A 62,592-nucleotide genomic window follows, 5' to 3' on the forward strand; every position below is an offset into this window, starting at 1 on the left:
CAGTGGTCTGGCTCGGTCTGTTTCTTTGAACCACACTCTGAACTGTGAATAGTGACTCTGCCATTCTGTTCCTATTGTGATTCCTATTTCAGGTTTGATGAGCCATAGAGGAATGGATGGACAGACGGATGGATTCAGCTCTTCCTTCAACTCCTTTACTTCTCCCCAACTCCACAGTGCCATATCTATCACTAAGATCTTTGCCTCAGGGCAAGGCACAGGCCCACTTTTCAAAATGGGCCCTGCCTCCTGTTTCCTCAGGCTGAACATAGCCTCTGGGCCTTGAAGGGGAGGAGGAAAGGAACATGTCCCTTCTTCTCAACTCAGATGCTACAGGTGGAGAAATAGGCAACATGACCCCTCTCTGGAACTTGGGACCCTTTTTTTGGGGGGGGGGGTTAGATACTATTCTCTACACCCACAGAGCTGCCTGATTTAGGTGCCAGGCACCAAAATGGTCACTGGAGAAGACAGCCTAAGGAGAGAAACTCAAGTTCCTACCTGAGCCATCACACCACCAAGGCCTGTCAGAGGGTCTCCTCCACTTGCAGTCCCTGTGGTCCAGTTGATTTCCTCATAGTTGAAGATGGCAAATGAGGATGTTCCATCTGAGACCAGGAGAGCCTGGAAGGTGTTCACCTGTTTGAAGCACAAATGCTTGTTTTAGACAGTGAGATAAATGTTTCCCTTTGGCCAGGCTTTTCCTTCGAGTTTGAATAATTTCTCCAAACAATTTAAAAATATATAAACATATAAGTGCAACTTTTTAATTTATGAAATTAGGGCACAACTTCTTAAGCACACCAAATTTCAATATTTTCTTTTCTAGTTCCTAAAAGCCCAACAGCACCTTTAGTTGACTGAAAACATTTAGTACTGAAAACATTTAAATTGGGATATTATCTTGACATTTTGTAAGCAAGACAGAGCAGAGCAAAGAATTAGTCAGCTCCCCCCCAATGCACACACTGAATTTTCGTTCCGCTGTTGATTCAACCTCAACAGATGTTTCTCCAACAAAAATATCTTAATTTACCTGTTTTGTACTTTGTATGTCCTATAGATGGCAGTGTTAGAATAAGCACTGAAAAACATGACTAAAACTTTGTTCTGGAACTTCTGGTATCAGCCTTCCCACCATCACATTTTTATCCATACAAGCGTTATCTTATTCGGTTACCTTCCCTATTCAGATAGTATAATAATGCAAACCCTGGCTTTTTTAGAACAGTAAACAGGATTTTGCACCAAAACCTAGGCAACAGAATATGTTGGCCATTGATTTGTTTGTTTATTTAAGTTTAGAAGACCTTCCTACTTGGGAAAGAAAAAAAAAGGGCCTGGAAATTAATCTAATAGTGAATAGATTCCAAAGCCACAACCAGGAGAGGCTGGCCTGGCCTGAATGTGCTAATAATAATAATAATAATAATAATAGTAATAATAATAATAATAATAGAATAGGACATCCCTATTTTCATTGGAGGGTATGCAACTTAAGTCTGAGAAGTTTCAACGATTAAAACAAATGCTATATTAGATAGGCACGGAAATGCTTCAACTGCAATAAGCCCATTGATAGTCTATGTGGTTTGCCCCAGTAGTATGCTAAAAAAAACACAAGACTGGGCTGTCCACAATGTGTGAGTTAAAAGGTGGTGGCAGTAAGCGTAGCTGTCTGGATCTGTCCCCCTGGGACTTGTCTCACTGGGATGCAGAGTGGTCAGGCTAACGAATCAATGCCTGTTAAAGCTGCTTTAAAGTCTCCTCATGCAATTGGATGTTCTAGATACAAAATCACAGAATATTAAAATAGTCCAGCAGATGATACATCAAACGGCAGCCGCTCAGAGCCGCATGCTCAACCAGAGTTAAAGTAGCTCCGCTTCGGAGAATTAAATGCATGAGATTCCAATTTACATCGGGTCGGGATACTGCCCAGTGCCTGGAAGAGGCCCAATTTCAAAGCAATTTTGGCAGTGTGTAACTTCTCCTTTTATGGCCCCTCCATGACATGTGTTTTATAGAACCTCCTATTTCAACCACCATAAAAGTGGGCCCAGCAGACCAGCTCTCTCCTCCCTCCGGCCGGCATCCTTAATTCCCCTGACTTTAATGGAATGATTAAACCAAGAACCAATTTGGCCCAATAAATCTAAAACCCACAGTAGTGAACCAAATGCTCCTCTTAACTTATGAAGCCATTTCCCTTGGCTTGTATTTTTGGGTGGAAAGGTGGAGAATGAGTTGGGTGTCTGGCTTTTACAGCCCATCAGTTGTTGATGATGATGTTTTTCAGCCCAATCAATACATACACTGATGTTTGTCCAACCACTTTCCGGTATGATAAGGTAAGCACTAAAAAAGAGAGAGTTTTCCTCCCCCACCCCCTTTATTTTTTTAAAAAGAGACACCATCCTTCAATGTCCTTCAGAAGATGTGTTCGGACAAAGGTGAGATCTGGACCAGGGATGACATGTTTGCAGCTGAACAAAGTCCCCCCCCGCCCAATTTCACAGTCACATTGACACTATACATTTAAAGCACATGATGTCTCTCAAAGAATCCTTGGAACTATAGTCTACCTCTCGCAGAACTGCATTTCCCAGCGCCCTTAACCAACTATAATTGGTTTTGGGGATGGAAGGTGCTTTCAATGCATGGTGTAAGATGTGGTGACCAGCAGGGCTTATTCCCCAATAACTGTGAATAATAATAATAATAATAATAATAATAATAATACCTTTATTGTCAATGTACAACCTGTGTACAATGAAATTCCAGGCTTAGTTGCAATGAACTTCAGCTGGATCATGTTCAATTTATATTACTGATCTCATTTATTGTTATATACCACCTTTTCCACTCAGCAGACCCACAACATTCCCTTCCATTCCCCAGGCTGGAACACCACAGGGAAAACTCAGCTGCGCTCTGCTTCCAGTTTATCAGCTCCAGCCCTTGTGCTTGGAGCTGTCAAGCGCTGCCAGGGCTCAAACTGGGAAGCTTTGCATCTCTGTGCAGCTGGGGTGAGTCACTGAACATCAAGGGTGCAACATCGTGCAATGAGGTACCCTCAGGTCCTGGGGCTGACTCCAGCCAGCCAACTGGACAATGGATCTTCCTCATTTTCAGCAGCCTGGGCTCCAGCTGGGAGGGGCCATTTGGCTCTGCCAGGCAGTAGCACTGAAGGAAGAAACCAACCCAAGCCCCAGCACCATATCCAGGCCTGAACCACAGCTTGAGGAGAAGAAGAAGAAGAGTTTGGATTTGATATCCCGCTTTATCACTACCCTAAGGAGTCTCAAAGCGGCTAACATTCTCCTTTCCCTTCCTCCCCCACAACAAACACTCTGTGAGGTGAGTGGGGCTGAGAGACTTCAGAGAAGTGTGACTAGCCCAAGGTCACCCAGCAGCTGCATGTGGAGGAGCGGGGAATCAAACCCTGTTCACCAGATTACGAATCTACTGCTCTTAACCACTATACCACATTGGCTGTCATCAGCTCAGTGACTCTTGAGTCAGGGACTTCTGAACGGGGACCTCCAGGGTCTATACCCCAGGCCAGCATCTTCCCTGCCCAAGGAACCAATTTCCCCTGTGGCAGAGACCACATTGTCAACACAGGCAACAATTGTGGAGGGAAGTGTCAGAAAGGAGGAGGAGGTGGAGTTCTGGGCCCCAAACCAATGGCTTGCCCTTTTTAGGATCTTCCACTTCTCAAAGAAAGTGCAGAGCCTGGGAAGGATGATCTGGCCCTGGAAACAAAACAGCCTTTAGCCCACTGTTGGACTTTGTTGGAATACTTTGCTTTCTAGGGGATGCATCCAGCATTTTCTGAGTGCCAGCACAAGGGTTCTTGCAGATGAGTATTCATGTTGAGCAACAGAAGAATCCAATGCAGCAGTTGCGCTATCGGTAACTCATTACGCAACAGATTGTGAAGTCTATTGCACAACAGAGTCACCAGAAACCTGCTTATGAGTTTTCTTTCAGGACACCATTCTGCAAGGGTACAAACCAAAACCTTTTGACGTTGGGGAAAAGGCAATGTTGCTACAAGTTCCACTGAAAGGGATGAATGTCACCCTCCTCCCCCGCCTTAAGTGTCCACATTCTTTTATATTGTGTATGTAAATCTTCAGTGTCTTTTCCTCGCCGTTTTGTGTGAAGGATGGTGCCGTTCAAAACAAATTGCACTGCGCCGCAAATGCAATTCCCTCTCCCCAAAACAATCCATGCTTCCTCAACCTTGCTGCCTCCTCCAGACGTTTTGAATTGAGCGAGAATGAGATTGGTAAAGGTCGTTTCAGGAAAGGCAAAGAAGCACGAAGGAGCATGCCCTTTGGTTGCAGCTGATTTGAAAGTGTTGCTTCAGAGCACAGCCACAGTTTCCCAGTGGAGACAGCAGGGGAAACAAAGCAACAACATCTGCCCCCCCCGGAAAACAAAACCGTGGCCCTTCTTAGTGGGGGCATCTCATAATGTTTTATTTGGGTATCATGTAAGTTGATCAGGTTTAAAAAATGGTTGAAAGGTAGGGTAAAGGTAAAGGTAAAGGTAAAGGTAAAGGGACCCCTGACCATTAGGTCCAGTCATGGCCGACTCTGGGGTTGCGGCGCTCATCTCACTTTACTGGCCAAGGGACCTGGCGTACAGCTTCTGGGTCATGTGGCCAGCATGACTAAGCCGCTTCTGGCAAACCAGAGCAGCGCACGGAAACACCATTTACCTTCCTGCCGGAGCAGTACCTATTTATCTACTTGCACTTTGACGTGCTTTCAAACTGCTAGGTTGGCAGGAGCTGGGACCAAGCAACGGGAGCTCACCCTGTCGCGGGAATTCAAACCGCTGACCTTCTGATCAGCTAGTCCTAGGCTCTGTGGTTTAACCCACAGTGCCACCCGTGTCCCTATAAAGGTGTATTTGGTCAAATACCTGACCAGAGCTCAATGGTAGAGGATATGCATTGAAAGCTGAGGTTGCTGAAGAAACCAGAGACCATCTTGGCAGTGAGTCCTGGAAGACCTGCTCCCTGCCTTGCAGGCCTTTTCCCAACTGGCCTGGGAAGGGAGGGCCTGGACTGACTCCAGCTACAAAAGCTGAGGCCACAGAACAGACTCTTGGGCCGTGGTGTTGTTTACAGGGGGCGTTGTTGGGGCAGGGCATTGTTGCTGTTATTTTTTTATATCTTTATTTTATAACTTGTGATTTCTATGGAAATAGTTCCTTTCAGATGTGTATTGTATTTTTTTGTCTTGTTTACTGTTTATAATTACTTTTGTTATGTTGTAGTTACAGGCATCCCCCCACTAACGTGGGGTTTATGTTCTGGGTTCCGTGCACATAACTGAAATAGCGTAAAGGGGGGAGCACCTTTAATAGGGAGGGCATGCAGGGAGGAGAGAGAGAGAGAGAGAGAGAGAGAGAGAGAGAGAGAGAGAGAGAGAGACTCACATGTGTTGCTGCCTGATGGGCCTTCCCTCACTTGGGGCTGCTGCTCCAAGCCTTCTCTCCAATCCCTCGCATTACAACAACTGAGTGACCAAGAGCAACTTCCCGAGCAAGGGAAAGCACAGCTTTTCAATCAATTTATTTATTTCGCGGCGACCTGCATAAAAGCAGTCGCACGCAAGTTGAACGTGCATAACTGGGGGAATGCTTGTATGTGGTTTTTTCATGTTGTAAGCTGCCTTGAGCATGTTTGGAACTGTGGAAAGGCAGCATACAAATAACAATATGTACGTTTGTTATGTATGTAGATGGTCCCAGGTTCATCCCCTCCTTTATTTATTCGCTATAGGCGGTTACAGAAGCATCACACAGCACCTCATGCAAGCTTGCTCTGGGTCTATTTTAGTATTCAGTTAATCACTAATATAGTATATAAATTACTGAGATTAACAAAGTAGAGTATTTTTTTTATTAGTGTGGGAAAATGTTTTGCCTCCCACTTTCATCAGCTGCCAAAACATTTTGCCACATTGATAAAAAAAGATGCTTTGCGAATCACAATAGCAAGCACACAATATTTGTATTATATTTGTGTTTTCCACGCAACAATATAAATAAGTGGCTTACGAGATACATACATACATATATATATATAACAACTTAAAACCTACAGTAATGCAATCAAATGTGATGCGGCATAAAAATCAGAGTCAAAATTACTATCGGGATCAAAGAGTGGAGAATAGAACATAAGAGCTAGAACAGATAGAAAAGGTCACAACAAGATTTGAAAGATGGGTGGGGGTTTGAAAGGTCCTTAAAGGTAAAGGTAAAGGGACCCCTGATCATTAGGTCCAGTTGTGGCTGACTCTGGGGTTGTGGCGCTCATTTCGCTTTATTGGCCAGTCATGTGGCCAGCATGACTAAGCCGCTTCTGGCGAACCAGAGCAGCACACGGAAACGCCGTTTACCTTCCCGCTGGAGCAGTACCTATTTATCTACTTGCACCAGCGTGCTTTTGAACTGCTAGGTTGGCAGGAGCAGGGACCGAGCAACGGGAGCTCACACTGTCACGGGGATTCAAACCGCCGACCTTCTGATCGGCAAGTCCTAGGCTCTGTGGTTTAACCCACAGCGCCACCTTGAAAGGTCCTTAGTGGCTTCCAAAAGGACATTAGAGGAAGCAGCAGATGGTCCTCTGTGAGGAGGGCCTTCTGCAACTGGGGAACCTTCAACAAACAGAATGCTCTGCACCAGCCACCCACAACTCCCCATCTAGTGATGGCACCTGTAGAAGGCTTTCTGACAAAGACCTCAAGGTCTTTGTAGGTACATGGGAGAAGAGGAAGAGATCCTTCAGTTATTGTCCCAAGCCATGAAGGCCCTTAAAGGTCAACACCAGTCCTTTGAATTGGACTGTGAGCCAGTGAAGATGGCAAAATGTTGGTGTGATATGTTTGCAACATAACATGTCCCAGTTAGGAATCTGACAGCCATATCCTTGACTGAATTTTCCAGGCTGTTTTCAAAGGTAGCCCCAGATGCAGCACAGTGTGACGATCTAAACAGAAGATCACCAGGACACAGATCCTGGAGGCAAGGTGGGATCCCAGCTGGTGTATTAGCCCAAGCTAGTAGAAGGCATCCCAAACTAGAGAGGCCACTTGTGTCTCTAATGACACAAAGGGATCACTGAGAATTCCAAACTAAGAACCTTTACAGTGAATGCAACCTTCTCCAGAACAGGTTGACACACCATTCACCTGGGCAGGTAAGCAGGCCACTCAAAGTAACTACCCTCTTTCTGGTATGGATTGAGTTTCAAGTTATTGGCCCTCATCCAGCCCATTACCTTATCAAGGCACAAAAATGAACTAGATCAGGTATGGCCAATCTGTGGCCCTCCAAATAATGTTGGACTCCCATCATCCCCAGTCAGCATGACACTAGGCAAAGATGATGGAAGTTGAAGTTCAACATCATCAAGAGGGACATAGGTCAGCCGCCTCTGGGCTAGATAGGTTGATGGTCCAATACTGGACCAAGATGGACTAATGATTCAGCAGACTGAAATGATATAAGCATTCATATGATCTCTAAATGAGCTGCTATTATGCTGTTCATCATAACATACAGTGGTACCTTGGGTTACAAACTTAATTCATTCCAGAAGTCCGTTCTTAACCAGAAGCATTCATAACATGAGGTACCACTGTACAACAAGGACAGCAGAACAAGATTCCTTTCATATATGCTTTTTTGTGATGGAACTCACTGTTACAGAGTGCATTCCCCCCCTTTTTGTTGCCCATGGCAGCCATTTTGTGCTGGCACCCATGACGCTTTTATCAAGGTTTGAGTACTGGACCAAATCTCTCTCTCTCTCTCTCTCTCTCTCTCTCTCTCTCTCTCTCACACACACACACACACACACACACACACACACACTGCCAATCAACTATGCCCTCTGCATCATTTGAATCTTTAAAATAGTCAAATACAAAAATAAATAAATACACCAACCAAAAGCAAACACAAAGCGGGAAGAAAATCAAATCAAATCCTAGTTATACTCAGAGTAGACCCATTGACATCAATAGACATGACTAATTTACATCTATTAATGTCAGTGGGTCTACTCTGAGTTGAAGCTAAGTGGATACAACCCATAAACACACCATTCAATGATGCCACCTTTATTAGATATTCAACATCTGTAAGATGCGTGGGTAGTTCTGGTCTCTGCACTAGCGACTGGGGAACAGTGCCCCCCCCTTGATAATATCTGCATTAGCTGCAATCAATGAATGAGCATTGCAGCCAACTGCGATCAATCCCCTCTTTGACTGGAGCTTGATTTTTGTTGTGATAGCGTTGCAAATGGCTCTCTTTCATTTTCCCCCTTCTATGCTTTTAAGAACCCTGTTGGGATTTTTGTGCGGCGGTTAGATTCTTTTGGACACACAAGCAAGCAACCTTCATTTCTGAAATGGCCCTCCTTCCCCTCCTGCTCCGATTAACATCACAGAGGAGAAATTCCATCTGTGCTTACTTACATTTAAAAGCCATAAAGTTCTGGAAATCAGATCAGTCGCTTGGGCCAAAACATTTTTTTTTAATGGGGAGGGGGGCTATTTTCTTCTCCCAAAAGGCAGGCTTTAAGATGATGGATGGCAGCCAAAGATTAATTTATTGTGGCAGAGGGGACACTGAAGGTGGGCTATATACACACATGTATATCTATAGATATATACACCTTCATTTATATACTGTATCTGGAAGATCTCTCTTGGTTCCATTAAATATCCACTAGGGACCAGTTGGCGACTCGAGAGACTGGCTGGGCTGACAAGGTCAAACAGCATTTTCATTCAGGTACTGCCCCTGACAACAGCACCTACCCTTTTCCCACCCTGCAGCCTACAATTTAGATGAAGCCTCTCTTCAATAGAGAGACCCACTATCAAGTTGTTAAAAGCAGGGACACACTAAGTGAAAATGCTAATGGGCTGGAAATGAGCAAAGCTGTGAAGCTGGGCTCCAGACTGTTGCAGTAACTTAAGCAGAGCATCTGGAAACTGGCTTGTGAAGAAGGAAAAGCACAGAATTAATAGCCTAGAGAACTCTAGAAACAGCAAGCAGACGTGGTAAACTCATGCCCCAACTTGGTGTCACTGAGCCTCATCCAGTAACTTGTGGACACAACACCGTCCCGGGGAGAAATCAAGGGAAGATATCGACATTTCAAACACTCGGCGACCTTTCAAAATGGACTTCAAATGGAATTGCCACTGAATTCTGCTTACATACATCTTTTTAAACCATGGATTTTAAGCACACACCATTGATGCATTTCAGATGTTCGGGATGCAAGGCAGATCCGAAATGGATCCACTTTGGACTTTGTAACACTTCCAGGGCCCAGCACATTGTCATGAGATTAATCGCCACATGCCAAGCACTGAAACAGAGGTGGGAGAAGTAGTGGTTCTGGAGATGTTGTTGGACCGATTCTCATTGTCCCAGATCACTGGCCATGTTGACGGGGGCTGATGTGAGTTGGAGTCTTTGGAGAACCACAGGTTCCCTGTCTCTGGCGTAGAAGGGGCTTGCCTCTGCTGCAGAAATCTTGCCACAAACTGGGTGCTCTTGTAGCTTTACTATCAGCTTTGCATTCAGTTACTGCTTTACAGTTTAGCACATGAAACCCATGTATGGTTCCATCACTTCCAATGCTCTCACATACAGGTTTTCTAAGTATATAGACGTTGTGTGCAAGTCCTGAGAAGACAACGTGCATTCCTACCAGTGGCGTAGCGTGGGTTGCCAGTGTCTGGGGTGGGACAAGTGTTGTGCCCCCCCCCCCGGACTGGGAAGCTAGGGTAGGGGTTCATGCCGGGGAGGGCACAAACAGAGCCCACACAAAGGGTGAACGGAACCCACCTCCAAGAAGCTGATCGCCTGCTGCCTCCATCCACCTGCCTGCTAGACCAACCTGCCTGTCGCTGCATCTCAGCTGCCAGGGCTCTGTGCCTGTCATGGAGGCACTTGATTGTGTCCTCTCTAATATGTGAGCCTGGGGCCACGGCCCCCTCTACATCCCCCACACGATTCCTACTGCACAATCATGCAACAAACTCCTGCTCCCCATAGGTAAGATCAGCAAACATAACCAGGTATGGGCAGATTTTGTACTTATTGCTATACAGAAGTGGCTTCCTTTTGGGAGTTTAGTGTTGGCTCCTACTCAGAACATGCACTTGGACAAAATAGTGGTAGAGCCTCTCTCTGGCATACATAAGGTGCCAGGTTCAATCCCTGGCACCTCTGGGGTAGGGCTGGGATAGACTCCTGCCTGAAACCCTGGAGAGTTAATGTAGACAGTTAAACCCTCCCCGTTAATGTAGACAGTACAGAGCGAGATGACTCAGCTTGACACAGCATGAAGCCGCTTCCTAAGTTCCTTCACTGTGAAATAATTCTAAACTTGGTTTTAGCACATCCCGTCAATGTTCCACCCTTACCGGGGTTGTGCTGCTGCCTCCGTAGAAGGTGACCTCTTCCCAAGTAGCAACAAAAATGGACACAGCGTTGAACGATGGCAGGTTCTTGAAATACTTCCGGATATCTTTGGAGACCTTCTTGAGGAGATCAGGATCCGTGCTTTCCCGGTAATAGACTTCCCCTCGGATGCCGTTGTGGACATCTGCCCAGAAAGGAGCGATAAAAGCCCGCCCGTCAGCCAGGGGGAAAGACTCTGGCGTGAACTGGCTGACCAGCACATTAAAGGAAACGACGCCATTGTTGTTGACCTGCGAGGGAAAGCGGAATGGTTTGATTTAAGCCAGTGGAAGGCTTGGCAACGAGAGGCAGGAATGTCAGCTTAAAATTATGCTTGCGTAGGTTGAGCCGGTGGCAGAGGCTGGGCTATGCAATTATGGGTTGTAAATAGGGCTATATTTCTAGGCTCCTCTGTGGCCTTCATCTCACCCTGAGGCTGGGATAGAACTGAGGTTCAAAAACCCACAGAGAAATGAAACCCAGAGGTCACCACACCCCCCTGGAAATTACCATATTCTGCATTCTCATCATGACCACCTTTTCACAGAATACTCACCAAAGCAGACTGGTCTAAGGAGATTTGTGGGAATGATCTTCTGTGGAAGTCGTATACTTCCAATGTATGGTGCGTAGTCAGCCCTATCCTGCACATCTCCTGCAGTCTTCTGCTCCGTTAGATGCTTGTTTCCCATGGGGAAACAACCAGACCAGGGCCGTCTTAAGCATATGCAGTGCCAGGATGCAAAGATCCGCCCGGCTCCACCCCCCAGGTTGTCCAGAGTTATCAACCTTTTTTTAGGGGGGGGGACCCCAAAGTTTATGACTTTTGTTTAGGGCAGGCCAGTGAGGCGCACACAGCAGAGCTGGCCTGGCCAGCCGCCTCAGCATCAACAGAGGAGCCTGAGGCAGCGGCAGTGGCAACAGAGCAAGGCAAGGGCCGGGTGCCTGGGGTAGAAGGTTGGCAAGCAGTGCCCAGCACAACAACAGTCAAGCCCAAGGTGGTGGCAGTGGTGGCTGAGTGAAGCTGGGCGCCTTGTGTGAGCAGCGTGCTCTGGGCAGGCCTCTCAATGGCCCATCAATCCCAGGCGCGCAGGAGGGTGGAGTTGGTCGGCTGCCTCAGCTCCTCGCTCGCCTGTAGCAGAAAAACTGTGGTGCTCTGATGGGCTCTACTCTGCTCGGCAGTGGCTGTCGGCTCTTCCCAATCCCCGGACTCCAAATCTCAGCCCCGGACTCTCGGCCTGGAGCCCCTGAGAGCCCGGGGCCCGGGTGCCCCACACCCCTAGCACCTATGGGTAAGATGGCCCTGAACCAGACATTTACCTCTGCCCACATCACTTTCTCAAGTGGTAACATCCATCAAGAGCTTCACCGCACAATTCTGCTTCACTGTTGGAGCCTCCTTGGGACTACACCACATTTAACTACAGGTTGAGGATCTCTAGGAAACTAGAGAGATGGGGAGCCAGAAGGAACCAGAAGGTGGAAAAGGTCCTTTGTTTGAGACCTCGGAGAGTTCCTTGCTGGCCAGAGTACAGAATCCTGGGTTGGATGGGCCAGTGGTCTGACTCAGCGTAAGACAGCTGAGGTCTCTTTCTGCACATTTTGCCCATGTATTTGCTCACCCCTTGATCCTGCACTAAAGAGGTAATTTTTTTTAGTCTTTTCAAGCACCACCATGAGAGATTAAGTCAGCCGAACAGCTCGTCTGCTAAACAAACAAACAAAACAAATAAAGATGCAATTTTTTTTTAAAAAAATCCCCGAAGCTGGAACAAAATAAATAATCTTCATTTTCCTGCAGTTGCTTCCTCCATACGCTTGTTGCATGTCATGCAACAGGAATAATGTCCGACGTGTCAAGGCCCTCGCGTCTCTCTGGTGTTTAATAACCTGCAAAAGGCAATTTATTGCCTTTTATATCCCTGCCCCACGAACATTAGCCCATTAAATATACCTCTGACTTTCTTAATCATAAAACCTATCAGTTCATGAAATCTAAGAACTTGTCAGGAGGGATCCCATAAATCTTCCTCTGCCCTGAAATGCTGGAGGGAAGCTGTGTTTAAAATGCAGACGTTAATGGCGGGGAAAATGAATAATAGGGTCCGGCGGCTTCCGCAGCCCCAGCCCTGTACTTACAAAAATGGTTCGATATGGGACTCCGAAGAAGATGAATGGGAAGGACAGCTTGATCTCCGGGGAGCTGCCGTCATCCACTTTGGGCGTTTTGGTGTCGTTGGGCCAGAACGGATACAAAATTGCCATGGCCTGAGCTGTAATTGGGACATATGTTCTATTATTCAAATGCCAGCCCCACTGTGTTGCGGTCACCATTGGCACACAATCAGAACCATCTCATCTCCCTCGCCCTGAAAGCCCCTTTAATATTTAAAACAAACAAGCAAAATGAGTACCCGTCCACTAAGATGCACCTCCGTGTGCGGTGAGTCATAGCTGGTAATTTAGAACGACACACACATTCACTATACTCAGGCAAGATATAAGGACCAGCAAAAGTGAAACCTGTGGACCATAGAGCAGACACATGCAAATTCAGACCCCCTCAAATGTCCCTATTTTCCAGGGAGAGTCCCGCATTTGCAGAAGCCGACCCAGTTTCTGATTTGGTTCCAGAATATCCTGCTTTTCCATAGGGCGTCCCTATTTTCGCCAGAGAAATGTTGGAGGGTATGAGATAATGTCAGTCATGACAATTGATTTCAGTGGGTCTACTCTGAGTAGGCAGGACGAAATTGGATATAACCCCTAAAGTTTGTCTGATCTGCCATGTTTAAAGTTCTTTTTCACATTCATTTAAGCTGAGCTGAGTGCTAAACCTCCAGTTGCTCATACAGTGGTACCTCGGGTTAAGAACTTGATTCATTCTGGAGGTCCGTTCTTAACCTGAAACTGTTCTTAACCTGAGGTACCACTTTAGCTAATGGGTCTCCCGCTGCCGTCGTGCGATATCTGTTCTCATCCTGAAGCAAAGTTCTTAACCTGAGGTACTATTTCTGGGTTAGAGGAGTCTGTAACCTGAAGCGTCTGTAACCTGAAGCATCTGTAACCCGAGGTACCACTGTATAAGGTTCAAGCCTGGACACAGATACAAGTTTGCAGATGTTCCCAGAGAAACCACTTGCTAAAATGGCCTTACTGGCAAAGGCAAAATGGCAAAAGTTCTATCCTGAAACATTCCCATGATGGGCAGAAACCCCTGCTCACACAACATCAACTGAATTGTATCTGCTTGGCTGAGGTTTCTTTCCCTGATGTTTTTACATGAGGGGATAATGCCGCCTCGGCTAGAAAAGAACTTTGCTGCCCTCATTATAGTCAATGAATGCTCAGCCGAGCCTCCAAAGGCAAAACAATTCACCCTCTGTTTAAGACTCTTTGCTGCAGCCCTATGTTAAGTTTCATATGGGCGCCTACCAGGGCCGCATGGAGACCTTTAGAGGCCCTAAGCACAGAGAAGGTGATGGATCCCCCCGGTGCAATTCAAAGTAAGAACAATAGTTAACCGTATAAAATAAAAAAAATTTAAAATAACAATGAAGCATAGATCAATTGTAGCACATGACAGGACCTGATGTCCTTGCATTAGTTCCATCTACGTTAGTAGGATGTCCCCCTGGTTTAAGTGGCTGGTTTAAGTAATTGAAAAGAGAATGGAAGACCAGGAGGAAAGTGTGGAGTGTAAAAAAATCTAACAAAGTTCTGATGTTCCCCATGATGACTGCTCAAGACTTTTCTTTTTTAAAAAATAAATTAATTAATAAATCACATTTTTAAAATATAAAAAAATCTCATTTTGTGTGTGCACTCTTTCATTGAAGGTGCTTTAAGCATGTGCTTAAATGGAGATTAATGGAGATATATCTGCAGAAACTGGCCAATGAAATATGAACTTTTTAAAAGGAGTGGAATGATTTTGGACAGTATCTGGTGTATAATATTTTTGTCACGCACCTGCTGGATTGTTCTAACCTACACAGGATGGAAGGAGTAAAAATGTTGTTGCTTTTTTATTATTGTTATTGGTGTTCTTGTTGGGAGCCGCCCAGAGTGGCTGGGGAAACCCAGCCAGATGGGCGGGGTATAAATAATAAATTATTATTATTAGCCTAGAATGGCCTATTGAGTCATCCAGCACTGGCACCTTCCCACTGCGTCTTCCTGGATTTTGAGAAAAGGAGAGTCCCTTTGGCCGTCCTCCTGCTCTTTGGCCCTCCAGCAGCACTTGTCTTAACAATTCGATCAGAACACCTAAAGGCCAAAACTAGGGATGGAAGGATCTGCCTTCTTGGATTTCAGTTCACTCACTTTCTCATTTTTTCCAGCCTTAAATTCAGTTCTCCACATTTTGCAGCTATTTACTGATTTTCTTTCTTTCTTTTTAAAAAATACCTCTTGAAAATTCATTGGTTTTAGTACGAATTATTCCTAATAATCACATTTTTATATGCACTTTTGACTTACTTTGCAAGCAATCTTCCCTGCCATAACGCATTTCTGCATATTATTTTCACTAATGTTTACATTTTTATGCACGCTTCCCCCCAGTGTATGCATCTTTGTAAACATGGTTCAGTTGGAGAACTGCCTCACAAAATTCAGAGCAGGGCGAATGACAAAGGCTTAACTGTGTTTCGGTGGACATATTTCTTTGGAAAGTGCAGATTTGATGGGTTTGTGTGTTGAATCCAATCTCTCCACCATCCCTGGCCACAACCTCAGGGCCCTTCACCCTTTTCTGAATCACATTAACCATTCCCACCTCTGCTTTCAGCCACGGCGAGGTCTTCATGCAATGGCATTTCTCCTAATTTGCTAAATGCCGTAATGGCAGGTAGAGTCACCAGGTCCTGACCCAGGTTCAAGGTTTGGGCTTCCTTCTCACAGTTTCTGAAAGACTTGAGTTCTTTGCAGTGTGTGTGTGTGTGTGTGTGTGTGTGTGAGAGAGAGAGAGAGAGAGAGAGAGAGAGAGAGAGAGAGGAGGGGATCACCAGGACTGTATCTGGTGGCCCCATTCCTGCCACAGCACTGGTTGGTGACTAGGCCCGTGACTTGACTCAAAAGGTGCCGCCCTGATAGAAAAGCATTTTCTGCCCACAGAAAAAGCTCTTTTGGATGCTGTGTGAAAAATTATGAGTCCGAATCTTGCACAAGTTCTTGAGCAAGGTCCTTGCATTGCCATCTAGAGCGGAGCTGCAACAAATATTGCAGTGTGGTGTTTCTGTTCCAGCATCCAGCTGGTCATTCCCTCTTCCAATACATTTCACCCTCTCCTCATCTCCAACTTCCCATTTCCCTTCTCTTCCCCAACAGATACTCCGTATTCTGTGGGCTCTGAGCATGCTGATTAGGGACCGGGCAGGCTGCCTACTTGGGTATTTTTCCAATAAGAAAACTACAGTGGTACATTGGGTTACATACGCTTCAGGTTACAGACTCCGCTAACCCAGAAATAGTACCTCGGGTTAAGAACTTTGCTTCAGGATGAGAACAGAAATTGTGCTCCGGTGGTGCGGCAGCAGCGGGAGGCCCCATTAGCTAAAGTGGTGCTTCAGGTTAAGAACAGTTTCAGGTTCAGAACGGACCTCCAGAACGAATTAAGTTCTTAACCTGAGGTACCACTGTATAGAGATAACCAGCCTTTGTTGAAGCCCTTAGCATGCATTGGGCCAGTGAATCTGGTTAGAGAATGGCCTTTACTTTTTGCACATCGAGAGATGCTGGTAGGGAAGAAAATAATAAAGCTGTTTATTGCAGGAAAGATGCTGAACTTAGACAGAAATGTTTCCAGTTCTAGTCCCACTAACTAGTCTAGAGAGGAACAAGGCAGCCGTGCTTGCTCCCTTTGTTCTCAGAGGATAGTATGAAGATGACCTCTCATCCAGAGGTCTGAGAGAGAGAAGTGTGAGGAGAAGGAGGAGGAAGTTGTAAACAGGATGCAACCTGAGACGTATCAGGCCAAACAAGAAAGAGATAAGAGAAGTAAGCTGATAGGTTAAAGGTACAGGGATAGTCTGGGAATGTGGAAGGGCCTCGCGCTATCTCCCTTAACCCCATGTAAAGCCCTCTTCGGCAAGCTGAGTTGCACCCAAACTTCCAACAAAAGCCCTTCGGCTTGGCACCACGACAGGCATGAAGGATCTGTTTGTGAAAGAGGGCAACTGTCCTGGCTCTGGAGATCAGTTACAAGGACTTGAGATCGTTGAAATAAATAAGTGGCCCAGCGCAGCAGGATGCAGGCTCCACCCTCTGCCGTGATGAGGGAAATCCCTGGTCTCCCTGGAGCTTCCCCGCACATTCTTCAGGCGAATACAGTCTCTCAATCCCATCAGCATCAGAGGCACAGCTGGTGGTGACATGAGGGAGAGCCTTTTCTGCAGCTGCCCCCAGATTGTGGAATTCCCTCTCAAGAGAGATTGGACAGGCTCCCTCCTCGTTGCCTTTCCTCTGGTAGGCTCAGACCTCCCTGTTCTGGCAGGCCAGACAATATTGACCACTGGGAGCTGGTATTTGGGGCAATCGGTATTTGAATTGCTGGTGCTAAAAGTGTTTTATTGTGTTTTAACTAGGGTCTTCAACTACGCTTTTAAAATTGCGGGAAATGTATTGTGAGTTTTTTTTCATATTCGTGTCCAGGCAAACTGTGGATGAAGGGACTGTAAACTCCCATAGGGTAGTGCCTTGTGAATTTTTAACAACTTGGAATTAAGGTGCTTGCATATGCTTAAAAAATAATTGATAGGATCTACAGGAGAGAAAGAATTGATAGACTCTACAGGGCCTAGAAAAAACATCTTATTGTCAGCCCTAGCAGTAGATTTGGCCAATTACCAGTGCAGTGTAAGGATTAGAATAGGGAGGGGTGGGGGGGACCCAGAGCCTGAATGCAGCCCTCCAGGTATCTCTATCTGGCCCTGGGGAATCTCCCCAAGAAACGGCCCTCGCCCACCCTCCTTCACTCCTTCCTTAGGTGTTTTAGCCTGGCTGGAATGTGTCCTTGAACCCTCATCATGCCTACTGCTTCCTTGGATACTTGATAGAGTGAGGTTGTGCAGGGTATGTAGAAACTAACCTACCATGCAACTGCAAGAATTACATTTCTCCTCCTCCCACTTTGCTTCTGGGTGCACCCAGCACTGGCATGTGGCCCCCAGTCTGTAGAACCAAATGGTGAAAATGACCTGGAAGGCCTGTAAAGGTCAACTTGGTAGCCCACATAACCCGGGGACTATGCCATTCACTGCAATATGTTCATCCGCTTGCTTTGAGAGATGCTAATTGGCTGGCTTTGATGCTATGCTTATCTGCTGACTTGGGATGCTTGGCTATTGGCCTTGGGAGGGGAGCTACCTATAAGGCTTGGATGCCTGCCACCTAGGCCTTCATTGGTCAGGTGGACCGATGGAAATTTCTGGCCAAACTGACATATGATGTTTTCTGTATAAGCAATGCTTAACATGCTAGCCTCTCATGGACAGTCATGACAAACGTTTGCTGTTTCAGGGGTTGCCCTGAGTCTGTAAAGGCAGGAAGGTCTCTGGCATTGCATTGTAAGTTTTCACTTTTCTACAATAAAGCACTAGAATTGACCTCTCTGGCATTTTTGACCCCTGCACCAAACCACTCGCACAAGCTCTCCTTTGGGCCTGAAGATGAGGGCACCCAGAAACCTGCCCAGAATGAAATGTGGCTCCCTGGCTAAAAATGGGGATACCGGGTTTTGAATCCCCACTTAACCAGGAAGCTCTCACAGGGTGCTATGAGGATAAACCAGGCATAGGCAAACTCGACCCCCAAGATGTTTTTGGGACTACAACTCCCATCATCCCTGACCACTGGTCCTGTTAGCAAGGGATGATGGGCATTGTAGTCCCAAAACATCTGGAGGGCCAAGTTTGCCTATGCCTGGGATAGACTAAGAGGGGAGGACTGTTGGCAGTGTGATGCAACTCAGCCCACACTGAAGACTGATGTGTCTGCGCACAAAATAGCAGAGAGAGTCGGGGGGGGGGGAGAGAGACACACACCTACACACCTCCAGACTTCCTAGACTGTCCTTTAACCTTTGTTGCTCTTCCTTCAGGCTAGACTGATACTCTTATGGTTGCTGACCTCATTTCCTACTTTCCTCTTCTTCACTTCTCAACTTGCGAGGGGCCTTTTGTGTATTTGTTGCTGAGATGCAAGAACAGGTGCAACTCATGGCATTCTCTCATCTTTGTTAGAACTAGGATATTTCCCACCAAGCATGTATTTCCTGCAAAAAATGCAGCTTCCTCGTCTTCCTAAACCCAGAGTCTCAGTGAACTTATATCAAGCATAAAGTGTGTTTCTGCAACAGTGATTTGGTTTTAAGTTCAATTTCTGCTGATGCATTTGAACTCCAAATGCCACCAAGAGCCACATGTGACATGCTGAGCACGCTGGAGGAATGCTGGGCTCCCCACAAAAGCAATTAAATAAATTAATAATCAGTTCATCCTCTACTCTAATCCCCTTAATACCACCCCAAAGCTATTGTACAACCTCAGCAGAGATGCTCCTTAGCAGAAATTGCTTGCTCCTTCTGTTTGCTCGCTGCCACGCCACCCTAAGCTATCATGCACAGGAATGGGAGTGGGTGGGTGGAGAAATTAAATTGCATTTGAAGGTGAATCTATCCAATTCACACTTTCTGAAATTGCATGAACTTAAACACATCCATCCTTTGAAAACTGCACTACTCCAAATCTTGCAATGCATTTTCTCAAACCCAGTAATGTGTACCAAAATTTAAAAAGAAGAATAAGCATAGGGTAGGGTCCAGTGTGAGCTGAAATGCACATATTCCTGAAAGCAACATGGAAAAATGCATTATATCGGGGAACATTGCTTTGCAAAAATGTGTATATTAGGAGACATGCTGATGAATCTACACAAGGACTCTTTCTGGGGAAAGAAAAATCCACAAGCTGAGGAGGAAATGCAGAGAACCCAAGAAAAACCGAAACTGACAGATTTCCCCATTCAAAAACACTACCAATTTCTTGCACACAACGCAAAGCACACATATCTTAATCATCTTTGCAAGTGACAGAGGGCTTGAAAGATATTGCTATGAGACATTCTCTGTCTCTGGAACTCTTCTAAAAAAAGAAAAAGAAAACTGTTCTAAATGCAAACATGTAAAGATAAGTTGCCATAAAACAGAGAGACTGGCAGGCAGCACAGCCAATCAGATAATCAACATGTTTTTGCATATGGCTGCGGACGATGTTAATGTCTCTGGCAAGCATTCCTTTGCCAGAGAGATAGTGAGCGAGCAAAATCATTTCACAGCTGTTATGTAATAGCTGAACAATTACAGCTTGGGTCACAGCTGTGAAATGTAGGGGTTGTTGTTCTTTCCTTTTTCCAAGAGTGGAACTGAGCCCAACTTTTCCTTTTAACAGCTGCTTTAAGAATCAGCAATGAGCTGCATCTTTGCAGGTGCAGCCTCTTCAAACATCCCCGAAGGTTTACCTGGTCCCATTATGTGGAAAAGCGCTACAACTGTTTCCCTTTATTGGGAACAAGTTCTACAGGGTAGATCAAAGTGGGGAGCGATGTGCAGCTTTCCACCGGGATCCGAAACTAGTCTGAATAATGGTTTCCGACATCAGTCCCTAAACACACTCACCTATCTAGGGGAAGGGACAGGCTATTTATTACAACACCATTTCCCTCCCATTTTGCAAAAAAAACGAATAAAAATAAATCCATACAGAAACAAGCAAACAATAATAACAATACAACCGCTAACCTAACAGAAGCTACACCTCATCAAACACAAAATCACCTCTGTGAATCTCAAAAAAACCTTCTGAAACAGAATTAGATTCACCCGAAGCCTAAAAACTAAACCAGAATGGGAGAGATGAGCCTTCTTGGGGAGGTAGGCCCATAAACCCGGTGCCACCACGAAGAAGACTCTGCCCCCACATCATCACTTCCCTGTTTCTCTAAGGGAATGGGAAAAGGGGAACATGGGGCAAGACTTCCTTAGATGACCTGCCTGTGTAATTAGTTGCGTACGGGAGGCAACAATGGGAGTGCTCAGGTAAGCTGACTGCTAAAGGTAGGCGATAACCGCCTCTCTCTGCTGGTACAGAAGCAAAAGCAGGTGTTACGTGGGTTCCTTCTTCCCCCACAAAATAGGGTGGGCCTTTTGCATCCACCGTGGCAGGGTGGCAGTTGCTTCCACATGGTGTGATTCCACATGGCTGTGGGACACAGGTGAGTTGCAGAATCACAGGCATTACTCACTTTCCCTTCCGGCTGGTGACAATCAGACTCACCCAAGTGACCCTGCTTATCTGGTACTTTAACTCACACCAGTTCTCCAGTGGGATGGGAAGCTGCCTCCCTGTTGCTGTGGACGTCTGTGGGGTGGGATGCTAAGGTCAGGGCACCAGTTCTGGCGTCCCAAGGATGCACTTTCTTGGAAATCAGTCCAGCTGCAGCCCGCGAGATGTACTTACTCTGCTTTCAAAACTGAGAAGCCATTAGCTATACATGCCTGGTTCTTATGCAGCGTATCTTTGATGGGAGCAGGTTGCTAATTACCGGGGAAGTATCAGTATCCGGCCGCTGACGAGCCGAAATACTAACCTTGCTGTCGAATAATTATGAAGGCAAAAGCCACCCAGCTTCTAAAGAACGACGGGTAATTCATCCTAGAGGAAGAGGAAGGAGAAAAAGTGCAGCAAATCAGTCGCCCATCCAGAACCAGGTCCCATATGTAAATCCCACCGTAAAGCGTATGTCAAGATCGCCTCAGCATCGCTTGACGGGACCAGACGGCTTGAAATTTGGGAAACCAGTCACTCCATCCGTGCCCACAAACACAAAACCTCTTAATTAGGTCGCGGTTAACGACACCACTCTTGTTTGAAAAGGGGAACAAAGGGTTTGTTTGGCTCATTTTGTCGGGGCAAACTCAAGGAACAATGCTGGAGGGGGCATGTTTGCTAGAAAGTGCTACCAGTGTCAGCTTTAATAGGTCTGAATATGAAAATAGCTCGGAGAGGAAACACTCATTCCCCTAATAACCCCAAACAATTCCTCAATGATCTCCACGCTACAAAGCTTTTGGCTGAACAGATTCTTATTGTATACCAAAACGAGAGCCAATTATCTACCGTGGAGTGCTCTCTTTGCTGGAAGACTTTCAACGCTGCCTTAACTAATCCTTCCTTCTTCTTCTTCGTTCTTCTTCTTCCCTTTCTGTATCAGCTGGTGAGGCAAAGAACACTTCACATTTCTTGACTGGTAGGATGGGAGGACAAACATTGACACAGCTGCCCATCTTTTGCATTAACACAGATATCAGTTTTGCAAAGGGTTCGGCGGGGGGTGGGGGGGCGTGTGCGGAGACGAGATAAAAACGAAGCTCCATAAATAATACAGAAATCCTACATGGGTATTTTAATTCCTTTCGTGCCCTGAGGAATTTGTTATACATTATTAATCTGGTACAAAATCGCTCTCAATGTAAAGTGCTCAAAGTTTCATTACCTTTGCATTTTTATTAAATCAGGGCCAGATTTTTGCATTTCTGCCCGGGAATCTGTTGCAAAAGAGAGAAACATGGACTGCCACTCTGGACCTATTAAAGGCTCTTGTATTACATACCGTATTTTTCGCTCTATAACACGCACCTGACCATAACACGCACGTAGTTTTTAGAGGAGGAAAATCCACAGGCATGCCACCCATAGGCATTCCCTCCATAACACGCATAGACATTTCCCCTTACTTTTTAGGAGGAAAACAGTGAGTGTTATGGTGCAAAAAATACGGTAATTTGCAAGGCCCTTAATGACTTGGGTTCAAGGTACCTCAAGGATTGCTTGATCCCTTTTATCCCTGCCCGGTCACTGAGGTCTTCGGGGAAGTCACTGCTTTTTTCGAGGCAAAAAAGGTGCTGGACCGAATGTCCCTCAGAAGACCCACTGCAGAGCCCAAAGAGGATCTCTTTGGGCTGAGGGGTGGGGAGGGTCTTCTCATGAGCCAGAGGCTTGTTGAAGCTGCTCAGTTGAGGCAAGGTGGGGGTCCTCCTGTGCCTCAGCTGAGCAGCTTAACAAGCCCCCAACCCACCTCTCCAGCTCATGTGAGCCAGAGCAATGTGGAGCTTGCTCACTGAGGAATGGGACATTCTCTACAGGCTCCTGAAAGGGTCTCTTCACAAGCTGGAGGTGCAGCAGAACTTTGTTGAGGCTGGTCAGAGCTCTCCCCCCACTTCTGGGACCCAGCTGAGAGGTGCCGGAATGCTGTTCCGGCCCGTTCTGGCTGGGAAAAAAAAGCCCTGCTGCTAATGGTCCCCGTGGCTCAGCTGCATGGCTTAGATCAGCGGTTCTCAACCTGTGGGTCCCCAGATGTTGTTGGACTACAACTCCCATCATCCCTGAGCTCTGGTCGACTTCCGGGTTAGCGCCATTGGCGAATGGCGGAGTTCCTCCGACCGGAGGAACTGGCTCCGTGGAAACTGGGTCTTCCTGCCGCGGCGAAGGTGGGGACCCGCTAGAAATCCCAGGCGGAGGAAGCCTGGGAATGTGGGGTTCAGCAGGGCACCAGGAGCGCCTCCCCTACTCACAGGAAACCCCATTTCGGGGTTCTGGAGTGAAGTGGGGTGAGCAGTGCGGTGCTGCAAACTGATTGCTACTTTCACGGAGTGAAGCCGCACAGCCATTGCCGGAGAGCGCTGACTTTTTCCTGTGGACAATTGGATTTAAAACAAGTACCCGTGAGTAGAAACGGAAAATTGGATCAAGAAATACCCTAATTTGGCACCGAAGCGGGAAGGTTCAAACAGGAAGTCCGCCTTCCGCTTTTTGTGCATAGACTGAAGCAAAAACCTTGTAAGCTAAAGTCCGAAAAGTCGTTAAAAAAGTCTAAACTTCCTTCATTTATAACTACTAAAACCCCCTTGGAAGCAGGAGAAAAGGGGGGGGGGGAATCTTTGTTTAAGCCTGCAGGAGAGGAAGTGAAGAAAAATAAGTTTCCACTGTCTCAAACCTGGGAACGGGGGGTCAGAGACAGAAATTGTTGGAGAGGTTCACTGACTGTGAATGGAATATTTTGACAGATAGCTAAAGAAGAGAAATAACTAATTCCAATGTTGCCTTTTGCATTCTAAAGAAACAAAATATCTGAAAAATGAAAGTAATTTTCCTTTGTTGGACTTGCCTTAAAAAGATGGATACAAATAGAAATTGTCTTCTCTAGAGGGAGCTTGTTAAATTGTTGCTGCAGTCTACTTGAGGACTCTACAGCTGTGAGATTAAGATCGTGGGACCAGTCCTTTTGACCTCGAAAAAATGAGCTGGGAGGAAGTTTTGGTGCTTGCTTTATGCAAGACAAGTGCTTTGTTGGAACAGATGCATGAGAAGATGGATCTGATGAATGAGAAAACGGATTTGATGACTGTTGTGGTCAATAACTGTGGACAAACAGGGAATATTGACACAGAAACCATTCAGGGACCAACTCAGGAACCTGTATTGATGGGGCAAGTGCAGAAGATAATGGAGGAGGTTGCGGTTGCACCTCAAATAATACAAATGGAGAGATCCGAGGCCCTGCAGGAGCATAAGCCGCTGTTTTTGAAGATTGAAGTTGGAGTGGGCCAGGGGGAGTCTGGAGCTGAGGAGGTTCTTAACTTCGGAGGGACTTTGAAATATGCTCTTAAATATTTTTTTGGATTACATTGATGACTGTGGGGAGTGGGACTGTGGGGAATGGGCTGGTTTGATGAAGGGAGATGGAGATAATCTTGGGCTGGAACTTCCCAGAGACCTACTCCTCAATGAGAAAGGAAAGAAATTAAGAAAGAGACCAACAAAGGACAAGGAAAGGTGCAGGTATAAACAACAAGAAGAAGATCTGCAGAAGGGACATGGAAGAGACTTAAGAGCCTCAGATATAAGATTACTGGGTTGATGGACTAGATGGAATGGACAGTAAGGACTGACATAACCCGAGACCAGGAAGAAGAGACGCTGGATGAAGATTGGAAGAAAATTTATAAAGAAAAATTTTTATTTAGGGAATTAGCCTAAAATTAATGAATATTAGGGAAAATGTTGGAATGAAACTATATGGCTTTAGTAGAAATGATATAAGGAGTTATGTATAGTTGAGTATTAAGTTTCAAGCTCTAAGGTATTTTACGGTAAGATAAGGTTAAATAAATTAAGGTAATTTGAATAACAAAATAGGGGGAAAGATGGAAAGGATTTGTTGAATTAATTAATAGGTTAAATTGTTAAGATAAATTATTCAATAAAAATTGAGAAAGATGGAAAGAATTTGATGAAATAACTAATTAAACTAGAATACAAAAAGGGAGGTGTGAGGAGGTCAATAAAACAAGCAAATGGAAGTTAAAGATATGTAACATGGGATTTGTGTCTTTTTTGTTCTTTTTTAATTTTTTGCTGTATTGCTGTATTGATTTTTATGCTTTGTTCCCTTTTCCCCCTTCTTTTTTATGTATTGTAGTGTTGTTTCCTATTTTTTCTCCCCCCCTGTAATTCTGAAACTTTTAATAAATATTATTTAAAAAATAAATAAATCCCTGAGCTCTGGTCTTGCTAGCTAGGGGTGATGGGAGTTGTAGTTCAACAACATCTGGGGACCCACAGGTTGAGAAAGGCTGGCTTAGATCCACCAGAAGCTGCGATGCATTCAGTAGTGTGGACCCAATTTTGTGGTACTACCATCCAGTTGAGGTCATTCAGGCCCCTTCTCTCTGCCGAACTTCTGATACCTAGTAAATACTTTTTTTTCTAGCAGGCATTTTAACAGAAGCCTGCTTTTACACTTTTAACTGATTATCGCCTTTTCCGTATTGTGTTTCTTGTACAGCACTTAAGAGACGATTGCCATTAAGCGGTATCTCAATCATGTAGATAAATAATAATACAGAACTCACATGGCTGTCTTCAACAAAGTTCAACTCAGAGTAGAACCCACTGAAATGAATGAACCTGTTTGCTGTGCCCATTAACTTCAGTGGGTCTACTCTGGGTAGGTCCATCACTGGAGACAACCCACAATGCCTCCTGCATTTAGTTTAATTGGGGGGGGGGTAGCAGCCCCAGAACACCCACAGAGCTTACCCTCCTTTGAAGGGAGCTGTGTGGGGCTCTGAATATGGGGCAAAGCAGTGGCATAAAGGGGGTTTACAGATTATTATTATTAAAATCTACAATTGTGCCCAAGTCAGTCTGGAGAACTTAATGTCAGCACAAGTCGTACAAAGATCCCACGGATAAACTCAGCTGGTAGAGCATGGAGACTCTTAATCTTAGGGTCATGCCCACACTGTTCAAAAGATTCATGCATTGCAGAGAGCTGGACTAGATGACACTCATGTTCCCTTCCAACTTTATAATTCTTTGATTCTATGAACCCAGAATAGTTACATACACACGTATATGCTAGGAGATGACAATGGGACTAGTACAGGATTCAATATTATCTTCAGAAACCTGAGCAAAAGCCGGCAAAATACACTAGCAACGACAGCTGCCTACTCACATACCGGGTTGTAGCCAACTGAACCCATACTCAGAGTAGACTAGGGTTACCAGACGTCCCCGTTTCCTGGGGACAGTCCCTGGATTTACAAATCAGTTCTCTGACAAAAGCCATCTATTTAGTAGGAAGTTGAAAAGTGTCCCCGGATTCACTGAAAAAAAATATGGTAACTCTTAGAGTAGACCCACTGAAATCAATGAACTTTCATTGGATCCACTCTGAGAATGGATTCAGTTGGATACAACCTGCCACCTCCACGTTCTGCTGTAAATGAGCAGAACTTACTGCTAAAATAAGCATTGGGTCATGAGCCATTGAAAGCAATGGAGCAGGACTTCAATATGATGAATTTCAATCAGTTGATCTCACTGGGACTTTGCTACAAATAGCTTTCCCACCATTTCCCCAATCTATTATTATTATTTCTTAATTTTGTTTACCGCCCTATTCTCACAGGTCTCAGGGCGGTTCACAGCCTTGAGGGGGCAGGAAGAGGATGGGGTCCTATGAATCCATGGTTATCATAACTAACTTTTGCTGGATTCAGATGTCGCCTTTCTTCTGCAGTGTAAAGCTTTCATTAATCAGAGTTGCTTAAATTCTTTAACTAAAGGATTGCAAATGTACCTGTGTCTAACATTCTCTCTCATACACACACACACACACACACACGTACAGATTCATTTCCCTAAAACGTAGGAGTGACAGAGACATAATTATAAAATTGTACAATGTAAAAGAGAGATATATGTAATGACATACTAACATTCTATGTAAGTTTAATGTGTGCATGATAGGTATAGGATAAAGATATCAAGATGAAATTTCAGCATTTATCTATATATATATAACCAGGAATTGACATTGATATAGCAAATGTGACATGTTCTATCAAATAAATCCAGAGTTCCTGGAATACTGAACATATTTCTGGATTGTTACAGGGGCAGAATTAATTTCAGCTCCTCAAACCTTTTGCTGGGCTCCTAAATGGCAGACAAAGAGAAGTGCAACTCTGCCTATTTTACAAGACATCAGTGAAATGCTGTCATAAAAGCAGGCTTGCAAGGGACAGACTCAGAGGAAGTTAAGATTTTAAAAATAAAACAAAAAACATATACATGGAAAAGAAATCACCAACCTGGTTTGTGGAGAAGAAAGTTTAAATCTGAAATAGAAAACCAAAAACTTGGAAAACCCTGGGGGAAAGAAATGATGTCAAGGGCACATGCCCAAAATCCCCTTTGCTAATTATGGTTGATGGCTGATGCCCCCCAAAAGTCCTTTTGGTCTTTCTATTGAAAATCAACACAAAGCAGCTTTCCTCCCCCTTTATGGAGTGGTGACGAGTTCCAGTTCAGGACAAAATCCACTTTCCCATTCTAATGGTTATTGACAAGTTGGCTAATCAAAAGACGCAGATCAAAAATGTGGCCCGTGTAAGTCAGGAGCAGCCTCTCGCTCTTGTTCTTTCTGAAAAGTTAAACCTTCCAGTAGTTCCAGGAGGGAAATGTCAAAGCTACAAGGAACCAGGTATGTGGCTGTTTTGACCAGAATCACTTTTCACTTACAAGGGGGGAGGAAAAAAAACTACAAAAGGGGGAGGAAAAGGCACCCCTTCCTTCTTTGTGCTCCTGACGGAGGGTCTATATAGTATTACAAAATTAGCATTAAACAGCATAGAAATTAAGCACACACACACACACACACACACACACACACACACACACACACACGAAGTGAGGGCTGTTGGCTCCCAAGTTAATTGTACTGTGGTTTATTTTACATTCAAACAGATGTCCAGAAACCAGTTGAGGTTGTCCAGTCTGCCAAATCCATGCCCCACCTTTCAGCCTGGCAAACCTGTTGCAAAAAGGCTAAGGGAGGGGGTGTTGTTTCAGGAAAGAACCTGGCTATAGAGCTGTCAATTTATAAGGGAACAAACCAGCACTGCCTGTTCCAGCAGCTTGTTCTGCTGCGTTTCGTGGCTTGGCGATTTAGCACAAGTGCTCAAGTAATGTCTGCAGAGATTCAGTGGTTGTTAAGGGCAGAGAGACAATTGGTTGAGAAGCTGGTGACCTCTTATCTATCCATTTCCCTCAATCCTAGCACTTTGTCCATTGCAAGATGTGTTGGAAGCAGGGGTGCCAACTTGAATGAAAAAAGATTTTTTTTTGGGGGGGGGTCCTAGGTAAGCCCCACCCTGCATAATTGGTTCTGCACCATTTATTCACCAACACCCCTCCCCCAACTGCAGTGCAGATTAAGCCAACTCCCCAATCTAATTAGTGGCTCAAAGACATGTGAACTGAAACTAAGAGAATAGAATTTAGATGTCCAGTGTCCCAAGATAATACACACAGGATCCCAAAGCAAAAATGGAGGCACGAATCTGTTCTGCGAGACACACCAACGGAGACACTGCTGATGTGTTTCAGTCCAAATTACATGTGCATTAGAACACTGTTCCCATTAGGACACTAGCTTTGGCACTTTTTATCAGTTAGAATATGTCTTAATTGGTAAAATGGTCACACCTGTCATTTCCAGTTATTTTGAAGAGTTGCCAAGTGATGATATAATGTAATTTGGGAAGCAGTACTTGCAGAGAGACTGACGCAGAAGTTTCAGGTGGATGGAGGGCAAAAACAGAGAATTTCATGGCAGACTGATGGCCATTTATTCAACATTAGAACGAAGACTCTGTAGGACAAGCAGTTCCTGTCCAAAATATACCGCTGTGCTCATTTCTTTCCTTAATACTGGTTTCAACAACCTTCAGACACTCTCCACTTCAGTGGTCAAAGGAACCTGATGGTTATCATTCTGACCAGACTTTTGTCTTCAAGTTTGGAAAGGCAGGATATTTGGTTCAATTCTATTCCATGTGCAATAATTTATAATAATGAAGGGATGCCATTGGGCACCAAGGAAGAAGGCATCATGTCTTCTCAGAATGTATTACAGTGGTACCTCAGGTTAAGTACTTAATTTGTTCCGGAGGTCTGTTCTTAACCTGAAACTGATCTTAACCTGAAGCACCACTTTAGCTAATGGGGCCTCCTGCTGCCGCTGCGCCGCGGGAGCCCAATTTCTGTTCTTATCCTGAAGCAAAGTTCTTAACCCGAGGTTAACGGGTTCTGGGTTAGCGGAGTGTGTAACCTGAAGTGTATGTAACCCCAGGTACCACTGTATAGGATTAGGTCTCGTTACTTGCCCTAGCGAGGTTGATAGTTGGAAGAATCGTGTGAGGAAGGTGGAGTGTCAGCTAGGAATCGGTCCAAGGCTGCCTTTCCCTTCTGCCTGCAGAAATTAAAGAGACCTGCCCCAACATTTTACTTACTGAACAAAACCAATGCCATCTCTTCTGCAAAGGACATGTGACAAAGTCTTCAGTCTTCAGGCCATGGGTCTTGCATGGCACTTCTGGTAACTAAATCTCAGGTAGCCAGCCATGAGCTCTCTGAACCTCAGGAGTGTCAAATCCCTGCATTCCATTCGGAAGTCATTGCCAATGCCACACACCCTGCGTGCCCGGATTACAGTTTTGTGGATTGGCACAGCTGCAACCACTGTGGCAGTTATCAAATGAGATATACACTGGGCCATTGCAACTGGAGTGGTGCAGGTGGTCTTTGTTGCGATGGAAGGAACTAGATCTTTTGGAATCAATAAGCTTGAAATAACTCGCTTTACCACGTGACCAAGGCACAAGATGTTGGTTGGATAAGTTATTTATTAGGTGCACTCAATATACCATAGCACTGCCAGCTCCATGGGTGGCTTTGCGGCATGACACTTTAGTGGTGGGGCACTCATCCTTGCTGCTGTTACTCCTTGCCGCTGTTGAATGCTCACATGCCTGAGAGGGATAGGCAACTGAGCGAATATATCGCGGCAACAGCTGCTCCTCATCATTCCTGTTTAAGCCGCTTAATCCAAGCCAGAGAGAAAGAGCAGCCACAGCCGAAGTCAGGAAGCTCTTGCCATGCCAACCTCCAAAGGTGATCCTGCATACTGAAATAACTTCCATCCCGGGTGCTCCACTTTTGCTCAATCCCATTTCCTCCTGTATTTAGACTAGATGGCCAGAATTGCTACATCAACTGTGTGATCCTGTACGTGTCTACTGAGTTCGATCGGACTTGGTCCCCAGTGAGTGGGCATGGGATTGCAACTCAAGGATCTATGGCAAGGCGATATGGCAGCATTAGCAAACAATGCCTGATTAAATTAGCACGCAGTCTGATGGACCAGCAGATGCTGTAGCAGCTTCTTGAAAAGCCATTACTGTACTTGTTTTAAAATGATATATGCTATATAATTGACCTGTGTTTTTCCCCACACCCCTAACTATAGATATAAATCTGATGTGGCTTCTGCTTTTTAGGGATATGCATCATGCACAGCCTGCACACCAGTGGCACATGTGTTGCAGAGTTCAACAATCTAAGAATGTCAGTGTCGAGAAGTTCCAAACCACCATGGTTGGACGTTTTGGAGCATGAAAATGGTAGGTGCTATCTAGGGAGATTTAGGACCACCAAACTTCTTTTGAAATCAGCACTATATAGACAGTTATGTGCCTAAAGGTTAAATCAGCAAATATTTGCTTATGGGTCAACATTATATGAACTTTGTTACAAGTTCCTCCAACTTCACCACTTCACTTTTTCGGCATTCTTGTCTCACTGAAGATGAAAAAAGCCAGAGAAGATGCAACGTTTTCAGCAGTCTGGGCTTCTGTGCTCACTTCACAACCTTTTAATTCTCTTCTTTAACTTTTTAAAAAAATCTTAGCCCAACTTCTATCATGAGGACAAAAAAATAAATAAATCCCATATATTTCCCCCCAATAAACAGTTTTAGCCCAGAATTCCACAAGGGGGGGATCCAACCTCTTTGCGCAACTTAAGGATAGAAGAATTAAGATACAGGTTAGATAATTTGTATAATTTATTCTGAATGCTAAATTTGGGTCTAGTATGCACAGAAATAGGTTTCCTTCAAGTTCTGTAGACCAACAAGCCTCCTTAAGGCCATATTTCTATACCCACATACAGATCATTTCTCATTTGCTATGGCTTGGTACCCAGAGACAACAGTTCCCCAAGTTCTGAAGCTAGCACATTCAAATCCCGTAAGTTCAGCACGAACCCGTTAAATGTTGTAGGTAATTTACACAATTCATTATTGATTTAAAATAATTTTTAATACCTCTCATCAGCCAAAAAACAAACAACAACAAAAAAGCAAAACAAAGCTCCCAGAGAGGATTAGAAATGTTAATATGAAGCAATGGTAGTGCATTTTATCAAAGTTCTACCAAGAGCAAACCCACTAAAATTCATGGCTCAGTTTTCTCCATTAACTTCAATAGGTTCACAGGGAGTAGGGATAATACTGGATACAACCCATTCTATGGGTTTACCCTCTCTGGGCATGCCATTTAATGGCTGCCCAGTTATTTCAGGGAAGTGCTACCTATGCCGAACTGGGAAATTTAATTCCAATTGTGAAGAGGAGGATTGGGAGTTGGAAACGATTTGAGATTTGGGGGGGAAAGGAAAAACAATATATGAACAGCAAAAGCCTCCCCTCCTTCTGGTGACTTTTATAACACCCCGCCCTCCCGCCCAGAAACTCCTCTTTAAGGCATGGAGCTTTCTGCAGGCGCCAAACACTGATGAGAACTATAAGCTTGCTTCCTTAAGAAATGAAAGCTGCAATTCTTAAAGAGGGTGGAGGTGTCCATGCTGGAAACGATGTTCACGGTTCAGAATGTTTCCATCAAGCAAGCCATTCTTCCCGTTCATGCTATTTAGCTTATTGCACATATACATTTGCCTGCAGATGGTTGTTTGAAAAACACCTTGAGATGGCTGTTTAGAAAGGCAATTCATCAATAATATTTAACGATAGCCATTTTATGCAACGGGGACGCGGATGGCGCTGTGGGTAAAACCTCAGCGCCTAGGACTTGCCGATCGCATGGTCAGCGGTTCGAATCCCCGCAGCGGGGTGTGCTTCCGTCGTTCGGTCCCAGCGCCTGCCAACCTAGCAGTTCGAAAGCACCCCCGGGTGCAAGTAGATAAATAGGGACCGCTTACCAGCGGGAAGGTAAACGGCGTTCCGTGTGCTGCGCTGGCTCGCCAGATGCAGCTTGTCACGCTGGACACGTGACCCGGAAGTGTCTCCGTATGGGCAGGGGTACCTTTACCTTTTATTTTATGCAACAGTGTGCTCGCCTGTTTGTCGGTGGGTGCTATTGTATGAAGTGGCTGTCACACATATATTCTTCAACGAAACACCAAGATTGGCCTCCACTGAAGAACTTCACACAGAGACACTCCAATATGGCATCATCAGTACTGGTTGTAAACATTTTGTGCAGTTCCACAATCAAAGCATGGCAAGGATGTGCACAATTTCTCTCCTTTTTGGGGGTGCATTTTTTTAAAAAAACAACAACACCAAAGTGCATGTTCAGTGCTGTGTGCAGGATGTGGATAGCTGGAGAATGCTGTCTTGTGGGATTGGTGCCATTTGCAAACTATAATGGTCCACTAGCTTTACCATGTTAATCCTGCCAAAGAAATTACATCTGGGCAGGGTGTGTGTGTGTGTTTGAGAGAGCTAGTGTTACATGAAGCTTACTCCCTTTTTCTAAACCTTCTCCCACCTTGCAACCCTCTGGTTAAACAACAAAACTTTAAGATTACAGTGGTACCTTGGTTCTCAAATGCCTTGGTACTCAAACAACTTGGAACCCAAACACTGCAAACCTGGAAGTGTTCCGGTTTGTGAACTTTGTCCGGAAGCGAAACATGCTCCATTTTGGGTGTTATGCTTCCGATTTGAGTGCCACGCTTCCATTTTGAGTGTTATACTTAGGTCTGTCTGTTTTTGCTATTTATTTTGCATTTTTGTTTTTGCGGCTCTTTTTGTTTTGTTTTTGTGACTGTGTGGAACCCAGTTCTGATTGACTGAAGGTGTGACTGCAGTACATTGTTTATTGCTTTCATTTTATGGATCAATGGTCTCAGTTAGATAGTAAAATCCATGTTAAATTGCTGTTTTAGGGGTTGTTTTAAGATGTCTGGAACGGATTAATCCATTTTGCATTACTTTCAATGGGAAAGCGCGTCTTGGTTTTGGAAAGGACTACCGGAACGGATTAAGTTTGAGAACCAAGGTACCACTGTACTGCTTCCCTCAATCTTGGTGGGTTTTTCCAGAACAGCATGGGTTTTGCACAAGTGCCGAACACCTTCAGAACATTACACTAGGTACCAAGGAAAACAAGCAGTAAAAAAAAAGTTTCTAGCTTTTCCGAATGGAAACGCACAGCTGGAGTCTCAGAAGAGAGATGGCCAAGGACAGTCTTGCTTCCCCTTCCTTCTCCCTCATGACTAGCAGAATAATGTAAACACAATGCAAAACTTGCTTGATTTGCATAAATTATACAAGCTGCAAAACTCCATTCTCTTTCTCCCCCCTTTAAATTATGTGCAGCGTTCACACAAGTTTGGGTATCTCTCTCACACATAGACACGGTTGAGATGACAGTCTCTTTTGATAACAGAAACACATACATCGCTCTTCAGTGAATCCCTTCATAAACTTTTAATATGTGGAATGTTTCCTTCTAAGACACAGGCACCTGTGCAGTCGGATGTCCACCAGTTACAAATATTTCATTAAATTCCTGTTACTACTGTATAAATATTGGGCTTGGAGATGGGCAGGAGGAAGATGGGAAATACTGTTCTGCACAACCCAAATGGCCACTTCTTTACAGTCTAAAGTCTTTCAGCGGCCCAGATTACGGGGCTAACATACTTCATACAGTAGGTCCACAGATAAAATAATAATCTAATATTATTACACAACCTTATCTTTCAATAAAACTTTGCTTTATAATAAAATATCTTATTAACATTGCCATTTCCCATTATGTGTAAATATACATACATAGATACATATACCCACACACACACACACATCATAAACAAAGCGTTGGTTTGGAGCTTTGCTACCCAAATGGACAGGAAAGAACCTCAGCTCTGTCTCAGCTTATAAAGCCCAGTGCCAGTTCATCAACACAATGTCCTGGAATGACTCCACATAATACATAGGTAATTATTTCTTACTGGAGTCAGTGAAATAAAAGAGAATGGACTACCACATTCCACATGCAAGCCTTGGTTTGCTCTATATTGCTCATCTTTATATGGTCATAGGAGAGGAGATGTGCATTTTTTAAAAAATCCTGCCCTCTTTTCTACGCTTGGCGTTCAGGCAGGACTTTTACCATAAATATAAATAAAAATAAGATTACTGGGATTTTGTTTTGCACACCGCAGGGGAAGAAAATGCACAAACTCTGGGATAGATGTACGTATATAAAAAAGAAGCCCTCCCACCAGAGAACAGAGGAATTATGGGAAAGAAACCTTGCATGAGAAGCTAAGTAAGGAAGGTCAAAAGTTTATGGGTAACAAGAGCTTAGCGACACTGCTGGGGGGGCCTGGGCGGCGGCACTGGGAAGTCCACTTCCTCCCTCCCCTCCTTTAAATGTACATGTGTAAAACTGAGCGATTCTCCAGTTTTCAACTTGTCAAGCTGACAGATGAGCATGGAAGGGCACTGCTGAGGGAGAGAGCCCTGCCTGATTTACAAAGCAAGCATTCTTAAAAAAGAAAAAGAAAAAAAGATAGATCCCCCCCCCATAAGAATCATAAATATGATGTTGAGCTACACGAAAGTGGGTAGAAGACATCTCCAAGAACAGGGGGTGGCCTTTTACTCTTTATGACAGTTTCCTATACTCCTCAGTAAATTGTGCATCTGCCCCTTCTCACAAGATTTGGGGGTGGGCTTGCTTCTACGGCGTGTAAGAGGAGCTCACCCGTGGTGGCCCCGCAAAACTCACCACTCCAATACACCTTTCAAGTGGTAAAAGGCAAGGCTAGAAAATTGACTCATGCAGAGACAGGACCCCAGGGACCTCAGACGACCTGTACGTCTGTTGCATCTCTGCGTTGGCTTTAAAAAAGTGCTAATTTATGAGCAAATGCTGGGCGGGGAGGAAGGCCTGGCCTTTGGTTTCCACTGTGGTGCAGCAGCTTAGCATAGGACTTGGATTTGAGAGACTCAGGTTCAGATTGCCAGTTAGCTGTAAAACTCCTTGGGTGACTTTGAGAGAGCCATTTTCTCTCAGAGGGTTATTATAAAACAAAAAAGAATATTATTTTTTTTTTTGGGGGGGAGAAACATGTACCTCACCCACAGCTCCTTGGAAGAAGGGTATGATAGAAGAATGCTATATTTTTTTTAAAATGCAAGGGTTTTAGGGTTCTTCAGCCACAGTGAGGATGGTGACAGTCCGTCAAGAGCTGCCTGCAAGCTGAGAGAGGTATCTCATCAGCGCAGAGCGAGCCTTCACGAAATAGATCAAACATATGACCAGGCGACCAACATGAACTTGCCCAAGAGACAAAGAGGCTCCCATTTAAATGCCTGGCACTATCTGCAGAGTCTGGCCCCTACGACACCCTTGAGTGTCAGCAAGCCAAAAAGGTTATGCAACTGATTGTGATTTAGCAGAGTGCCCTGCAAGCTGCAGTGTGTGCGTGTGTGTGCGGGCACAAATGTCAACCCCTGTCAAAGTTTTGATCTCCTTCAGCGTAAGTGAAATCCAGAAGGGCACTGGATATCCAGTAGACCAAAGCCTAGTAAAACACTGCTTACAGAACATCCCCCTTCCAACCTAACCCTCCGGGAACAAAGAGATTGAGAGGCCACCCAGGTGAAGGGGCACCGATTCTGCCACCTGTAATTGGAGCCCGGCTACTGAGCCACACAAAACCTTTTCAACAAGTACCCTGTGTATGGCCTGAAAGCCCAAGCTCCCCGACTTGAGTGACTGCAAGAACCCTCTTAAAGCTTTGAAGAAAGACTTTCATGCTAAGTTCACAGGAATACTGGAGCAGTTGGGGAGAAGCCAAAGAAAAGCCGCGCACACACGCTTGAAGTCAGTCACCTCCTCTTTAACAATTCGCCGCCACCGCAATCTGCCGCCACCTCTCGCGGATCTGGGCCTGCTGGAGAAGCTACCTGGTACGTATAGAAAACCAAACCTCAAACGACAAACCAAAACGAATCCCCCCACTTCCAGAAAGTCCTCAATTTGCGTACATGAGGTGGCCGTGAACCCCCCTGGAGATGGGGGCGGGCTATTTGGCTTTGGAGTCCACATAGATTTTATCTCCATCCCGAATGCCGTAAGAGTGCAGAGCCCGCGAGTTGTACTTCATCTCCTCGGGGCCGAAAGGAGCTTCGTGGTCAAAGTAAGTGACATGCATGTTGCTGGTCGGGAGCTGGACCAACGCTTTCAATTGTTTCTTTAGTTCTGCTACCGTCTGGTCCAGGCGGATGGTCATCTCCTCCACCTGGTCTCTGAAGTGAACCTCGACTTTGGCGCTGCTCTGGGGCCGCAAGTCCACCACCGCCAGCTTTTCCAACTTACCGTATTTCGTCACTAGCTCGTGGTACCTGTGAGAGAAAGAGACGGGCATTACAACCGGTGCCGCAAATCCCCGCACTCAGTGCTCTTGGCTGTGCAGTTGCCTTAATAAAATAATTCTTGCATCAAAGCCCTTCAAGGAGGCTAGATGCATAAAACACAAAACAGAAGCTTAAAATTAAAGCAAAAATCACTGGAACGGCAGAGGAACTGATAAAAACAAGAGGAAGAGAAATCCCACTACAGCAGCTAAAACAGCTTCAAACAGCCTTGTGGGGAGAAGAAATGAAAAATTATTTGTTTGCCGCCAGAAGGGACCAACAGCAAAGAGGACCAAGAAACCCCTAGAAAGGACATTTCGGCACTCCAGAGCTCACTATGGGGGAAAGGTATTAGTCATTGTTCCTCAAATTGTGAGGGGGCCCTTAAACTTCTGAAGATGAACTTAAAGAACAAGAATGTTTGAGTGAGAGGAGAAAATCCTTTAGGTACCCTGGATTTACAACATTTTGAATTTTTAAAAGGGTCCAGAATCTGGAACTGGACCCCCCTAACTATGCAGAAGTCAATGGACTTGTCACTTCTATGCTCTCAATTTTATGAATTTCCCTGCTACAACTTTTAGGAAGCGTTTCTTGGAATAATAATAATAATAATAATAATAATAATAATAATAATATTTATACTCTGTCCATCTGGCTGGCCTTTCCCAGACACTCTGGGCAGCTTACAGCATATATAAAATACGTAGTAAAACATTAAGCATTAAAAACTTCCTGATATGTTATTATGTGTCATTAAGTAAATTAACTGGAATTCTTGGGACTGACCCATGCAGTGAGAGATTTGTAAGATTCGGGGCAAGCCCACAGTGGTGATTGTGCACAGCACTGCTGAAACTCGCTGTTTTCACTGTTCAGAGAGACTCTCTTATGGTAAGAAAGCTCAAAGCGCTGCTGGTTGCTGCTGATGGAACAGGCACACAGAGCCTTCCGGCTCCTGAATTTCCACCTTAGCAGCGCTGCTAGTGACCGAGAGTTCTTTGCCATACTAGTAGGCACGCACATAACCTAAGTGAGTGACAGAGCCTCGCCTCCTGCTCTCACTGGACATGCAGAGATCAGCCCTTCTCCTCCTAATTCTTTCAAAGTGAAAACGCTACATGGTTTAACGTTGCTTTAGCAGCTGTTAATATGACTTTCCCCTGCTTTGCACTCTGATCTAGGCAAATGCCCTGCATTTCATTCCGCCATCAAATATGCCATCAAGGTATCTGTGCCCCTCCCCCCCAAAAAAAATCAGGAGTGAAGGGGAAAAGACGAGAGCTGTGTCTGCCTGGACAGCCATGAACCTGCTCAGCAAGTTTCGCCATCTTCCCAGAGATGCTCTTTTGTTCTGGGCTCCTGGGTAGAGAGAGAGAGAGAGATCAGTGTTTCCTCGCTTCTCCCCTCCCATTGCCCTCACTTCAGGTATCTCTCCGATTGGTAATGAGGAGGCAGAGTCTCTTCTGCCGGGGCTGGGAAAGTGGCAAAAAGTCAACCCGAAGCACAAGGTAATTGAAATAACAAAGACAAAGAGCGGCTGAGAGGAGGTAACATTTCAGAGTCTCCAGACGATGCCCGGGACTGAAAGCTCCTTTTGTCTCCTGTCCGGCTCGGGGGCTTAAACGTGATCGCTGCTGTGTCACTGCTCCTGTCAAGAGGATGATGGAGCCTGGCAACGGAAGAGGGAGGCCCCCCGAGGGACTCATGTTAAATGTAGGAATGCTCTCTCAACAGCGAAGCCTCTGTCTGCCCGGAGGATGAGGTAACCGACGCAGTGCGCTATGATTTCCCCAGCATCTTGGACACAAACGGCCTTTATCAGGGAGGAAGGCTCCAGCAGAGGCAGCTGCGCCTGCTCTTGCAAATCGGCAGATAGGATCGGCCCGCATGGGAAACTATTACTTGGCAAAGATGGAGGAAGATATGCGTTTTCGGAAAAGGAGCCGTCGCCTAGGACTGTAGTGGGGAAAGTTAACGGGGAAGGAGCTTCCCAGAGTGCTTTTCAACACTTCAACCTGCACCAATCACTTTGTAGCGGCTTCCACGGCTTAACACAGCATGGGCCCCCCAAACTGCTTCTGTGGTTATAGTGGTACCTCGGGTTAAGTACTTAATTCGTTCTGGAGGTCTGTTCTTAACCTGAAACTGTTCTTAACCTGAAGCACCATCTTAGCTAATGGGGCCTCCTGCTGCTGCCGCGCCACTGGAGCACAATTTCTGTTCTCATCCTGAAGCAAAGTTCTTAACCCGAGGTACTATTTCTGGGTTAGCAGGGTCTGTAACCTGAAGCGTATGTAACCCGAGGTACCACTGTATATAGCAGGGTCTACTAGGGCAGAGGTACAAGTGACAGAGCAGTTCTGGACAAAAGCCTGCCTTATACGGAGCGCGGTGAAAGCGCACTTTTGAGAGTCCTTGGAAACAACATCTCAATCAGCAGAGGTGCTGTTCCTGTTGTCCCCAGGTCCAAAAACCATATAGGAAAAAATCCAGCAGGCTAAGAAGAAAGCAAAATGAAGAATTGGAAACTTGGGGCTACAGAAGGATTTCCTTCAACTTGGCTTGAAACTACTGAGAGAGGTCGTTTCTAAGGCCAGCCTGTATCTCAAAATGAGAAAGATGGCAATTTCCAGTACATTTTGCTTCCCGCATTTTCAGCTTGGCTCTCACATGCCTAGCACGTATGCTTTCATATGAACAGCACATCTGCATAGTGCTGGATCAGCATTTCCTACAATCATGGCCCTTAAAGAAAAAAAGCATCCTCACACACAAGTTTCTAGCAATCTTGTTTGCAACCAAAATTCTGAAAACAATGAAGTGTCTTTCATTTTCAAAATGAATAAAAAATGAATTAAAAAATCGAAGCAGCAAACCTACAAACATTTTAAATATTACCAAATGATATAATTAAAATAACTATTTTAAAGGGCCTGTTGAAAGGAGAGCAGTGATGGGGCATTTCAGCACCTCAGCGCTGAAACAGAAAATATTGTTACTATTACTATTTTATTTATTTATATCCTGCTTTCCTCCAGAACCGGGACTCAAGCTGGCTAACAAAAATTCAAACAGACATGGATAAAGCACGTAAGCTAAAAACATGTTAAAAACAATAAAAAACAAATTAAACTATAATAAAATTAAAACAATGTTAAAAACAAATATATAACATCTAGCAAACAAATCTCATAAAAACAGGATGACACTATTACAAGCTCCTTTCTCTTGCAACCTCCAGCAGATGAGGGTAGGTAGGGAGACACAGAGCAGGGCCCCAGTAGTTCTCCAGGATCAAGTATAGTAAGCCTTCAGCTTATGTGTTTAACTTGTGTGCATTAAGTTGTGCATGCTTGGCAGAATGAATGAATGAAAGAAATGGGGTGGGCATCCAGGAAAAATGACTTCAGCATCCCCACCCACCATTGAACCCAATGTGTATTGACTATACACGATTTTTGCTTTAGGGTCGATCCCTGAACCATAGCCTCCATGTAAGTTGTGGGCTTATGTGGATTCATATCACAGGAGGCAATTCTTCAGAACACTGTTGCTGGCTCAGAAACCAGGTCATTTGGTGGTCTGGAATAAAAAGTCAGTGCCCTGAATTGCTATTTGTTCTTCTGCACTATGGCTGCTATGCTTTACTCCTCAAGCATCAAAGTTCTTGCAAATTCAATAATGTGACTAAAGTGTGTGATTTTTATTTCACTATATGTATGTCACAAGCAGGACTCAACCAATGAATTAAATGTCGTTGTTTTGGGTGTGTAGGTGCAGAGGACTGACACTGCTCATGTAAAGGTCACAGCCCTGGAAGAACTGGAGGGCTAAAGAGATAGAGAGGCTTTTTGTTTGTAATATGGGCTGGAGAGGGAGGCCCAGAATGAAATGATGAAATGGGGTGCAGGGTGGGGAAAATGTACACAACCACAGGCTGAACATCGATCATGGGCCAAAGGTCTAGGATGTGGAACGTGAACCCTTGCCACTGGGGAGACCACGCCAGCCATGCGTAGCCTTGTCCATGGATATCCCTGAAATGGCACACTAGCTCCGTGGAGCGGAAAAACAGCTTTCAATGGGCGCACAAGTCTTTTAGAGACCCCACACAGATGAGGGCATTCGGACAAAAGGGCCATTGAGCACAGAAGGATGGGAGGGGTTGCAGCATTTTTAAAAGGCTATGAACCGGGGAGCAGGTGGGCGGGGGGAGGATCAGAGCTCTCCTTGCTTCCTACGTGAAACCTCTTTGGAAAAGGCAGAAAACAGCTTTCTAGAACGGAAGCAAAAATCGACACACAAAATGACAACGATGCTAGAAAAGTGTTGAAAGAAATACTTCTTGACCATTTGTTGGGTGGGTGAGGGAGGACGAAACAAAAACCTCCTGGGGGGGGGGACGGAATATAATTTGCTTTGTGGGGTGGTGGGGGAGGAGAATTTATCAAAATGTTTCAGGGTGGAATTGCCACTTCTGAGTGACCATTTCCTCCCTGCTATTCAACATTAAGAAAAGCCATGTGGGGTGATACCCATAGGTTCCCACAGGCCGCACTTCCTAGAATGCCTTGCAACATCACATCACTCCAAAGCATTCTGGGAAGTGGGGTTGATGGGAAACGTCACAATGCTCCCTCTAGGTCTTCTTGTTTGCCCACACTTTCTGGAGAGATCCAGCAAGGTAAGCAGCAAACAAGTCCTGGGAATTTCAGAGGAATTCCTCCCCACTCACACAAGGAAAGCAGGAGAAGAATGGGACATACTTTTTGAGAAACGAAGGGAGAGGTGTTTCACCCCCAACCTTAAATGGAACACCCCACAGAGGGTCAGATTTGAGCATTTCACAATAGCACGCCCCCCCCATTCCACAGGAATGTACGACTGTTAATGCAGAAGTCAAGGAGAAAGGTTGCAATATATTTTGTACAGGCAGCGGCTGTTTTAGCGCCATCTGGTATGTGCATGACCGTGCATGCGCATGTCGCGCTGAACCTGAAAGTGACCCACAAATGTCATTAAAAGGGGAGGGATGGTGGGTTTGCAGGCTTTTTAAATGGTGTTTCAAATATACAGGATTTCACTTGAACGTAACCCCCAAGTAAATAGGGAGGTGCCTGTATTGTTCTCCAAGCAAGTTATTCATAGGGGTCACACAGACAGACCCTACAGTCTTCCACTCAACAGGGCCTCAAAACATAGTACGACATTTTGCCACAGAACCCTTTGCAAGCCAGAGATCTCCCTCAGCCCTTTTCCTCCATCCCTTCTGGCCTGCGTTCCCACCCTCAACCCACTTCTATGGATCTCGAAAGACTTTCTCTTTCCCTTTTACAAGACAGACTGCTCCAGGAAGTGCTGCCCTGTGGACTGCTAGTTGCACCCCGTGGCATTTTTTAAAAAGTGTTTGAAGGATTCCTTTAGGCGGGTTAGTACACTCTGGTGCCATTAGAGAAGGCTGCCACCAAGTTCTATCAGCCCCCTTGCTGGAGTGACCTCTCTGCAGCTGGGCCTCCTGCTTTCTCCTCTTAACCCCACACCTTTTTCCAGCGGTCAGGTCAGCCTGCACAACTGACTCTGCCCCAGAGAGAGAGAGAGAGAGAGAGAGAACAAGGAACCCTTTTCAAAACTGCTCTTGTGCTTGGGAATGCAAAGTGCCAACGAGTGGCCAGGCATTCCAACTGATGGCTTGGAGCATGGCCAAGTTTTCACTCCTTTGTGAAGGAAGGATGAAAATGGCACACAGGCGATGCCATCGAAATACATTTGGTTTGGGCACATACGTCTCTGGAGCTCAAGGGCGCTTAAACACCAGATGGCAAGAGGATTAGCCGCTGAGTGCTGGCACCGAACTGACGGACTGGAACCCATTCCCAGAGGATGCTGACTTCTCAGTAGGGGCTCAGCTTAGTGAGGTGGGAATATCAATCACCTACACAGAACTAACAGCCACATCCTGCCCACATAAAACTGTAAGGTGCCAGGGACACTGACAATATGGTCTAAATGATAAGCAGGTGAAAATATTCACGCTTTAACCATACAATTTAACTGTTGTATAGCATGAAAGGAAGGTCAGTATTATTACAGCTACACTGATGACAGGGCATCTAATGAGCTATCTTATGAGCACGTGGCAAAGGCGAGATCTCAGTTTACAGCTTACCGTTTCTAGGAACTATGGTACATACATGACTCAAGGACTTTAAACAAACTCATTACCTATTCTGAAACTTCTGGGATCAGAAGTTCTCACCTGAAAGGGGCTTCCTCTTGTGGAAAGTCCATGTAGTAACGAATAAAAAACCTCTCCGAGTCCTCTCGCTCTCCTTCCAAAATGACACTCCCGTTCAGCTTATTGATAGATGGTAACCTGCCATGTTCAAAAGAGGTGGAAATGTTACCATCTCGAGAAGGGAAAAAAGAATACCCCCCAAATTTAACAGACAACAGCAAAATGATGAGTATTGCGTTCCCAGGGGATTTCTCCAGATAATTGAAAACATGAACTCTTAAAGGAAATGTGTTTTATTATGCAGGTGCCTTGGCGAAGAGAATTTAATCTGAAACCACATGTTACGTTTTGAACATAAATGCACATGTGACAGGATTTCAAAAGAGGTTTTTGTTTTAAAAAATAAATACTGGCACTCAAAGTATTGTAAGTTCAGCAAGGCGTTTGTTAAGTGTTGCCTCCTGATTGTGCAGAATTCAAACAGAAAGGCAGCCAACCCTCAGGTAAGGACAGGAAGGCAAGTTAGAGACACAAATATTTTGGTCATGTCTGACAGTGGTCTACTCCTAAGACTTCCACAAATGCAAAAAGGAAAGGGAGGGGGGAAAGATGGGGAATTGCCGAATGTTAGGGAGGTATTTTATGAAGCGGTGACTCTCTTCACACATAAAGCTAAGCTAAACTGTGGTTTAGTGTGAACGTGCAGGTGGCCAAGCCGAAGATGGTGGCTGCTGTATTCCCCCGTTGGTCCTCCTCTTTTTGTATTACCCAGGGCTGAGTCATGATATGTCTTAGTGCATCATTGGAACACAGGCTTGTTCTTCCCAAACACAACTCAAAGTGGCAATTCTGAGAGATAAGGCCATGAACGTCCTTTCCTACATGAACCTGATCGCTTCGTGAGATCTTCAAAAGAGGAGCTCCTTCAAAGAGTTCCACACCTTTGGAAATTAGGGAGGCAATCAACAGCAAGAAGTCCTTCACTGTTGCAGCACCCAGTGGAACAGTGGAATGAATTCCCTCCTGGGACATGCCCTCTCGGTGCCTAATTTGATGTCGTTATAGGACAATTGAAAGCTGTTTTGATTTACTCAAATTCTTGGAAGGATTTGCCAGTAAATGTTGTAATAATGGTGGTTTCTGTTTGAGATTTTGCATTTGGGGAAAGGGGATTATTTTTTTAAAAAATGTAACTTGTGTTTTTATATTGTGATTTTATGCTGTAACAGCCCTGAAACCTGTGGGTATGGGGCAGTATACAAATTTAATAAAGGATTATTATTATATTGTTGTTGTTGTTGTTTTATGATTAGATGAAATACTTAAATCAAATTTTTTAAAAAATTGTTTCCATAAGCTACTTCAATAGATGGAAAAGTGGGGCATTTGTCTTTTAAACATGTAAACAAAGCTATATAATTTTACGTTCCAAGTGCAGAGTTTTAGCCATGAACATGTTTAGCCAAGATGACAGATTTTATGCAAAGAACACATACACTAAAGTTTGTTTCAGCAGCACCTAGCCTATGGATAATTCTTTCATCAGACTTATTCCCAATAATCCAAACATTCTTAAAAAGAGCACAGCTAGCCACAAGAGATCAGGAACCTGAATAAGGCTTGTAGATCAACACTGTCCCCCAGAACTGAGGCTGAGTTTGGAACAGAGAACTGCATTTAGGGGGAAAGACCTGCTGAGCGCTTGAAAATAATTAGCACTCAAGAAAGCTGCTTTTGACAAGTGAGGAGAACACTACAAGGCATGTTGATGGATGGGGACTCCCCCTCAAAAGATTTTGATGAGTAAGGATTCTACTGCCCAATCTGCAACCAAGTCAGGACAACTTCCTTCCTCTGGTACTCAGCAGTGCACTTAACCAAAACTGAGGTAACAGCTTCGACTCAGAAAGCTTACTGTTGGTCTGATTTCCCCATAGTTCCTTCCGTTTGGATGCAAGGATGGTATTTTGGCATGTTTAGAAGCAAGGTGGCAGCTCCTCACAATATGTGGAATAATTTAACACCCACAAGAGAATATTATTTTCTGCTTCTATCTCCCCCCCCCCCCAGGAGTAAAGTGTTCAGAGCTCATACGACTCAACAGTTGTCAACTCCGCATACAGGCCGTTTCCCACAGCTACTCCCACACTCTACCTGCTCAAATATCTGAGCCCTTCATGCTTGCTTTATTCATTCATTAATTTTGTAGCTGGCCCTTCCTCCCAATGGAGCCCAGGGAGGCATCAAAAGGTTTAAAGGCCACACTATTTTGGCTGCATTAACCCAGAATCAACCAAGAACAACAACAAAAAACATCTGCAGACCTGGCTATTACCAGCTTCCTGCGCTCCTCATTGGTGTATGGCTGAAGGAGAGGAATGCCCAGTAACCTCACTTCCTCGAGCTTGGGAAAAGAATTGAGTTTGTCGATGTCTCCCCAGCACTGCAGACCTGCTTTAAAGAAAGGGAGTGTTCAGGGAAGGAAGGCATCGGAAAGGAACAAATCAAAGTAATTGGGTGTTCTTGTGCATAAAATCGACTGGGGAAAACAAGGAGACGTTGACATTCCACCAGTACACGTGCAATCAGAATTATAAATTACTCTCAAGCCTAGTCTATGGATGCAGTCAAATCAGGTAACACAATGGATTGGACCGCTTCCATTTTTGGGTGGACGTGGCAGAACATTTTTTGAATGTTCCCCCATGTAAACAAATCTCAGTCTGATGTGATGAAGACTGTTCTATCCTCTCAGGATTCTAGTGTTTCATGACTGCCTCAGTTTGTCAAATGCATGGACCTAGCCTGTCACAGAGGCAAACCAAGACATGCTAGTGAATCAAGCAGGAAATCCCTTTGGTGTCCCCCTCACCCTCTCATACACACACAAGCAGTAAAAATGTAATAAGAAGCTAAACTAGGTACAGGGAATATTTTGCCTTTCAGATGCTGCACAACTACAACTCCCAGCATCCCTTGGCTAATGGCCATGCTTGCTGGGGCTGATGGGAATTGTAGTTCAGCAACATCTGGAGTGCCCCACTCCTGACCCATAGGGCTTGAGGAAAGGGAAAAATGAATTTGAATTCTAATGAGATGTGCCATCCTCATTTTTCTAAAAAGCTTGTATCTCCCAATACCCTCTCCCATCGCTCCTTGTCCATGATCACAAAAAAACAATCAAGAGCCAGTCAACTAGGCTAATACATCAATGGTAAACAAGATAGTATTTCACAGTACAGTAACTTCATGCTTTAGGAAACTGCACGGGCAGATGCTGAAGAACACTGGTCCACTGAGAAATAAGTGATGAGGTGTAGTTTAGGAGTCAGCAATAAAACCAAAATAAAATTTAAATGTGGGCACAGACCAATGCTTCCTTCCTTCTCATTACCATATTAACAAGATCATGCTGATAGAGGCAGCACATTCAATTGCAAGATTTGAAGTGTGTGTGGATGTTAGAAAGATTTATAGCAAGTCTTAAAACTGGATCCAGAAGGGCATGTTTCACTGGGGACCTCACCTGACTTGTGCAGACTGATGGATCGCAAGTGTGGAAACAGCCTTGCCAGAGAATCTTCTGAGTCTTCAATGGCTGTCAGGTAGTTATTGGCCAGAACCAGTGTGTCCAGTGATGGAAACATTATCCCCAACTTTCGGATTTCAGTCCAGTCTTTGAGATTATTGTCAGTTATGTGGAGCAGCTTGAGAGAGTGGCAGCAAACTGGAGAACAAGACACTGTTTTATAGTCGTTAAGGCACAGGAAGAGTTCCTCCAAGCTGCAAGAAGAAAAAATTAAATGTTATTATATGTCCAAGGCTTCTAGTGAAATAGAAATAAGTTGAAATATACTTTTTTAAAAAAACCAGAAGCATTTTTACTTGGTATTATAGGTCAGGACATTAATAGGCAAGATGTTAAATTGTTTTTATATGCAACAACTACGGCAAGAGTACTGTTATCCCAGAAATGGAAACAAGAAGAAATTCTGACGAAAGAAGAATGGCAGACGAAATTAATGGACTATGCAGAATTGGACAAAATGACAGAAAGGATTCGAAACCTGCAGGACCAGAGATTTACAGAAGATTGGAAGAATTATATGAATTATTTGAAGAGCAACTGTAATCAACAAATTATGCTAGTAGGACTACAAGAAGTTTTGTAAGGAGAAATATACGAAGTGTTACAAAGTAGAAAAAGATAGAGATATTGGTTATGAGTTTGAAATGTAATAGGGAAGATAAGAAATGCATACCGAGAGATTAGATTGGAGAATTTTCAGGCAGGATTGATGGAAGTCAAAAATTTGAATATGATGTATTATTATTATAGTATGTTTAATTACTGTTGAAAATGATATGTTAAAAAAACTAATAAAATTATACACACACACACATATATATAAAGAAAGAAAGAAAGAAGTTATAGACATGCAGCAGAATGAAGTGGCAATGTCGTTTTCCTGAACTGTCATGTGTTAGGCAGGAAAACTGGGAGTAAAACAAAACAAGCCTTGCAGCATAGAAAGTTTGCACATCAGGAATGTCAGCCTAATCTCCCCACACACTGCCCCAGACTCTCTCACTTCAGTGTGTTGAAATGTCCTGCTACCAAGAAAAACAAGCAGCAATGAATAAAAAACAACCCTGCCCCACCACAATCAACAGGCCGGGGGCATATATAGGGAGGAATGACACCGAGTTGGAACCCATCCAGAATATTGAAACCAGACATATACATTTTTATGAAAAAAAAACTGCAAGGAGATCTTTAACCAGAAGCTGTCAGCCAGCCAGCCGGCCACCCCTTCAAAGGACAGCATCTCCATTATCAAGTCTTTTGGGCTTGATAATTGAATAGCATCTCAGAAGAAAATAATATATTTACACTGGACCACCACCATTTGCAAATCAAGATTGGGGGGCAGGGCTTTGTATCAGTGCACTTGGCAGTTCAGAGTTAGTGTGATATTGGAAATAACATTATCTTTATGTGGCACAAATCCTTTGAAATACAGCAGAATGAGGTTGTGGACTGCTCAGGTGACATAGCTGGAGCACTTCAGACTACAGGCGGAGCACAAGTACTTCTGAATGCTCACCACCACATAAAAATAAAATCCCTGAAAGCAGAAAGGTAGCACAGCAGAGAGAAAAGTTCTAGTCCAGAACTTTGCCTGTGCTGAAGTGCTACTTGCAGGGAATTTGGTGCATTCATATACATAGACTCCTACCTGCACTTCAAAGTGGTTCAACCCACTCTACCACCTTATTACATGGCACTGTGTAGAACAGCCCTACGTAGGGAGCAGAGAAGAAGACTTTCTTCTATATTAGGAAGTCCTGGTTCAAATCTTCACCACTACATGAGCTTGCAAATTAACCACCTCTTTTGTCTAAGGTTAAAACAGCTCAGCATCCTGGTCTACCTTACAGAGTTACTGTATGGATTAATGCAGCTGAAGCTCTCGGAACATTCTAAAATATGGTATACATGCAAACTATTTATCATAAATGCAACAGGCTGCTAACAATGACAAGCTTCGGAACAGCCACTCGCCCGACTGATAGCAACAGGTTGCAATCAACTCAAGCCGGCATGACTAACACAGCTACATGGGGGCCAGAGGACTAGTACAACTTTTTGAGCTACTAGGTTAGTTATGTCCATTAACTGCAATGGGTCTACTCTAAGTAGGACTAGCAACCCTATAGCTCTTTTCCTAAATGAATTTCGCAGCTGCAGCAAGCTTTGAACTGGGGGCTTCTGATCCAATGCACAAACTTCTGTTACTTGATGTATGATACGCCAATCTGTCCGTAAAGGGACCTGCCCTTGCTGCTCCAGGCTTACTCTGGCAATTCTTGCAGTATTGTATGGACCGTTTCCCAGGATGCTTTGCTGTTGTTGAGCACAAGTTTCCGAATGCCGGCAAAAGACCCAGCACACGTCCTCTCTAAGACCGACAGATTCAGAGGGTTGGAACTCAGGTTCAGAAACTCCAGGTGGGGGACGTTTGACACAATTTTACTGACCTGAGCGGAGAGAGAAGGAAAAAAAAAGGAGAAAGAAAAGCATTATCAGGCAGTAATCAAATCTCAAATATTCTGTCCATGGGGGCTGGGATAAGGACAGGTCAGGATGGGACCCAAACTCCCAGTACGGCTCACTGACTCAAAGAATGATACGAATTCTAACAGCATTCAAGATAGCTATCTGTAATTCATACCGCTGCTATTCGCAGATCTAGATTGATTGGCTAATTGCTTGTTCACCTCAATGCTTCATTTAATTACACTCTTTTTTTTTAATCTGTGATAAGGGGAAAAACCAGATCGCTGGCCGGCTTCATAAAATCTACTTGAATGACAGCTAAAGGGGGAACAAAATGCCTCTCAAGAGCCAACATTGGTCAAAAGGGCTATTTCACCAAGGGTTATTCATTGTTTCTGCCATCTTGCATGCACTGAATTCCATTTCCAGGAAAGAACTTTTATTCCAGAGATTCTGAGTTTTCATTCTGCCCCACTCCACAAAGCAAATTCCTAGATCTCTTAGGGCTTCAGTTTGAAAAAAAATCAAGCAGTTCTGTGGTCAGAAGGCTGCAGCCTTCAGGCAATGGACCATCATCCCATATTGTCTCTGGCTTTGCATCCCTGCCGTGAGTTGCTGCTACAAACTTCCTTTCCTACTTCACTCTCTCTTGCAACCAAAATCAACCTCATTTGACAAAATAGGCTGCAAAGAAATGTGGTACAAAACTGAACAAATTGTCGTTAGTAGTACTGGCTCAAAGAATAGGGAACGAACCTCAAGTCTACAATTAGGCAAGTGAGTTTTCGTGGTAGGTGGGTCCTGACACGATAAAGCAATTGGGGCATCAATGACAGAGGCTATGTAGTCAGGATTGTTTTAGAACCAACAGAGAACCAGGGTGTTATTTCAAGTGGAATGTACCCACAGCTCAGTGGCAAAGCAGCTGATCTGCACATGGAACAGTCATGGAATAACAAAGCTGTAGAGTGGGTCATCGAGTCCAACCCCCTGCAATGCAGAAAACTCAGTCCAAGATGCAATTGCTGGCATTGCTAATTAGAAGACTTTTGGCTTGCCAGACTTGGAAATGTCCCTTGAAAGGCCCCTGCCAGTCCTAAGTTTCAGGCCCTGAAGGGCTGTGACCCCTAAGGTTTGCCAACATATAGCATGCATGGCAGCAAATGACCCACCTCCTCACATATACACATTCCCCCAAATGCCATATGTGAGCACATGTACCACAGCCTCTGGTCTCCAGGATTAGAATATGTACACACTGTCTGGTGGGTGTGAAAACGACAGTGGCAGTGAGCCATGTCTGTCTTTGCCTTCCCACACCTCCTGTGTCGTCCGATCAGAGCTCTTGACGATCGTGCTCTGAACCATGGGCGAGGGTACCTTGTGGAAGCTTGTGGCTTCCCAGGGATACCTGGTTGACCACTGTGGGAAGTGACGTGGGATGCCGGACTTGTACCAGGGCTGCTCTTACGTTCTTACAAGACAAGTAGAGTTTTCAGACCTGACAAACTAAGGTTTGCACAAACCATAGTTTGCTTACAAACCAAGCCTCCACATCACAATTTGATTCCTTTTTCACATAAAAACGCAATTTGTCAGGTCCAGACAAAATGGTAAACTGCACTTGGCCACCATCTCCTCTCTTGTGTCTGAGGGAAGGGGGAAGATGGAGCGCATGAGCCCAGGATCTCAGGCCTTTATGTGCTGATGTTTGAATGAAATCTTTGTTGCTTTCACCGCAACAAACTAACATGGCCATTCCGCTGGACGTTCACGACCACGAGACTGGCATACTATTGACTGGGGCACATTCAGAACTCCATGTGAGTCCAAATAGGCATGATTCAAATTTCTCAAGGGCCGGGGGTGGGGTGGGGAAAGACAATTAAGGGCTTTCAGAAGGTTGGATAGGAGGGTGCAGCAATGTTAGCTTCCAACCCCTCTTGCCCACTGGTCCAAGTATACTGCTAGTAAGGAATTCATGAAGCTGATTGAGCTCTTTGAAACCATCTTTCCATATGCTGGTAACAGCCAGGTATGTTTCACAAGCCAGATGGAACCCCAGAGAAATTGAACAGGTACCAAGTTAGAGGGCAACTATCTCCCATATGGTAGGTGAAACTGTGGCAGCTTAGCAGGAGCCACACAGGGCAGTAGACTGGTGTTGGGTGCCCTAAAGAGACTCATGAGCTGAGAGATGAAAGTTAGAGTAGGCCTTACTGATTCAGGAAGAAGAAACTCATGCTCCAGGGAAGTTGGGGAATGGAATGCGGGAGAAGTTCAAAAGCCCCCCAGATAACAAGCTTTGGGTCCATCACAATAAAGCTGAGCTGGCATTTCCAAATGTGAGTTAGAATCCACCTGGAAGAGCCAAATCTGCCTGCAGAAAAAGCAGCTGTCCGTGTAACTGTTCAAACAATCTCCTCTACCTCATGCCAGTCTTCTAGTTTATTGTCAGACAAATCCAGTTCAGACACATGAGCACAGAAGGCAGCGATCTCATTCTCATCCCCTGCACAGGTTATTCCACAGCTGTTCAACACCAGCACACTTGGGAGGTTGAGACGATCTGGAAAGGCAGAAATGACAGCGCATTAATTTATGGGGTGGTCTCATTTCAGCAGATGAAGAGAATCGCCTGTACAAGCTAAGGGAAGCCGAGTCAGATCACACAATAACTGGCGAAAAAAATTGCTCAATGAAGCAATGGGCAATGCATCACATTCATAAGCAATTTTGCCTCAACAAGCTGGTTTATGTCAACTATATGTGTTAATTCACTTGCTACAAAGATTCAGGCCTTCAGGTACCTTTCTTCCCTGCAGATATTTTATAGACAGCCATAGGTAAAAATAACACTGAGACTGTCCCAAAGTCACTTAGTTCACTGGCCTTCAAAAAAAGATGGCTGATGACCCAAAACTGGGTTCTGCTCAGAGCTAAGGCTGCTCATACTGGTGGCACCATTTCTAAGTTCTGGAATAAGGAGGAGGAGAGAGAGGGGAGGGGAAAAAGACAGATGTAGCCAATAACTACAGTTAAGAATTAAGTGGGTTGCATATGTATGTTGAGATTAACAGTGGTCACCAGACATGAAAAAGTTGAAGACTACTACTTTATTCAGGATGTCCCCATGTCAAGGACTGCAAAATCACATCTGGTTCAGCATCTGGAATTCCCAGTAAGGGTGCACTGAAAATTCATCCTGATTGTCATTCATATGTGTATATGGGTCAGTTATTGTTGTTTTCAAGGGCTGCTTTCATGATGTTTTATTGACATGCCATGAATTGCCTCAGCTCTCACTTGGTGGAAGGAAGATGTCTTACAATTAAAAAAACAAAACCCAAATTTGCGGTTGCTATCTAGGGCAGAGTGGACCCATTGAAACCAATGAGTTTTAGTCATGCCTGACTTCAGTCCCTTGAAGTGGAATGCTCTCCCCAGGGATGTTCACCTGGCACCTTCATTTATGCACCATTAAAGGTAAAGGTAAAGGTACCCCTGCCCGAACGGGCCAGTCTTGACAGACTCTGGGGTTTGTGCGCCCATCTCACTCAAGAGGCCGGGGGCCAGCGCTGTCCGAAGACACTTCCGGGTCACGTGGCCAGCGTGACAACGCTGCTCTGGCGAGCCAGAGCCTCACACGGAACGCCGTTTACCTTCCCGCTGGTAAGCGGTACCTATTTATCTACTTGCCCCCGGGGGTGCTTTCGAACTGCTAGGTGGGCAGGCGCTGGGACCGAGCAGCGGGAGCGCACCCTGCCGCGGGGATTCGAACCGCCGACCTTTCGATCGGCAAGCCCTAGGCGCTGAGGCTTTAGCCCACAGCGCCACCCGCGTCCCTGTTATGCACCATTAAGCGCCAGCAAAAACATTCCTTTTTAACCAGGCCTTTAATTGATTTGATTGACATCCTATGGCTTTTTATAGTTTGTTGGGGGGGGTCTTGTTGTTGTTTTTATTTTGATTATGTATTTTGTGGTTTTATATTCTGATTTTATTCTGTGAACCACCCTGAGACCTGTGGATATAGGGCGGTATATAAATTCAATAAATAATAATAATAAAATAATTGATTTCAATAGTTCTCTGAGTAAGACTGGGTCAGATGCCGCTCTGTAAATAGGAATTTCTTATGAGGCTTATTTGTTTGAATCATCCAAATTTGTTTTCGTGTGCTTTCAATTTTGCTGTTCTCCCGTTTTTAGATTGTGTTTCTGTTTTAATGATATATTGTCCTGTTTTTCAAATCGTAACGATATTTTTGAAATACTAAGCAGTATATAAATGCTTTTAAATAAATAGATAAATTTTGATTTTGGTGCAAAATCATGACGTGTACTTCTGAAGACTGAGTGTAACAGTCCCAAACCTGGGACAACCTGATCACATACCCCAGCTCAGTATCCAGCTTTTGTGATATGATGAGTTCATCATGAGCCCAATATGTGCAAAAATTGTATTATGCAACCAGGTGGTTATTTTGAACAGGATCCCAAACCCCATTTAAGATGTCAGAGACAGTGAATTATGACAACCACTGAAGAGGGGAAATCAGCAAGAACATTCAAAAAGACTCTTTGTTGAATACGCTTGATGGCAACATCAAAGATAGAATCATGTAGTAAGCTCTTACCTCCCTGTACGTTAAAGTGCTTCTATGTGAACAACAACATAATGAGTAAGAAGGTGAACAGGGCAAGTGTAAGATCCACTGTGCATTTTGGGAGCTGCTCAGCAGAGGGGAGGGGGCAGTTTGAGGGATACACATCAAATAAGAGATGAGCAATCTGCTACAACATATACAGTATTATTTCAGCATGTTAGAAGACAGAATAGGTTCATGGATAAGGTGACCTTTTTATCATTTCTAGGCCCACAAATGAAGACTTTAGAGGACTAGCCTGGAAGTTTTTGTTAAGGTGACTCCATTGTGGCTCATTTTGAGTAATATATGGTGCATTCTGTCCTTGACTGACTCAACTTATTTCTGCTCTTTTCTGTCAAACTCAGTTACCATCATTTCCACCCAAATAATTTCCTCGTTCTTCTCCCTTTGGGGATGGTTGCGATACAAATCAACCTGACAGCACTTTAAAATTACGCTGCATGGTATGTTTGGGGGGGGGGGGAGTTTGCATTATAGAAAGAAAACTAGATCTAGGTTTAGCCACTCCCTGCATTCATATAATTGGAGGAAAGATTGAATAAGGAACCCCATCTCAAACAACTTTTCAACCATGTCCCTTGGAATGTCAGACAAGAGAAACACACTCCTACGTAAGTCACCATGCAGCCAGAAATTGTACCTTTCATAGGTGAGCCCTGAGGTGTAGCTGGGACATGAACGCCCATTCCAGGACCACGACGGTACGGGAAGTTTTCGGGGCTGTATTTCTCACAGAGAACTTGCATGAAACTTCTCCCACTGGGCAGATCCATGGTCCCTTCCTGAAACTCTAGAGTTCGGGGGTGGGAGACACACAAACAAAACCAAATTACACTTTGCAGCAGCAAATATCAGGATCCGTTCTCCTACTTAAGCGAGACCAATTGGAAAAACACAAGCAAGAAGCCGTTCTGTCTGTTTGGGATTGGCTGTCAGGAATCCCCCCAGCTGTGTACTGTAAGAAATAAAGGAAATGTGAGATATAAATGACAAGGGGCCACGGGTGCACAAACACACGTGTGCTGGCAAGTGTCTCCCGCACCTCTGGGAAGCACTTGGGAGGCGTTCCAAGCAGTTCAAGAATGCGGCAGACAGCCACACTCAAGCCCTCTTTCGAAATTTGGAGCTGGCTGAGAGATGTCCTCTTAAGATTATGCTGCACTCGAGGTGTCCTGAAACTTTGTATGATGCTAGATATAAGACTCTGTTTGCCACCGCACTGGAGGAAAGGAAGGATCCTGTCAACCACAGGTTCTGGCTAATCAAAGATCTGTTGGCCCCTGCCTGTGAGCCAAACAAACCCATTCAACAAAGGTTATCAACTCACTCACTGCTGTATGTTCCCATCAGCCACGCTCAGGGATGAAACCTAGGAAGCTCCTTTTTACCTGGTTAGGCTACTTGCCCACCTAGGCAGAGAATGTTTACATGACATGATCCCTTTGGGGTTGTGTGCATATTTTAAAATTTGACAATTATGAACCACAGTAGTCAAAAAGACACATAAATGAGTACACCTTAGGACTAACCAAGCAGAATACATTTACAGTCCACTATAAGCCTATTTCAAGGGGTTACTTACCGGTCTCAGCATCAGCTCTCCCTAAATTAACAGATGTGACTCTCAGCAGATGGCATTCAGGAGAACCCACTCCATGTTTTCAGAGGAGGAACATCACATGTCCATGTATTTCACTGCATAGGGGTTTTTTTTTGGGGGGGGGAGGTGGGTGAGAAAAGGAAGACTGTAAGCAACATTATTTGCTTTGAGAAAAACCTAACAATTTGATTCTCTCTTCTAAAAGAACAGGGCTGTATCCAATGTTCTCTGCCTGCCAGCAAAAGGGCCCCTAAGCAAGAGGAATCCAATGCAAGAATTACAGATTGCACAACATTCCTCTGGCACAATACCTTTCACCAGTGATGACAAATATACTGCTAAGTGACTTTAAAATAGCACTGCATTGGATACAACCCATAATAGCAGCCTTTCTGGATCAAACTAAGGTTCATTTGATCTAGGTTTCTGTTTTCAAAAGAAGCCAGCCATACACTTCTTGGAAGCAGTGTTAGAACCTTAAGATATATAATCTAGGCCTGACAGATCAAAAGTCATGTTTTGCAATAGGACTTTTTGGTTCCTGAAATTCATTCTGATTGTGCAGATAAAATATAACAGGTAGAATTCTACAGGGTGTGCTGCTAGTGTGTGTGAAAACAGTCAAGACCCAAGGATCCCCAGGAATGCGTCTCCAGATGATGGAGATGTCAGGAGACATCCTGGTGCCCAGGCATCTTCACTTGGTTGCAAGTGGCCATAGTCAGATGCAAAATACACCTGGTGAATTTTGAATGCTACTTGGAAGAAGCAATGGGCACTAGCTTAAGTGAAATTCATGGAAGATGAGAGTGTCACCAGTATTGTGCTGCAGGGGCCATCAGCAAGAAAACGGCCTTCAAGCCATGCCTGTTGACTTCCTGGATGCACCTGGTTAGCCAAAGTGGAAAACAGGATGCTGAAGTACACGAGCTTTTGGCCTGACCCAGCAGGACTCTTAAGCAGAGAACACTACTATGCAATCACTGCCGAGTGTTGGTTTAGCCTGTTTTCCTATTAAAGGCCTCATTTCCTTACCACTCTTCCAACAGAGTGGTAGATAGCTCATATCCCAATTGCATCTTTTCTGGTATAAAAGAATATTAGCAGCTGCCTACCACACACTACAACATCAAACAAAATGTTCCTGAAACTCAAACGTTTCTCCTCTAAGAAGCTAGTATTCTACATACACACAGGAATTTACTGCAGCCTGTTTTAGTGAAAAGAACACAGAAATAAAAATCAAGAAACTTTACGGAGGAGTTATTAAAAGTGAAAGGGTTCTATAGGTCGAACACCAACTGCCACTTCTGAGATTTAGAAAGGTATATTGTACTGATCATCAGGCTTACTGGAGTAATTTTATCACAAAAACTCAAGTGACAATAAATCCATACATGGGAGCTGAGTAACCTTTTATCCGAGTGTACTTTCCCCCCTGAAAAGAAGCAAACTTAAAGCCACTTGCACTTTGAGAAGCAGAAATTATTAAAGAGACAGGCCTCAGCTTTAAAGATGGAGAATGCAAATGAAAAAGTCAGTCAGAAGCAAATTATTTCTTCAGTTTTTCCGAAGGACACTATAACACTACTGAGGAGATTTTCCTGGTTCCTCTTTCCCAAGAGTCAGGATTCAACTGAAAAAAATAAAATGTCCTCAATCAGAAGCTCTAAACTACAAGAAAAAGACATGCCCTTGACTTAATGGAGCTGAGCTATTACTCCCAATAAGTGGATTCTTTGGAAAATCTTCCATTATGACTTATCTATACATACTACAAATATACCAAAAGGTTTATCATATTGCTAAAGTATATACCATGAGCAGAAGTACCTTCTTGCATTATTTAGCTACAATACACCTTCCAAGGTACGTATGGTGTATTAGGGGAGGGATAGTACATCTGGTGGGGGACACATTGTGCTTCTTCTGGGGTTGTTTGTCCACTTTTGGTCCCCACCCTGCACTCAGCTCTCACCTGTGGCTCCTAGAAGCTGTCAGCATGTTTCAGCAGCCACACCCCAGGAAATGGCTTTGACTGGCTGGCTAAACCAGGCGAGGGTAGCCAATGGGTTTCAAAACCCTTGGTGAGTTAGGAACTTTCCCTGCATGCAAAGACAAGCTCCGGTGGATTGAACAGACAAGAGCAATAATCTCTTGACCAACAATAAGGAAGGCAGTTTTTGTACATGCTGCAGAGGGAACTGAGGAGCAGATAGGGCTTATCAACCTTAGAAGGTAGACAGAAAACAGTGATCCCAAACCTCCATTGCTTTGCACGACATCTTCAGAAGAAAAAGGAGTAAATCCTACACAATCCAGAGCAGAGTCCCTAAGCCAGTTGGATGGTGTGTTGTACGCCGCCTTCCAACAACTCCTGCAGTCAAGCTGGTGCCAAATGCATTGCTCTGCTTTCCTTGGAACTTTTTTTTGTGAAGCTTAGTAACTGAAATGAAGGCTGGCATTGACTATTTAACAGAGGAAGCTGCTAGCTGTGCAAAAAAAGTTATTTTCAGTCTTGCTACTTATGATTTATTTTCATCGGAAGTTTCCATACAAGTCAGTCATATGTTACCATAGGCAATGCTGGGCTAGGTAGACATATGGTGCCATTCAACCAACCGTCTTAGGGATTCCACTCTGTAGGGCTTATACCTAAGTCTTTTCATCTCCCAAATGCATCCCGCAAGGCAGCAGAGGTTTAGGATCAGTCTTCCTTCTCCTACATGGGCTACTTTCCCAGGTTGACGAACCCCATCCGCTCCTCACTTCCCTCTACAGCACATGCAGAAACTGCCTTCTTGATCAATGGACCCACTCTTGGTCTCATCCACTCAAACCGCCATGAAGGGGGAAGTCCCTAACTCACCAAGGGTTTGAGACCCATCAGCTAACCCTCCTCTGGTTTAGACGACCAGTCAAAGCAGTCCCTGGAGTGTGGCTACTGTCACATGCTGACAGCTTCTAGGAGCCACGGGTGAGAGCTGAGTGCAGGGTAGGGACCAAAGGTAGACAAACTAACCCAGGAGGAACACAATGTGTCCTCCACTGGTGGTACTGCCCCTACCCTAACACCCAGACACTAGAAAAAAGCAGTAAAGAGCCCAGGGTTAGAAACAGAATGCTTGACTAGGAAGGTGGACTGTGGACTGATGTAGCTGGGAAAACTTTTATGTTCCTTTTTCTTGAAGAGAAAAGTGCAGACTTCCTGATAGCACCTCTCATATTTGGAAGTAATGTACCAATAATTTCCTGTTTTAAATTACTGTTTCAGTAAATTCCATTACAGCAGAAGCATACTCCTAAAAGCTGGATATTAACTAAACATGCACCATTTGTTTGCTTTGTGATGGAATGGATAATGACAGCCATATGACTACTAGAAAAGCAGAAAAACATATTTAAATGATTAATACCTAAAGCACCACGGTCCTTCTAATTTGCTAGTTATGCATTAAGATTTAAGAACTAATACTAAAAAACAAAACAAAAAACCAACTTCACACCTAGAAGAGCTTTTTTCAGGTCAGCCAAGGACATGCAACGTGTGTCCTTGAATGAGTCGCCATTTTTAAATCTAAAGTCTATGCTGTGCAAAGAGCAGGCATATCAGCCTGTAATCTGAAACGGCTTTTGTGAGTCAATAGATCAACAATAAGTAATCTCATAACCAGCCCTCTCCAAACCTCAAAATTGACAAAACTAATGAATATCAGAGGGTTTTTTCCTTAGAAAAACCCTAACATAATCAAGCTATGCCAGTGCCAGAAGCGTCAAGTTTAGGTCTTCCCCCAATTAATCAGAGAATCAAAGAACTGTAGAATTGGAAGGGACCCCAAGGGTCATCTAGACCAACCCCTTGCCATGCAGGAGTCTCAACTAAAGCATCCATGACAGGTGGCTATTCAACCTCTGCTTACCACAACCACCTGCTGGGCACAATGGTGTGTGCAAATGGGAGAGAGGAATTGCCTTCTTTCTCAAAAGGCAAATGTGTTCTTTTTGGCTACACGCATTGTAGAATGAAAGTTGTGACTATCTCAAGCTAAACATCAGCAAGAACTTTCTGACAGTAAGAGCTGCTCATCAGTGAAACAGACTACCTTGGGAGGTGGTGGACTCTCTGTCCTAGGAGGTTTTTAAGCAGTGGTTAGATGGCCATCTGTTATGCATGCTCCAGTTGAGATTCCTGTATTGCAAGGGTTTGGACCAGATGGCGCTCTGGGTCCCTTCCAACTCTACAATTCAAACAGAAGCAATTTTTGCCAGTGGAAGTTTGCCCCACCAGCCTCAGCACTGTGCCTTCATCAGCTCACTCTGATCCACCGTGCTTTTTTTTTCAGCTGCCCCGATGCTATAGCCTTACAACTTGTGCAAACCCACATCGCTTTCTTGTTGTTGTTTTACGGCAGAAGGTTTGTCCCTAATGACATCTAGTCACCCTAGCCACCCACCCGTTCCTGCTCTTAAAATCCTAGGGGAGCTGCTGGATCAGGCCAAATGTCCGCCTAGTTCAATATCCTGTTTCTGAAAGCAACCAGTCAGGTACCATCTTACTTAAATACTGTATGTTGTTCCAGCGTCTTGTTCCAACCAGCCTGATCATTCCAGGGAGGCAGCACCGCCACCCTCACACTTCTCGTTTGACTCCTACATTTAAGTACTTCAGAAGAAGATTACCTCTAACTATTTCTAATTATTTATATCAGGCAACACGCAACCCCTCCCCCCGCTGCTTAACAACAGTTGGCACGCCAAATGCCCCGGGGGAGGAGGGACTCCAAAGCAAGGGACAAAGGTGACCGTCCCCCCCCCAATGCCTAGAGGTAGACTGCCTCTGAACATGGAGGCTCCTCGCACCTCAGCAACCTCTTCCATTCAGGTTTTTAACCCCTGCCTCTCCGTGTCGGGCCTTCCTGCCTGCCCTGACGGGAAGCTGGTAGAGGTGGGGGTGACATTCTCCAACACCCCCCCTACCCCACTCCTGACTGAAACCATTGCACCGTCCCCCCCTCCCCCTCTTCCTCACCGGGACCCCAACCGCTTTTAGGCTACCCGTCCAGCCGCCTCGTCCTGTATTGACCCGGAAACAGCTTTGCTCAGGTTGGAAGAAGCAAAAAAAATAATAATCCAAACATCACGTGACTTCCCCAGCTTCGGGGGTGGGAAGAGAACAGGTCACGTGAAAGCGCCTCCACGGCGAGGCGGAAGAGGCGAGCGGTTACCATGGAGACGGGAGTGGAGGAGGAGGAGGAGGAGGAGCCTCGGATCCGGCCTGCGGCTGCACGTTTCCCGGCAGGCATCGCGCGCGCAGAGCGGTGTCTTCCTCGCGGCCGCGCAGGCGCGCGCCTCCTTTGTCGAGCGGCCCGCCCTGCTTCCCGCCTCTCCGTCCCGACCTTTAGCCGCCACCGTTGGCGCCGCCGAGGGAGCGTCGTCGGGCGGCTACGTAGTCCGAGGACTCCTCTCCCCTGAGGCGGGGAGGCCGGCAGCGGCGGCGTGACGCTCCTCAGGCCACATAATTAGGCTTTGTGAGGCTGCTGCCTCAGCCGCGTTGCGGTCGGAGCCGGAGCCGAGCCGTTGGAAGGATGTGGGCCAGGAACGGAGCCAGTCCACACCCTGCACCTAAATCACTTCAAGAGGCCTCTGCTCTCCACAAGCCGCGCAGAGTAGAACCATAGCATTGTAGAGTTGGAAGGGACCGCAGGGGTCATCTAGCCGAACCCCCTGCAACCCATTGTTATAGGAATTCTAATATATTAAACTACGGGTCTGAAATAGTACAGGAGAACAATCCCGAAACCATTTTGACTTTTCCCAAATTGACCTCAAATGTTTCTCTGCAAGGAGGAAGGAAATGGGAAAGCCTCCCCATTGTCTCTTAGCTCACAAATCCTGTCTTAAGGGTGTGTCTGTGTATGCATAGGGTGAGCCTGTGACCTGGATCAGGAACAGTATTTATCATCACAAGAGAGAGTGGCCAGGATGTCCAGGTAAAAGCAATCAGTGGCCATTATCAGGTGTCCTGGCAGGTGTCCTGGTTTTCTGCTGTATACCGCCCCTTCAGTGATGTATGTATGATGTTGGGGGGGGGGGTCTTGAGCTACAGGGGAGGCAATTTTCAAATGTCTCTATAAGAGCTTGCACACCATTGTTTTAGGTTCCTCTCCCTCCCTGAGTGAGGGACCCTGTTGCAACAGTTTAATAAAGATCATGCTTACTAGCTGCTTTGCTTCTTAATATTCTCTGGTTGGCCTCTGTTATTTTCCCATAAGGGGAAAAGGATCAGTTTTTTCTTATATAACACCAGGTATCTTTTTGTCCAACATGGGGCTCAAACCCCACATCCCTGGGATTAAGTCTCACGCTCTACCAACTGAGCTAGGTGAGATAAAGTGCTGGGAACTTAAGACCACGTCTGCACAATCTGTGTTACAGCAGTTTAACTGCTCCAAAATGATTCTGAGAATGGTCGTTTGTTAATTCTGCTGAAGGTAGTTAGGAAGACCAGTTCACCTCACCTGTTAGCATCCCTCTGTCTTGGCAGACGATGGAAGAGTGCGCCTTCAGAGGTGAAAAACCATTGGGAGAGGTGCAGCGTCTGCTCGTGGCTGTAGAGACTGATGTGAGAGAGACACATTGCAGTGGGGAAGATGAAAGCATCTGATTATACTGCTGCAGATGCACATGGCATTTCTTCTCTCTGTACTCCCAGCCGTCATTCCTCCTCTTGGTCACTGCTATGGATGCATGACCTGACTGGCTGTCTCCAGGCACTGCGGTCGTCTGCAAGGGACTCCCATATGGCAGGGTTGGTGTTGCCAAGTCTTCCGTGTCGTGTTTCCAGACTTCGTAACACAGAGCTAGTCTCCCAACAGGCCTGGTGCCTGAAGCCGGCTCCCTGTGGAGCATGTCCTTGGGGGTCCCACCATCTTCCGTTCTGTGGACATGACCAAGCCAGCATAAGTGTTGCTGAGACAGGAGAATGGGTTTGAGAGAGCTCATTTTTGTTTGAGACTCTGGCCCGGTGACGCCCAAAATCTTCCTGACACAGTGTATGTGGAAGGCGTTGAGGCATTGCTACTGCTGGTTGTAAGTTGCCCACGACTCACTTCATAAAGCAGCATGCTCAACATGCAAGCCTGCTAGACCTTCATCTTGGTATTGGATGCTAGCATCAAGTTTTCTCCCTTTTGGAGAGGCTATTGTTTCTATTATTACTATTATTACCATTGATTTATTAATTGCAAAACCAACACAAATATACTAAAATCATTCAAAGAAAAACTCCTTTATACTCCTTTATTTGTAGTTACTTTTTAGTGATGCATTCCTCCTCCTCCTGCCTCTCATCATAAATT

General features: G+C 44.9%; 2 protein-coding genes across 5 annotated transcripts in view; both read right to left on the bottom strand.

The window, feature by feature from the left end:
- Positions 1 to 21,267, bottom strand: part of LOC309519795 (alpha-tectorin-like) — a 93,235-nt gene extending 71,968 nt beyond the window's left edge. Inside the window, exons 1-4 of the mRNA XM_082200927.1 lie at positions 21,163 to 21,267; positions 12,655 to 12,788; positions 10,479 to 10,766; positions 502 to 639 (exon numbers count right to left, since the gene is read on the bottom strand). Coding sequence (XP_082057053.1) covers positions 502 to 639; positions 10,479 to 10,766; positions 12,655 to 12,788; positions 21,163 to 21,226 — 624 coding nt within the window. The 5' untranslated portion in view covers positions 21,227 to 21,267. The remainder of the gene's footprint in view (positions 1 to 501; positions 640 to 10,478; positions 10,767 to 12,654; positions 12,789 to 21,162) is intronic.
- A 12,429-nt stretch (positions 21,268 to 33,696) lies between these two features.
- On the bottom strand, positions 33,697 to 60,624 carry TBCEL (tubulin folding cofactor E like). Of its 4 annotated transcripts, none has more exons than XM_082201051.1 (9): positions 60,469 to 60,624; positions 55,217 to 55,329; positions 54,275 to 54,424; positions 51,392 to 51,531; positions 48,762 to 48,943; positions 46,428 to 46,684; positions 45,226 to 45,352; positions 42,923 to 43,039; positions 33,697 to 36,651 (listed from the first exon to the last, which is right to left on the bottom strand). In XM_082201051.1, the coding sequence occupies exons 3-9, from the start codon at positions 54,405 to 54,407 to the stop codon at positions 36,333 to 36,335; spliced, it is 1,275 nt and encodes a 424-aa protein (XP_082057177.1). In that variant the 5' UTR covers positions 54,408 to 54,424; positions 55,217 to 55,329; positions 60,469 to 60,624; the 3' UTR covers positions 33,697 to 36,332. The 4 variants fall into 4 exon arrangements, with proteins under 4 accessions (XP_082057177.1, XP_082057178.1, XP_082057179.1 ...); XM_082201052.1 differs by having other exon boundaries at positions 60,460 to 60,528; XM_082201053.1 differs by lacking the exon at positions 60,469 to 60,624 and adding an exon at positions 60,290 to 60,430.
- Between the last annotated feature and the right edge of the window lie 1,968 nt (positions 60,625 to 62,592).

The sequence above is a fragment of the Podarcis vaucheri genome, assembly GCF_965113315.1.
Source record: "Podarcis vaucheri genome assembly, chromosome: 15".
NCBI classification, from domain to species: domain Eukaryota; kingdom Metazoa; phylum Chordata; class Lepidosauria; order Squamata; family Lacertidae; genus Podarcis; species Podarcis vaucheri.

Bases quoted from the DNA above. Each gene is read 5' to 3' on its own strand.
- TBCEL (XM_082201051.1), bottom strand. From the start codon at position 54,407: ATGGATCTGCCCAGTGGGAGAAGTTTCATGCAAGTTCTCTGTGAGAAA. The intron at 51,532-54,274 runs GTACAATTTCTG...CTGCCTTTCCAG, and splicing joins TCAGGGCTCACCTATGAAAG to ATCGTCTCAACCTCCCAAGT. The intron at 48,944-51,391 runs GTAGAGGAGATT...CTCTCCGCTCAG, and splicing joins AACTAGAAGACTGGCATGAG to GTCAGTAAAATTGTGTCAAA.